Source organism: Notechis scutatus, chromosome 7 (genome assembly GCF_049901735.1).
Source record: "Notechis scutatus isolate UNSWTSFEM ecotype Mainland chromosome 7, rNotScu1.2, whole genome shotgun sequence".
NCBI lineage: Eukaryota > Metazoa > Chordata > Lepidosauria > Squamata > Elapidae > Notechis > Notechis scutatus.
In genome coordinates this window covers 7,090,508-7,162,596 of record NC_142015.1, presented here as the reverse complement: position 1 = coordinate 7,162,596, position 72,089 = coordinate 7,090,508, and the positions used below count along the sequence as shown (strand labels likewise).

At 42.1% G+C, this 72,089-nt stretch overlaps 1 protein-coding gene and 1 non-coding gene across 3 annotated transcripts; one reads left to right on the top strand and one right to left on the bottom strand.

Moving 5' to 3' along the window:
- Nucleotides 1–16,386: 16,386 nt before the first annotated feature.
- Nucleotides 16,387–68,445, bottom strand: SLC25A37 (solute carrier family 25 member 37). 2 transcript variants are annotated; one of them, XM_087969931.1, is made up of 7 exons: nt 68,411–68,445; nt 66,775–66,937; nt 61,664–61,728; nt 59,125–59,467; nt 27,114–27,342; nt 23,641–23,697; nt 16,387–22,567 (listed from the first exon to the last, which is right to left on the bottom strand). In XM_087969931.1, exons 4-7 carry the CDS (start codon nt 59,437–59,439, stop codon nt 22,047–22,049), a joined length of 1,122 nt encoding a protein of 373 aa, XP_087826057.1. In that variant the 5' UTR covers nt 59,440–59,467; nt 61,664–61,728; nt 66,775–66,937; nt 68,411–68,445; the 3' UTR covers nt 16,387–22,046. The 2 variants fall into 2 exon arrangements, with proteins under 2 accessions (XP_087826057.1, XP_026536919.2); XM_026681134.2 differs by lacking the exon at nt 66,775–66,937.
- A 918-nt stretch (nt 68,446–69,363) lies between these two features.
- LOC113420998 (5S ribosomal RNA) lies at nt 69,364–69,482 on the top strand. The gene has a single exon (XR_003372115.1). It is a non-coding gene; the product is annotated as a 5S ribosomal RNA (ribosomal RNA).
- The last annotated feature ends 2,607 nt before the right edge of the window (nt 69,483–72,089 follow it).

Genomic DNA, 72,089 nt, shown 5'->3' with positions numbered 1-72,089 from the left:
ATGTTTCAAACTCAGGACAAGCGTTAAGAGCCGAAGACAAAATTTGTACTGGGAATGGAAGAGGAATGGGTTGGGTGGAATCAATGGCTGTTGAAGCAGGCACTCTCTAGGGAAGAAAATGGAGTGGGAAGGAGAAGGAAAGGAAGGAATCTGTTGTTTTTGGTAGGAAAAGGAGCAGGTTTTCTCTTCTTTTTGACCTTTCCAACCCAAGAGAAAGTTGGAAAGAATGTAATGCAAAGGGTCTCCAACTGTCTGTCTTTCTGCCTTCCGCATGAATCTCCAACAAACAGAACTCAACTTCGTGGGGAGAGAAACTTTGGCAAAAAGGTTGAAAATCCAGTTGGCTTTGAATGACCCATCTAGGAGTAGGTGAGGTTAAAAAGAAACTACCAGACAGATGTCCTTAGTGCATCCCTATGGGAAAGACAATTGTGCAGAGGCTGAGAATATTGTTGATGGCTCTGTTCATATATAGTATCCATTGGCTCTGTCTCCTGGCCTATACTAAAAAGCTTCCTTTTTTTAACTGATTTGTCTGATGTTACTACATTTATCCCAGGAAAAAGTAAGATAATGAAGTGTTATTTGTACTTGATGAACAAGAGAATGTTTTAAAAGTCTGTAGAGATTCTCCATCATCCAGGTCATGTTTGTCCCAAAGATGCTTTTTCAGGAGGCAACTGGACTCCCTTGTTTCTTCTTTGAGGATGTTTCACTTCTCATCCAAGCAGAGAATGTTTTGTTTTTCATCAATAGATAAGCCCTGCCTTCCTCCACTTCGTGACTTGCCCTACTTACCACCCAATTTTGGATAGAGCAGAGATGCAAACTGTGTTCATTCACCCCTGGGCAGTGGCCTACCCCAGTTTTACCCAATATAATGGTGGGCAAGGCAATGGGGGGGTCTGAATTTTCTATCAAGAGAGGTCTACTCTGCAAGAGATTTGATGGACAAAAAGGACAAAGGTGTTTCACAATAAAAATAAGAATCTGCTGGAGAGTTGGGCAACTTTTACATGGCTGATGTGGCAATTAACACTTGGAAGGAGGGAGAAGACCTAAGGGCAGGGGTGGGATTCAAAATTTTTAACAAACGGTTCTGTGGGCGTGGCTTAGGTGGTGGGCATGGCTTGGTGGTCATGTGATTGGGTGGACATGGCTTGGTGGTTATGTTATTGGCTGGGTGTGGCCAATTCAATATCACTCACACCGAGTGGCCTCTCATGACTGTTGGGATGCTGCAACAGTCATAAGTGTGAAAAATGGTCATAAGTCACTTTTGTCAGTGCCATTGTAACTTTAAATGGTCACTCCACACAAGCAAAGTACCAGCAAAAGAGGGAAAGAAAAGTCCAGAGAAGTTCCTGAGACAGGAAGTCTAGTCCTGCCAAGAATGTAATAAGGGTTAACGGAGAGGCAGTTTCTGTAAGCAACACCAGAATGTTTCCTTCCTGCCTTCCTTACAGGATTAGGCCAGTAATTTCTCCAAACTGCTTAGAATGTTAACAACCTGTTCTAGAAAATAGGTGTGAACCTGTAGAATCCCACCTCTGGTCAAACTACACAAATCTCCTTCCTGCCTTCCTTACAGGATTAAGCCAGTAATTGCTTCTAACAACCGGTTCTCCGAACTGCTTAGAATGTTAACAACCGGTTCTAGCGAATAGGTACAAACCTGTAGAATCCCACCCCTGCCTAAGGGTGAAGCATAATGATGCAAAAGCAGGCCATGTTATCTATCTATAGGCTTTCAAGGAGAAGGAAAACTATAAACGATTAGATGTGTTTCTCAACCTTGGTAACTTTGAGATGTCTGGATTTTAACTCCCAGAATTCAACTACCCAAGGCTGACTGGTGAATTCTGGAAAGTGAAGCCCACACATCTTAAGGTACCAAGGTTGAGAAACACATCCAGGCACTTATAGTTCTCCTTCTCCTTGAAAGGTAGCAGGTATGGAGGTTACCCCCTGATATGCTGGTGGAGAGACATGATCCTGCATCTCCCCACTCTTGGTCCAACACCATGCATTCATTATCACACGGACACAACAGGTTACATCTCCAAGATTTTCCTCTTTTTTTTTTAAAGGAGGATGAAGAATGATTTTTACCTTTATTTTCTAATTACTGGTATGTCCAAGCAGTTTTTGGATGTCTACTTCAGTCCTCAGTTGTTTCTGACCAAAACATGGCCAAAAATCATGTTTCCCATAGGGTAGGATTCTAGGGCCACAAGCTATCCTGTTCTCAGTTTTGGGGCCTTGTTGTATGGCTGTGCTCAAACACGACACAAACTCACCATTTTTACCATAGCTTACTAATTAGGCTCCAGATACATTCAGTCAATAATAGCAATAGCACTTAGACTTACATACCGCTTCATAGTGCTTTACAGCCCTCTCTAAGCATTTTATAGAATCAGCATATTCCCCAACAATCTGGATCCTCTTTTTACCCACCTCGGAAGGATGGAAGGCTGAGTCAACCTTAAGCCAGTCAGGATCGAACTGCTGCCAGTTGGCAGAATTAGCCTGCAACTTTCCATTTTAATCACTGCGCCACCACGGCTCTTACACACACACAAAAAATTCAATATTACCTCCTGGATCCCTGCTTTCCCCTTAGACTGACATAGTAACACAAACCATCTCTAACATTTAAGCCACCTTCCCTGTATTCCTGTTGCTAAGAATCATTTCTTAAAGTGGGGTATCTCTGCCTAATTTGTGAATTTAGAGTACATAGGTAGTCCTCAATTTGCAACCATTGTTTAGTGACCATTTGAACTTACCATGGCACTGAAAAAAAAAGTGATTTATGACTGTTTTTCACGATTGATTGTTGCAGCATCCCTATGGTCATGCGATCATGTGATCCAAATTCATGTGATTCATGTGATCAAAATTCAGGTGCAACTTCTGACAAGCAAAACCAATGGAAAAGCCAGATTGATTTAACAGCTGTGTCACTAGCTTACCAACTGCAGCGATTTGCTTAACAGCTGGTGGCAAGAAAGGTCGTAAAATGAGGCAAAACTCACTTAACAAAATTTATTTGGTCATAAATTAAGGACTATCTATATATCTTTGACCAGTGGTGGGATTCAATTTTTTTTTTTACTACCGGTTCTGTGGGTGTGGCTTGGTGGGCATGGCAGGGGAAGGATAGTGCAAAATCCCCATTCCCTCCCCACCCTACTAACCTGCTTTCCAGCTCCGTTCTCCTGTGCAGGGCAACAAAAGAAGACCCAGACAATCAACTGGGACTCGGGAGGCAGAGAATAGATGGGGGCGGGGCCAGTCAGAGATGGTATTTGCCAGTTCTCTGAACTACTCAAAATTTCCGCTACTGGTTCTCCAGAACTGGTCGGAACCTGCTGAATACCACCCCTGTCTCTGACCCAGAATAAGTAACCCTTGCAGTAACTTAGCAGGACTTTCCTTAACATGTGTTTATTTGTTTGTTTAAAATATTTATATGGCCCCGCCTATCTTTTAACTAATTCTAAGCAGTTCCTTAACTTCTTAACTTTGTTTCACAACTTCTTAAGAGTTATGTCCTTAAGTTTAATCATTGTGTTCCACTTTCACACCTTCCAAGCTACATCGCAATTAGAAAAATGAATACTGTTTGAGAAGAGATACTGTTCTATTTGTATGTATCAGTGGAGTTAACATAATAGACTTGCTCTGTTTCCTTTGTTCCCATTTTCTCCCCTCAACCTTGACATATACAAATATTTATCAGCCCAAGATGCTTGTGAGCAGTGTCCTTAGTGTTAAATATTTAAATATATACCCTGATGGGTTGGCCCATGGTGGCAGGAAATTGAAGAGCTGTCGCAGGTTGCAGCCGCAGCAGCCTGTGGGGGGCAGAAAAGGAGCTGTCGGGGCCACTGTTCTTTGTTCTGAATGATGTAATAAAGAAACATAAATGGTCAAAGCCTCCCGCGTCTTCTCTCGCCCATGATCTAACACTGGCGACGAAGGTGGGATCCTGAGAGAAGTGGGAGTGCGACAACATGGCTAGCTAACTGAACAAAGAACTCAACATGGTCGGAAACAATACGCCACCAACACCATTTGACCCAACGACCGAGGACTGGGAGTCCTACGTCGATCGTTTCCAGATGTTCCTAGAGAGCAGCGATCTGGTAAATATTACGGAACAGAGGAAAAGAGCAGTTTTCCTCACGCATTGCGGTCCCACTGTGTTCAAGATGGCTAAAGCCCTCGCAGCCCCACGTGATGTAAAAACGATGGCATGGCCAGATCTAGAACGAATTCTGAGGGCACATTACACTCCCCCTGTATCCAGCCTGGTCAAAAGACACGAGTTCTACTGGAGAGACCAGAAGGAAGGAGACAGCATAAACAATTTTGTTGCTAATCTGAGGGACATTGCCGGGGCATGTGAATTCCCGAATGTGGATGAGGCAATGTTGGATCTTGTAGTCCCGGGACTTAGAGACCTGACCTTACAGAGCCGGCTCTGTAACAAAACCAAAAATAAAACTAAAAGAGGCCATCGAGGAATCAGCCACGGTAGAAGCCTCGATGCGAGTGATATTGAGTTGGCCACACCCAGCCAATAACATGACCACCAAGCCACGCCCACCCAGTCACATGACCACCAAGCCATGCCCACCAACTAAGCCATGCCCACAGAACCGGTTGTTAAAAAATTTGAATCCCACCCCTGGGGAGAGACCCTTCACACATTTACATTACAAACAGAGAGGGGAGGGGGAGACCCTTCACACGCAGCCAACAACAACAGGGAGGAAGGGGAAGCCCACGATCTTAACCCTTAGCATGCCTTCTCTCAATTGTTACACTGCAACACCAAGTAAGTAAAACTCCAAAGTCTATGAAAGTCGAAGGGGAAGAAAATTGGCCAGCAAACCCAATTGCATCGCCCTAATTCTACATACACTCTTTTATAGCTTTTTTCAAAAATATTAAAGTATTGTACATTTTTCTAAGCTGTCCAATTTCAGAGCACAGAGGTGGACTGTATCTTTTCTTGGAGGGAAAAAAAAGCTATTTTATTCCAGGAAGTTTTTTTTTTTTTTAAGAAGGGAAATGATAAGTATACAAACTTGGTTAATTTATGCTGATCTGTTGATCTTTATCGAAAGAAAACCTAAATTAAAAAACAAGGAAGGTTATATTTGCCGATACTTTGCCTATGAACAATTGGCAGAAAGATTTAAACAGGATAAAAAGAATTTGTTTTTGCAGATTTTTTTTAAAGGCCTTGAAAGGGAGTTATGTTTTAATGGCAAACATCGCATTGCCAAGGTATACAAATTGTTGTTGAATATGAACAAGATTTTTAAAAGGGATGGGGGAAAAAAGGAGTAAAGGATTAAAAAAAAGGGGGGTGGGAAGGCATTGACTTCAAACTCCTTCCAATAGTGAAATAATAACCACATTTACAATTTAGAAATTTAATAAATAAAAAAATAAATTTATTATTGCAAGCCATTTCTCTAATGACATAATTATTCAATCTTCAAACTAAAACCTGCTTAATTTTTTTTAATTTCAAGCATAAAAAACAGAAAATTTTCCAAATGGAAGCAGGCCTAAGTTAACTCTTCCTTTAGAATAGTTTACATTATCATGTCAACCAAGTCTTTTTTTTTTCTCACTGTGAGAACTCGTATATCTTTCTATTTACACTTTTTAGATTTGAACCAGAATTTTCATAGAACTGTAATTATTTTTCATAAAAGGATGAAAATCTGAACTACTAACATTGAACTGAGAAACTGTCAAAGATGTATAAGGGAATATCAAATAAATGTTGGAAATGTAATCATTGTGAAGGTCCCTTTTATCATTTTGGTGGATTTGTAAGACTGTCAAGAAGTATTGGGATCATATATATAGTCTGATTCAGAAAAATATTAAAAATGAATGTAAAACTGAAACCAGAAAGTTTTATTTTAGTTATCAGGGATAAGCACATCAAAAGAAAACATAGGTTTAACAGAGTTGGAAGAGGAATCATTTTATTCAATGGTTGGAAAAGAAAAATGGAAATCAGAAATTAAATATATGAACATAGAAATAGATAGATAGATAGATAGATAGATAGATAGATAGATAGATAGATAGATAGATAGATAGATCTTTGGTTATTCGGGTTTTCTCTCGCGTAAGATTGGAAGTATCTAGGCAACGTTTCGATGAAGTCTCATTCATCATCTTCAGGCTTGTGTCTTCAGCTCTGTGCTTCTCAGGTGAGAAGCACAGAGCTGAAGACACAAGCCTGAAGATGATGAATGAGACTTCATCGAAATATTGCCTAGATACTTCCAATCTTATGCGGGAGAAAACCCGAATAACCAAAGATTCGAAAAATTAGAATATCATGCAAAAGTTCATTTATTTCAGTAATGCAATTTAAAAGGTGAAACTAATATATGAGATAGATTCATTACATGCAAAGCAAGATAGTTCAAGCCATGATTTGTCATAATTGTGATGATGATGGCTTACAGCTCATGAAAACCCCAAATCCACAATCTCAGAAAATTAGAATATTACATGCAATCAATAAAACAAGGATTGTACAAAGAACAATATTGGACCTCTGAAAAGTATAAGCATGCAGATGTACTCAGTACTTGGTTTGGTCCCCTTTTGCAGCAATTACTGCCTCAATGCGGCGTGGCATGGAAGCTATCAGCCTGTGGCACTGCTGAGGTTTTATGAAAGACCAGGATGCTTCAATAGCAGCTTTCAGCTCTTCTGCATTGTTCGGTCTCATGTCTCTCATCTTCCTCTTGGCAATGCCCCATAGATTCTCTATGGGGTTCAGGTCAGTCGAGTTTGCTGGCCAATCAAGCACAGTAATCCCACAGTCATTGAAGCAGGTTTTGGTGCTTTTGGCAGTGTGGGCAGGTGCAAGTCCTGCTGGAAAATGAAGTCAGCATCCCCATAAAGCTCGTCTGCGGAAGGAAGCATGAAGTGCTCCAAAATCTCCTGGTAGACGGCTGCGTTGACCCTGGAATTAATGAAGCACAGTGGACCAACACCAGCAGATGACATGGCTCCCCAAATCAACACAGACTGTGGAAACTTCACGCTGGACTTCAAGCATCTTGCAGTGTGTGCCTCTCCATTCTTCCTCCAGACTTTGGGTCCTTGGTTTACAAATGAGATGCAAAAGTTGCTCTCATCAGAAAAGAGGACTTTGGATCACTGAGCAACAGACCAGTTCTGTTTTTCTTTAGCCCAGGTAAGATGCTTCTGAAGTTGTTTGTTGTTCAGGAGCGGCTTGACAAGAGGAATATGACATTTGAAGCCCATGTCCAGGATCCGTCTGTGTGTGGTGGCTCTTGATGCACTGACTCCAGCCTCAGTCCAGTCCTTGTGAAAGTTTCCAACACTTTTGAATGGCCTTTTCCTGACAATCCTCTCCAGGCTGCGGTCATCCCTGCTGCTTGTGCACCTTTTTCTTCCACACTTTTCCCTTCCACATAACTTTCTATTAATGTGCTTTGATACAGCACTTTGGGAACATCCAACTTTGTTTGCAATTACCTTTTGAGGCTTTCCCTCCTTATGGAGGGTGTCAATGATGGTTTTCTGCACAACTGTCAGGTCAGCAGTCTTTCCCATGATTGTGATTCCTACTGAACCTGACTGAGAGACCATTTAAAGGCTCAGGAACCCTTTGCAGGTGTTATGGCTTAATTAGCTGATTAGAGTGGGACACTTTGAGCCTAGAAAATTGAACCTTTTCGCAATATTCTAATTTTCTGAGATTGTGGATTTGGGGTTTCCATGAGGTGTAAACCATAATCATCTCAATTATGACACATCATGGCTTGAGCTATCTTGCTTTGCATGTAATTAGTCTATCTCATATATTAGTTTCACCTTTTAAGTTGCATTACTGAAATAAATGAACTTTTGCACGATATTCTAATTTTTCGAGTTTTACCTGTATGTATGTATGTGTGGTATTCAGCCTTGTTTGGGTATTTTCCCACATCATAGTTGTGCTTTTAAAGTTATAGCGATGTTTCAGCAGAATCTCATCTGTAATCATCAGGCTTGTGTATTGGGTTCGTCTGTGTGTCAGGCTTTCACATAACATATATGAATATAGAGGGGAAGGAGTTAAGAAGAGGATGGTTATAATGATAAGATATATTATGTATAAAAGTTCAAAATAAGAATGTAATGTAATAGTTGTTGTTATGGTAAGGAAATTGTATTAACCACAAATATTATGCACAAGATATTTGTACCCAGATGGCACACTGTACAAAGAAAAGATGGAATGTTTGTTAAATAAAATAAAAAAGTTTATTTAAAAAAAGAGTTGGAAGGGACATAAGAGGTCTTGAGACTTTCAAGAAGAGATTGGACTGCCATTTGTCAGAAATGGTGCAGGGTCTCCCACTTGGGCGGGGGGGTGGACTAGATGACCTACAAGGTCCCTTCCAACTCTGATTATCTGTTAAATCTGTCTTCTAATCCAACCCCCTGCTCAAGTCAGAAACCCTATACTATTTCAGACAAAATGGTTGTCCAATTTCTTCTTAGAAACTTCCAGTGTTGGAGCACCCACAACTCCTGAAGGCAAGTCATTCCACTGATTAATTGTTCTAACTGTCAGGACATTTCCCCTTAATTTATCCCTATATCTGACAATGCTTTTATTTGCAAAGGTGGAAAGTTTTACAAATTCCCACAACTGAAGAGCAAATTCTGAAATTATGGAACTGGCAGAGATGACAAAACTGACTACTTTGATAAAAGACAAAAAAAGCCCATCTATCTTCATTTTTACTTGAAGACTGCTTTTAGACTTCTTGCTTGAGAAAGATATAAAGTTTTGATTTTAGGATGTGCAGATTAGATCAGCTATAATTATAGAAATACTGAGTATTTTTACCATTAGACATCTATATTGTATTATGTTTATGTTTAAACTTAGAGTACGTGGTTATTTTATTGTACAATTCTAATGTTATTTTGATTGTTAAATCTGTATATGTTTATAAGTTTTTGTGCTTTTGTTTTAATTTTGAGTTAGAGGTTTATTTATATCCATTTTGAACAGTCTTTTTGTTTTTTTGGAACTTTTTAACTATTAACTTTTTCTACTTTCTGATCCTTTTGTGGCCCTCTCCCTAATTTTTCCTTTTCTGTTATTTTATATTTTTTATTGGAAACTTAATAAGGTTGGTGTCAGGATTCCAGCAATCGCCCTAATTAAATAATGATTCTTGAGCCAAACTTCAAAAAACTTCAAAGGATTCATTCAAGGTGACATACTGTCACTGCCCTGTATGAAGCCAACTCTGGCATCTGTAATTTGCAGTGACCCTGTTTCCCCCCTCCCCCCTGGGTATCTCATAAATCAGATTCTCCAACTAAGCACATTCACGGGTTGGGTGTCATCATTCATGTTCTCCAATGAAATATATTCGCAGGCAAAAGCTCTGGTATTTTAGTTACAATCTTTTAAAGATAAGAGTTGGAATGTACTTTCGATTTCAAACTGCTGCACTGCTCTTCCCGATTTCCTTCCTCGCCCCCCTCCCCTTATTTATGGCAACTCTAAAACAGGCATAGGAATGCTTTATGAGTTGACAGTTGAATTTTTAAAAAGAAAAAAAAACAAGGATTTGTTTTCTCTGTCCATAGTAAAGTAACATTTCAGAAAAATAATTTACATTCTTTTTCAGCCTGCTAGTTTCCCCAAAGTTTAGAATCAGGAAATCCACTACTTATTGTCTGAAAAATACACTTGGCCATTCAAATATTAAAATACCATGATTTTTGTTCTCTCAAAGACAATTTCCCATGTATTGGATTAAAATTAAAAGCAAACTCGGAGTCTGGAAGGTTTAAAACTATAGCTGTTATATTAAACTATCACTGAGGGTTGTTTTTTTGGCTGGATTCACATATCTCACAAAGACAGAATAACTAAACCAAATACACACAGCCATAAGATGGTAGTCTTCATTCATTTAATAACCATTTGAAGTCACAACATCACTTTTTAAAAAATGACTTCTGGACGGTTTTCACCCTTACTAACTTAACAACCGCAATGATTCATTTAACAACTATCACAAGAAAGGTCATGAAAATGGGCCAAAACTCACTTAACCAGCTGTCTTGCTTAGCAGTGGAAATTTTGAGCTCAGTTGTGGTCACAAGATGAGGATTACCTGCAGGTATGAGAAAGGCTTCATCTACCTGACCACATAGCTTCCTGCTTAAATAGTACACCTATAGGAAAATGCCAGTCACTGGTTTTGCATTAAGGGGGTGACATCTGAAAAGTTTGCTCCATAGTTTGCATTAGGTTCGAAATTGCAAAATGCACCCATCATTTAGTTACTAAAGAAAAACGTACATTTCTTCAGCTTGTTATAATCAAGGCAAAATGTTCTCTTCCGATCAAGCAGAAACAGTGATTACACCCTGCCACCTTTTGGCCGAATAAAGTTAAGAAAAACTTCCTATTAAGCCTGCTTCACTATCTCCGTGCATATTTGTATGTACATGTAATATGTCTACACCAGTTTTTTCTACCGGTTCATACCGGTTCTCTCGAGCCGGTAGCGCCGATGAGTAGCTGAGACTGAACCGCTTCTCTCCACCACTCTGCTGTTGGTCCTCCCGCCCGCCCAGGCTCCCATACTCACCTTTATTCCCTGCCTTTGAAGTGCCGCGCGGCAGATGCTGAAGTGAGTGCAGGCTTGCAGGAGGTGAGTTGGAACACCTCTGCGCCTGTGCAAAGTGCGTGTTTGGCATGTGCGTGCACACAAAATGTGTGCACGTGCACAAAGCGTGCCCACCATGCCATGCCCACCGAACTAGTGGTAAAAAATCTTCGAACCCCACCACTGGTCTGCACAGGAAGAAAACAAACAGCCCGTTTCTAGCAGAACTCTTGCCTTCGTAACCACGTTTCCAAGCTGCTGCATGAGCGATTTCCAAATCTACTTTGGAGAACTGTCTGTGGAGCTTGCTTCAAAAATTGCTGAAAGCCAAATGTTATGCAGGTAGTCCTCAACTTACAACCATTTGTTTAGTGACTGTTCGAAGTTACAATGGCACTCGAAGAAGTGACTTGTGGCTTTTTTGTTCACACTTACGACCATTGGAGCAGCCCCATGGTGATGTGATCAACATGCCTGGCAACTGGTTCAAGTTTATGACAGTTGCAGTGTCCTGGGTCAGGGGTTCTCAACCTCCCAGGCCATGGCCCACTACCTGGCTGCAGCTCGTTCAGAACCAGGGCACAAAAGCAGTGGGCAAATGCATGCACACAACTGTTGTACCTGCAAATGGAGCTATGCACATGTGTTTGCCCACCACGTGTGTGGAACCATCCCTTCACCACCACCACCACCCTCCCCACAAGCTGGTCCACTGACCTAGCAACAGCACATAGACTTATATACCGCTTCACAGTGCTTTACAGCCCTCTCTAAGTGGTTTACACTGATCAGAATCAAACCCCCCAGGCTATGGGCAGAGTTAAACTGCAATGCTGCATTCTAATAACTGGGAAGGAAGAAAGGAAAGAACGGAGGGAAGGAGGGAAATACCAATAGCACTTAGACATATATACCGCTTCACAATGCTTTACAGCCCCCTTTCTAAGCAGTTTACAGAGCCAGCCTCTTGCCCCCAACAATCTGGGTCCTCATTTTACCCACCTCGGAAGGATGGGAGGCTGAGTCAACCTTGAGCCAGTCAGGATTGAACTCCCGACTATGGGCAGAGTCACCCTGCAATATTGCATTCTAACCACTGTGCACCATGGATGGATGGATGGATGGATGGATGGATGGATGGATGGATGGATGGAAGGAAGGAAGGAAGGAAGGAAGGAAGGAAGGAAGGAAGGAAGGAAGGAAGGAAGGAAGGAAGGAAGGGCAATAGCAATCGCACTTAGACTTATATACCACTTCACTGTGCTTTCCAGCCCTCTCTCTAAGTGGTGTACAGAGTCAGCTTATTACCCACAATAATCTGGGTCCTCATTTATTTTATTTTTATTTTTTTATTTATTTTTGTCAATTGCTTACAAGATAATAGGCAAAAGTAAAAACATAGTTATGGACACATGGATACATATAAGTGTGTGTGTGTGTGTGTGTGTGTGTGTGTGTGTGTGTGTATTATTCAGCTTTGTTCGGGTATTTTCCCACGTCATTGTAGTTGTGCTTTTAAAGTTGTAGCAACGTTTCAGCAGAATCTCATCTGCCATCATCAGGCTTCTGTATTGTGCTCGTCTGATGATGGCAGATGAGATTCTGCCGAAACGTTGCTACAACTTTAAAAGCACAACCACAATGACGTGGGAAAATACCTGAACAAAGCTGAATATCATGCATGTAAGTACCCGCGAAAACTTATATACACACACACACACACACACACACACACACACACCAATAGGTCAGGGACAGCAGGCACGTTGGTGCGCTTATGCACGCCCCCTACAGACCTCTTAGGAAAGGGGTGAGGTCAATAGTAGACAGTCTAAAGTTAAAGTTTTTGGGGTTTGGGGAAGAAACCACAGAGTCAGGTACAGGATTCCAGACATTGACCACTCTGTTGCTGAAGTTGTATTTCCTGCAATCAAGTTTGGTGCGGTTAACCTTGAGTTTGTATCTATTGTGTGCTCTAGTGTTGTTATGGTTGAAGCTGAAGTATTCATTGACAGGTAGGACATTGCAATGTACGATTTTATATACTATACTTCGATTGGACTGAAGACGGCGTAGTTCTAGGTTTTCTAGGTCTAGAATTTTGAGTCTGGTGGCATAAGGCAGGGGTCCCCAACCGCCGGTCCGCGGACCGGTACCGGTCCACGGAACAAGTCTTACCGGGCGCTGGTTGCTGGGCGCCGCCATCTTTTGATAAAAAGTGCTTCCGGTGAGCTTTTCCGGGTGAAAGCTCACGGAAGCACTTTCATCAAAGATGGCGGCAAAGCTTTCAGGTAAAGCCATTTCGCAAAAAGCACCTTTGGCGCCCATCTTTTGATGAAAAAGATGGCGTGAGGTCACCGGAAGCCTTTTCAAAAGATGGCGCACCAGTTGATGCGTACCGGCGCGGCGCCCAGCTGATGCCGGTACCGGGCCGCGGCATAAAAAAGGTTGGGGATCACTGGCATAAGGTATTCTGCAACAAGCAGAGGAGTGGAGAACTCTTCTTGTGAAATATTTCTGGACTTTCTCAACTGTGTTAATATCAGATACGTAATGTGGGTTCCAGACTGATGAGCTGTATTCAAGTATTGGTCTCGCAAATGTTTTGTATTAGTGTAGTTATCAGTGTAATATTACCAGAGAAAATTACCCACTTTGGAAAGAAGGATGGAAGACTGAGTCAACCTTGAGCCTGGTGAGATTTGAACTGCCAAATTGCAGTCACTGGCTGTCAGCAGAAGTAGCCTGCAATACTGCATTCTAACCACTGCGCCACCGCAGCTCCTACCGTCAGGTGTTCCCCTTTTGTGACTTTCTGACAAGCAAAGTAATGGGGAAGCCAGATTCATTTATCAACCCATCTTACTAACTTAACAACTGCAATGATTCACTTAATAACTGGGGCAGGAAAGGTTGTAAAATGGGGCAAAATTCACTTTTAACAACTGTCTTGCTTAGCAACAGAAATTTTGAGCTCAATTGTGATCGTAAGTTAAGGACTACCGATATTCATTGCCAGACTCTGTCGCATTCCTCTTGCATCAATTCATGATCCATCCACCATTCCATGTTTCTGCCTCTACAGGCCATCCAGACGCTGCAATTGTACAAACTGCCGAGGTCCATTTACTCACTGGCAGTCTCTTTTCATTATACCTGTGCAGAAATAGGCTTCTTGGCATAATGTGGGTTTTAAAATCAGACCATTTCGTACTGGGACTAGTGGATAGAGAATTAGAAAAGATTATGGGAGGTTGGTTTTCTACAGGATAACCGTTGTGCAATTATTAAATGCACAAAAATAAAATACCCACAATGGAGAAATAGTTGGTGAAGATGACAGCATTTGCAGAGATAGTAAAATTGACTTGTCTGAGTAGAAAAAAGACAGTAACTACACTTGCAATTGACTGAAAATCTTTTATGGAGCTTTTGCTAAAAATAGGGGGGCAAAGGAATTTGTTATTTATGGGTTTGATAGTTAGAAAGGGTAAGGACGCGGTGGCTCAGTGGCTAAGACGATGAACTTGTCGATCAGAAAGGTCGGCAGTTCGGCGGTTCAAATCCCTAGTGCTGCGTAACGGAGTGAGCTCCCGTTACTTGTCCCAGCTTCTGTCAAGCGAGCAGTTCAAAAGCATGTAAAACCTGCTAGTAGAAAAATAGGGACCCCTTTGGTGGGAAGGTCACAGCGTTCTGTGCACCTTCAGCATTTAGTCATGCCGGCCACATGACCAGAGAGATGTCTTTGGACAGCGCTGGCTCTTCGGCTTTGTAATGGAGATGAGGACGGTCCCCTAGAGCCAGAAACAACTAGCACGTATGTGCGAGGGGAACCTCTACCTTCAGTTAGAAAGGGTAGAACATAGAAAAAGAGCAACTATATAAGAAGATAAAATATGCATGCATTTATAACTGGTGTAGACATTGGAAGCCACTTTTTTGCACCTTTTTATTCTTACTTATTATCAGCCAAATGTTCAGACTAGACTTGGAATTTTTGTCTACCTATCAAGTCCTCCCCAAGGACCTTGGATAGGTAGATGTTGATGCTTGATGGTGTTAAAGGTATTGTTACAGGATGTAAACTCTTCGGGTAAAGCTGCCTTTTGCAATTTTGCAACACATGAAGTATTAGTGCCACTTTATAAATCAGGGGTCGCCAACCATTTGGAGCTCAGGGACCACCAAACTCATTGGATAATTGTGCACATGCTCATTTGCACGAGCGCACACACAATTATTGGCATGGGAGCCGAAAAAGGTTAGCCACCACTGGTATAGGGTCATTTGCTTGAGCTAATTGGGTTGGGTTAGAAAACCTGCAAGGTCCCTTCCAGCTGTATTCTAATTGATTGATTGACTGAATGAATGGACTGATAGCGGATTTGCCATTGCCAACGCTGTTGAAGTGTTGTTGTTTTGGGATGGCAACAGGTTGCATAAGCGTGCATAAGCGCACCAACGTGCCTACTGTCCCTGTCCTAATGTTCCCTTTTATTTGTATCCATTTCATGTATTAATCATCACGTTTATACTTAGATTTGTTACCTAATACAAGCTCAACAAATAAATGAATAAAACAAACAAACCATTGGGACTATTTTTGCTTTCTTTTGCCAGTCCTTTTATATTTGCAGGTGTTTGTAATTTTTTCTTCTCCAGTTCTTTCTTTTATTCTGCTTCATTCTTGTCCACAATCCAGACTTTTTTGTCTTTCTTATCAACAATTGTTAAGTCTGGGACATTATGTGGCAGGTGCCTGTCTGTTGAATTCTAAAATGCCAGAGCAATTTAGCTTCCTCATTTTCTATTACTTTCTCTACTTTATGGTCCCAGCAATACTTGCTTGCAGGCAAATGGTTATTTCTTGCAGATCTTTCAATGCACCACCGTTGCTACTTTGTCATGCCATTGTTTATTTATTTATATTACTTATTTAACACTTTTCTTTCATTTTTAAAATTTTTTTACTTTCCTTTTCCTTTGTATTATTCCCTTTATTCTGGAAAAAAAGATATTACATAAAATGGTGGTTTTGCAGTTTGGCAAATGCTGACATGCAAAATGATTCTTCTGATCACAACCAACTTGGTTGCCCCAGGGAAAACTGTTTCTTGTGAAAGGAGCCAAGGCGGGAACATGCTTTTCGGTGACAATGTCTGCCCTTTCGAATACCCTCCCAGTTGAAATCAAGCAGCCCTCTTCATCTTGATTCCATCAAAAAATAAGCATAGGATGCAGTTTTCATCACCAGACTATTTGCAGATTGAGTAGAACTTGGAGTGTCCAAGCATGGCTGGCTGGGGGATTCTGGAAGTTGAAGTCCACAAGTCTTAAAAAGTTGCCCAGGCTGGACAGCCATGGACTAGATTCTTCTAAGATGACTGCATGGCTGAGGCGTCTTCTACCAAGCTCTACTATTTAACTTTGAAATTTATTACTGTGGATCAGGGGTCTCCAACTTCGGCAACTTTAAGACTTGTGGACTTCAACTCTGGGAATTGAAATCCACAAGTCTTAAAGTTGCCACGGTTGGAGACCCCTGCTGTGGATAATTTGGGTTTTTGGGAAAATTCCTACTGTGGATATTTTATTATTAACCTGCATGAGTCAACCACCTAAGGTTCTGCATTGTTTGGTGGTGTAGAAACTGAAGAGCTGAATGAAACGAATCTCCCTCTGCATTTAAGAAACCAGTTTATTAGCCCAGATTCAAATCCTATTGCCCCACAATACGTTAAAAGAGTGCTACCACCACGATTCTAGTTGACACTAGAAGCAAGTAAACATTGTGAGATTCCAACAGTTAGTGATGTAATGATCTAGAGTGGAATTCTTGGTTACGTTACCAACTAGGTACATTATTACTCAACAAGGTAACATCATCGTGTTATCTAGTTGGGTAAGGAAAGATTCTCAAGCCAACCACCAAGTTCAGAGAACACTGATAACTCTGGGGTTTAACCCTTAGTAACAAAATATTCTTTTCAATTGGAATCTCAAGTATTACCATTCCTTCAACGGGACTGACAATCTTGACTCAGCTACACACACACACACCCTTTTGCAATTTTTGGAGGCCTCTTTTAACTGTGATGGCTCAACACTGATGACACAACTTCTTGCCATTCTAAGCCAAGGAATATCCAATGTTGCAAGTATAATACAATAGGCCCATCAAATAACCTTTTGGAGACCTTCCAAAAGGTCAAGAGACAATGGAACATCTTGAAATTCTCTTCTGTGCCTTGTTATAGTGGGTCTTGGCCACTATACCTACAAAGGGTGAGCCTCAAACTGTTAAAATTACCCACCCTTACCATAAAATATGAAATTCTCAGCCAAGTCAAAGGGAACATGTGCTTCCTGTCTTTTTCTAATCTACCAGTGCCACCTGAGAACTAAACCCTGGTAACGACATGAAAAAAATAAGAGGATAGACATACAGGCTCCATTGGTCTATCTCTGTCAAGCTCATCTTCCTTACTCTCTAAGTATGTTCAGTCATGAGGGGTCCTTGGTACTCTCTGAGCTTATTTGTTTTCTTGCAGACATTTCATTAGCCAAACTAGGTAACATCATCAATGCTACTCTAGATGGTGTTATCTAGTTTGGGTAATGAAATGTCTGCAAGGAAATAAGCAAGCTCAGAGACCGCCAAGGGCCCCTGTTGTCAACCCTGAGCTACAAATATTTTCCCTTATTAGTATGTTCAGCCATCCTCAACGTTCCTTTCTGGTTCTGTAAATTAAATGGGGGAAACACATGCAAATATCATCAGCCACCGTTCAATGGAGAAAGGAAAAGCCAGACCCGCCACAATAATGGCCCCCCAAAAAACATTTTAAGTCAATGAGCATTTTTAGCAGGCATTTTTTTGGGGGGGGGAAATGATCTTGATCTAATAAATCAAACACATTTATTTTATTACTTGAGCCCCAGTGTTTTAACTGTAGCAGCATTTCAAAACATAGTTTCTTATGGCTGGGTATAAGTGTGTGTTTGTGTGTACACACGCACAAGCATGATGGTATATATACACATACAAACATTCCTGGGGAAAAGTCTACATTGGTAAAAATGTATAAGGCGGCAATTTTCAAACAGCAAATGTCAGCTTTCCACAAAAAAAAAAAAAAAGAAAGAAATTCACTTTAAAAATGTGCGTCTGTAGCATACAAAAAGCAGCAGGATCTGTACTTCCACATTCGCAGAGCCTCACTTCATTCTTTAAAGTTTAAAAAGGCCTTTCTTTGGTGGGAGCTGCTATTAGAGGTTATATCTTAGTAGAGAATTCTAGCCCAGCACACAGTGGGACTCAACACGGCAGAAAAAGAGGATTCAGAACGCTGATCTAGGCATTTTTTTAGAACCACAGATAGTCCTCGACTTACGACCAACAACTGAGCCCAAAGTTTCAGTGGTTAAGCAAGACATTTGTTATAGTGCCCCATTTTTACCAAATTTTCTTGCCATAAGTGAATCGGGGAAGTTGATAAGATAGCCTCACGGTTGTTGCTTCGCCACTGCCTTTGCTTGCCAGGACACAGCAACCGTCATAAATATGAGTTACCGAGCACCTGAATGTTGAGCATGTGACCAGGAGGATGCTGCAACAGTCGTGAGGGTGAAAAACGGACATAAGTCACATTTTTCAGTGCTGCTGTAAATTTGAACGGCCACTAGATAAACGTAAGTCAAGGACCGCCTGCGTTGTGTATTCAGTTATGCATTTTGGGGTTGCTGTTGTTAGAAAGAAAATAATAATAACCAACCCACTCAGAATTCACAGAGGCCTTGTTGTGAATTTTCCCTGCAAATACTTCAAGTCCAACATACTTCAGGGTAACACTTACAACATTCGGGTTTAGCTTATAAGCACGTATTTTTTTAAAATAATAATAATAATAATAATAATAATAATAATTCAGGGAACTCATTCGAGGAATTTGATTCGAGATCAGTTCCTCCTTACTGAGGGAAAAAGGTTTAACGGGTTGCATTCTGAGCAGGCCAAAGGTGCTAAATCTGTCCCCATAGGATAGGCAATGATGAGAAAGGTTTAGAACTTTAGAAGTCCAGATCCTGAAGATGAAATTCAAATACTTTTGGCCACCTAATGAGAAGGAAGGACTCGCTGGAGAAGAGCCTTAGGCTGGGAATGGTTGAGGGCAAAAGAAGAAGAAGAGCGCGACAGAGAATGAGGTGGCTGGATGGAGTCACTGAAGCAGTCAGTGTAAGCTTAAATGGACTCCAGAAGATGGTAGAAGATAGGAAGGCCTGGAGGAATGTTGTCCGTGGGGTCGCGGTGGGTCGGACACGACTTCGCAACTAACAAGACCTCCAACCTTGGCAACTTTAAGACTTGTGGACTTCAACTCCCAGAGTTCCTCAGCCAGCTTTGCTGGCTGAGGAACTCTGGGAGTTGAAGTCCACAAGTCTTAAAGTTGCCAAGGTTGAAGACCCTTGGAGAAGACAAAAATGGATCACCCACATGGAGAGCAGCTTAACTATCCACTGTTCCTTCCACCGCTAATTCATATTTTCTCTCGTACATGTCACCGTCTATGTTCTCCTTCAATCCAGACCACTTTTAGGAAGAGAACTCCTTGTAAGAATCTTGGTGGGTACATTATTTGAGGAGTATTTCTAAGGCCAAAAAGCAGCAGGGAGGGGGTGGAAAGGGGTATTTTCCCAGAAACCTTCCACCCATTATTTGTTTGTGTTTTAAAGTTAGACTTTAAAAAGTTAGACTTTTTGAAGAACAGTTCTAATTTAACAACACTGGTTTGTTACAGTCACTTGTACTCTGGCCTTTAGAATCAGCCAGCAATTCAACCCAATTTTTTTTCTTTTTGTTGAACAAACTGGAACTCAGTCCTTAAGTACAATGAAATTTTAAAACCAGTGTTTCTTCAAACTTAGCAACTCCACTTCTGGAAGTTGAAGTCCCCTCATCTTACAATTACCAACTTTTTAAAAAAACCTGATTTAAACCTGGTTCTGCTTTAAAAAAAAACTTTCCAAAGCCTGCAAATATAATGTAATGACTTACAAGCAATCTGTTGGCATTGTAAATTCTCTATTTATTTTTTTGGAATAAAATGTAGCTGGTTATGAAGGCTTCAAACTTTTTTTTCCTCTCAAGGCTGGCTGGGAATTCTCCACTGCAATCCTGGCCCAGTTGGGTGGGGGAAAGCCCAATTGGAAAATATTGAAGTCAATCTTTACAATATTTACTACAAGAAAGCAGTATTTCCTGAGGTCACCAAGGAAATATTTCTCGAGTTATTGTTTTGTTTCATGTCCATCAGGGCTGGGAAACTACGTTTTCTGAAAGCATCCTGATCTAAGAAGTCAACATTTACAATTCAAGCTTTAAGACTAAGTTTCTGCCCTTATACACAAAAGGGGATGAGCAACTCATGATAGATAACGCTGGACAGCATTCCCATTAAATGCATGGTGTGTGCAAGGACAGGTTATTTGTAAAAACCTTTGCCTTAGAAAAGGGATCTGGTATTGGGCTGTGGCATGCCAGAGCCCGGGCCACGCAATCAAGCAAAGCCCCATCTGTGACACAAAACCACGTCCCCTCCAGCCCACGGAAAAACTTCTCTCCACGGAATCTGTTCCAGGTGCCTAAAAGTTTTGGAGGCCACTTCCTTAGTTAGCAAAAACCAAGGTGTGGCGAGTAAACCGAGGACATGATTTCCAGTTGCAATCTGTTTCCACACAATACTCTTTAGATAAGAAGGGTGGGAAAACATTCTTTTAGGACTCTTTTAAGTTTCACAGTGGCACACCCAAATTTGTCCCAAGTGCTAAAATGACTCTAGTCATCTTCCTTTTAACAGCTCAAGTACCCGAAAAGGGATGCTCAAAGATGCAACGTCTCACCCTCATTTCTCTTTGTCTTAAGTTGGGACTTGAAGACCTTCCTTCACTAAGGGTTTTCAGTGCCAAAATGGAACACCAGCGAATGGCTGTCAGTATTTCTTTGGAGAAGCAATCTGAGGCAAGCTTTATTGCAGAAATGTAAACCTAATGCCCCCATTCCTGAGCACAATTGTTGAGTGTTCATTTACGCACAAGTGCAATATACTTGCATATAATAGTACGCCTGGCTGAAGGGGGTAGAGAGAAGGGAGGCCGGAGGGAAGAAGAGCTTTGGTGAGAAGCAAAACTAAATTAAAGACTACAATGGCAATCCCAAAATGAAATGGAATTCATTGGAGTACCTTCAGAGGTTTAACACCTGCTAAAGCGGGACCAAAGAAAAGGCGTTTTGAATGGGTATTATCAGAAGCAGCCCAGTTCAGACTTGCTTAAGGAAGGGAGAAATGTAACATAAACCCCTTGGGATTTCCAGAGGCTGAAACAAGAGATCTGGAGGGTGTTGTTTGTGTGTATGTGTGTGTGTATGTGTGTGTGTGAGAGAGAGAGACAGTGACAAAAGTCAAGGTGACATCCGTAGCTCTTGCCACACAAAAAAACCAAGCTCCTTTCTTTGTGTATTTCAGCATCCCACCTACACAAAGAGACTGTCCTTTGATCATAAGAGCCATAATCTAAGTATTTTGTGTGTGTTCCCCTCCGCCCCACACAGACACTCCCGCCCGGTCTGAAATCCCTTCAAGTACATTGGAAGGAAAAGAAAAACAAAACATTAACAGCCAGTATAATATCAAACCAGATGTGCTTGGCGCTATACTAGTTTAGGAGGAAAATACTCTTCTTAACCATGGAACAACAAAAACAGTAAAGCCCTTTAAAATTCACAAAGCAGTCACCCTGGCCCGATTTTTTTTTTTCCTTAAAAAAGATAATAATAGAAAAATAAAGGATAAATATTATCCATCTATTTTATCCATCACATAATGTCTCTGTTCGGTTTGAAGGCATTGCCTTTTTGGAAAAGCTGCCAGAAGCAGAAGCATTTTGTCTCCCCCCTATGCGACCCTCCCCCAGGTTAGCCCCCGCCCTCCCCCAAGCATCCCTGTGAAAAAATAAGTACAAACTTGTACAAATCTCATCACACTTATCCATACTCTAGAAAACTATAAATACAGGGTCTAAAAGAATAAACATTTTGATATAGCAAAAGCGGGAGGAGAATGGGGAAGAGCGCGAGCCGCTTCCTCTCCAAACCACACCCTTCGGTGCACGCACACACAAACACACACGTGTAATCCAGTCAGGGATCCACCAGCTCTCTTTACAAATGGCCATAAAGAACCTGGTGAAGTTTACACACACACAGAGAGAGAGAGAGAGAGAGAGAAAGAGGCCGACAGCTTTCTCAAGAGATTCGGTCTGCAGTTTGCTATGGGTGATCCGTCAACAAGGAGCTCCTTTCTTCAACTGGCGTTTGGTAAGGGCATACTTGAAAAATTCATAGACAGACCAGGCAATGGCAGTTGAAGGCATCTGGTAGATCACACGTGCTTGGACTCCCTTAAAATACCCGGTGACCCCTCCCAGTTGATAGACTGTTCTAAAGGCATTGGCCATGCCAGAGAGGTGCCCGCTAATGTTCACAGAGCTCAACACCAGGTTCTCCTGCGTGTTGAGCAAGGTCTTGCAAACGTCTAAAGGGGTGGTCGCAGCTGCTGCCACGGCACCTGCCAGAGCGCCCGAAATGATGTGCGAGCGAGGGTTGTATTGTCGCTGGGGGTTGATCTGCTCCTGCATGAACTCGTAGGTGATGAAATGGATGGCTTGGAAAGGGATGTTCATGGTGAGCTGGGTGGTGTAGCTACGGTAAAAGGCCCCCAAGCCTTCAGTCCGATGCACTGTCCGGATGCACTCCATGACTGTCTTGTGTGGAGAATTGTACATCTGCATGCGCTGCTTCACCACTGGCATCCAGAGGGATCAGATATCGTGCACATCCCCCGGATGGAAAAGGAAAGCACAGCAAAGGAACAACACAGGAGACAAGAAACAACAAAAGAAATCCAAGTTAGATCAAGGCCGCACACTTGAGTGGAAGATACCGATTCATGAAGGGCCGCCTGGGAGCAGGGCAGGAAAGTTGCAGTGGCCGCAGTGTGATTTATCACTTGCCTAATCAGGCTGCACCAACTCAGATCCTTTCCAAGCAAAAGACAAGAGAGTATTGCCTATTTTTAAGGCTGCATCCTGACCGGCAGGGATGCTTTCCCCACTGCCATATTGCAAACACATTTATAGGCCTCCTTTCATGGAGCGAAGAGTTGTTCTTGGAAAGGACAAGGATAAACTTTGGCTAAAATGTTCTCTTCATAAATATTCACTAGAAGAGAATATTTGTAGCTCAGGGTTGAACTGTGGGGTCCTTGGTGCTCTCTGAGCTTGGTTCTTTGTTTGCAGATGTTTCATTACCCAACTAGATAACCTCTTCAACACATCTGCTGAACTTACCTACTTGAATAAGGAATTGTCTGCAAGAAAACAACCAATCTCAGAGATTACCAAGGACCCCACAGTATCTTTCTGATAATCTCTAGAAAGAATTTCTTTTGCTATACACTTGTTACAACCCAATGATGTTAAGATATATTCTTTTTATCTTAGAATCTTCTGACATCTGATATGGAACCCTGGTGTGCAAAAGCCATAGCACTTAGACTTATATACCGCTTCACAGTGCTTTACAGCCCTCTCTAAGCAGTTTACAGAGTCGGCCTCTTGCCCCCAACAATCTGGGTCCTCATTTTACCCACCTCGGAAGGATGGAAGGCTGAGTCAACCTTGAGCCTAGTGAGATTCGAACTGTCAAATTGCAGGCAGCCAGCAGGCAGCAGAAGTAGCCTGCAGTACTGCACTCTAACTACTGCGCCACCACGGCTCAATCCTGCACCACTGCAATGCAATGCATATCTCAGATCATTTTTAATTATCCTTCCCTTCTCTCGGGCCTCCCTGGACCACTTCCCCCAAACAGCATTACCTTCTGCTGGATTCATGACACCGTCGTGAAGAAGGGTAGCCATACTCCCAGCCATGCCTGCAAAACAAGAAATGAAGACAGACCCCTTTTCACAAAGCAAGTTTTGACAAGCCATCCTTGGTTCTCTGCAGAAAACGGCATACCCTTCATGATTAGCACTTAGCATATCAGACTCCAGGCTCATTATACATCTTGGAAACCAACCTAATGTGTTGCAGATCATTTGAAAACGAACATACAGCATCACAGATATACATACACTAAGAGTCACATACAAAAGGAATATAAATAATTGTGTTTAACAGCTGTGAAATCATTTTAAAAAAATCTGAAAGTACTAAATGAAAAACCTCCATAACAAATTTTTAAAATGTCGAAAATTCCCATGAACTTACCAACAGCATGGCTGGGAAGAATGAATAGGGTTTGTTTGTTTCTAATTTTTAAAAAGGAATATGTTTCCTAAGATTTACAGAAGCTAGAAATATACAGCCTGGAGCTATGCACTGCTGGCAGTCAATCAGAATTCTTTCAAAAATTACCATTAAATTAGAACTTTCAGTGTGATAGAAAATGTTAGCTGGCATTATTTTTTCCCTAACCTCACCAACTCCAGCAGCATTCAGCAAATCTCTCAAAGGGCACAAGTTAATTAAAAAACCTTTGCTATATATAACCAGAAATATAACCATTTGGACTCAATATCAGCCATAACATATGACAAACAATTTCCTTTATGGTTTCAGAGAATATTCAGAATTGCCTTCATAATGACAGCAAAAGCTATTTCTGTAGATCAAAGATGTCTAATCTTGTCAACTATAGGACTTGAGGACTTCAACTCTCATGCTGGCTGGGAAATTCTGGGAGTTGAAGTCTACAAGTCTTAAATTTACCAAGGTTGGAATCTCTGCTGTGGATTAACGCACTGAGAAATAATTAACAAATGTTAACATAATCTTAATGAATGGAAAATCATTTAAGTGTGTATCTCAAGGATTCATGGGGCAATTGACAGTTTCCTCTTAAGGTCAGGAAAGTGATATCTATATCCCTTTTCCCCTCAATCTAATGAACACTCTCTATATGGAAAAAACTTAGTGATTATTGAAATAAAATGTAAACTATCCATGTAAAATACATAATGCCACTTGCATCTTCAAATGAAACTAAGCATGAGAATAGCACTCAGCACCCTTCATTAAAATTATATTGAACTTCAAATTATTAATCTTGCATAACCCCAAATTCTGCATTATGTAGGAAGGCCACATCTAAAAAATGTTTTATCTCAGCCAGAAAAAAAAAAAACTTTACTTGAAATTATTCCTCTTGGGAATAAAACCATTGTCTCTTTCCAAAATTCCAAAGTTAAGCCATGGAGGATGACCCACTAATTATCTCACCTTGATCTACTGCTTGGAGGGCAAAATAAAAAAAAATTAATCTGAAATTCTATTCTGATCAGCTAGAATGTTTTCTCTCTTACCTACACATCAACACTGCAAAAGATACATTCAGACAACTTGCCATCTAGAGAATTTTTAAGGTAAATCATTATACAATGAAAGCTTCGGGAATATCACATTATTGCGTGGCATTCATTGTTCTCAAATAAAGAGAAACAGGCATCATCTTGAAAAATACTTATTATTAATATTGGTGGATGCTAAGAAAGTTATAAACAACTTCTTAGACTATGCAAGTTTAAATACCAAAATTATAATCCCAAGTAACACTGAAGAACACTTTGGTGTGAAGCAAGGAGTGTTTTCGTGATGCCTTGCTTATTACCATCTCAGCCGGAAATAATCTCCAGAAAAAAATCACTAATCTAGGTTGACCTCCAAGGACCTCTTCCAATGAGGCAACTATTGTGAAGAGCACAACAACACCCTAGCCCCAGTAAGAACACCTTCAAAAAACATGGGAGTGATTCCCTCAAAATGAAGATGGTGCTTTGATCACACTCCACCTTTTTAATATGCTTAAGCATCACATAATTACCTGTTCCAGACATGTAATTCAAACTTTACGTCCTAACATCCTACCAGAGCAAGGAGGCAAGTAATGCTGCAGGTCACCTTTCCTAAGGAGGTGCATCTAGTGGGAACAAGAAGTAAGGCATCCAACATGGTAGCAGAAATAAGATTGGCATATTGCCACCCAAAATCTGGGTCCTCATTTTACCAACCTTGGAAGGATGGAAGGCTGAGTCAACCGTGAGCTTGTCAAAATCGAATTCCTGGCTGTGGGCAGAGTTAGCCTATACTACTGCATTGTAACCACTGTGCTGCCATGGCTCAATTATCTCTTTAATTGCATATTTAAGGAGATTAAAAATATGCATCTCTTATATACTAAGACAAGTGCACCATTTTCAATTTCAGCATCTATAGGACTTGAGGACTTCAACTCTCATTCTGGCTGGGAAAATCTGGGCGTTGAAGTCTACAAGTAACCAAGTTTAACTTGGTTAAAGTTACCAAGATTGGACATCTCTGCTGTGGATTAATGTACTGAGAAATAATTAACAAATGCTAACATCATCTTAATTAATGGAAAATAATGTGTTTATCTCAAGCAAGTATGTATCTGTCTTTTAGCCAAACAGGAATTTTGAGGCATACATTTAAATATTAGCAACCTACTGATTCTTTCTACTGAAAGAATCCTTCTGAATCCTACTGATTCAGTGCCAAGAAGATCTAAATAAAACAAACAAAAATCAGTGAAAAGCTATTTGTGTTAATTGGAGGATAATGGAAATGCAATTAGATGCAAATTTGTGAACTGCTGATTAAAAGACGACAGAATTTATTCTAACACATAGTTTGCCATGAAGCACATAATAAGCATCCTAAAAGCAGGAATTCCAATTAAAGAACCAGTATGCCTCTGAGTGACATATGCTGAAGAGAAAGACTGGTAAATTTTTAAAAACAGCTGGCTGATTATTATGGGAAGTAAAAATGTCGGAGTAGAGGTGGAGATTGGAGTGATCTAGCCAGCTTGTAATTTTACATTCTTTGCAAACGGCCAAATTTGACAAGATTTAAAAACAGATTTCTGGAGAGAAGCAAAACCCAAAAATCTAAGAACCAAATTTTCCTAGAAAGCTGCCCACGTTAGACCAACAATCTGTTTCAGACAACTCCTTCCCAGAGCCCAATCAGAGGTATTTATGATCAAAACACTTGAACATCTAACTTTTAGAGGAACTGGAGCACTACGTATCTTCGGTATTCTTCATACATGTGTGCCTCTAAAACTGAGCAGGTGCCTGTAGGAAATAGACAAGAGGTTGAAGGTAGCAAGAACGCCTAGGTTGCCAAAGACGGAGTCTTTCCAAGCGTCTTGTTTTTGTCTCTCCAGAAGCAGAAATTGCATGCTGAAGATGTCAGACCACATGAAAAAGTACGCAAGTTGAGTCAAAGCACCAAGATGGCACCCATGGGGTTATGTCAATATACCGTTGGCCAGGTGGCTGTTGCCTCCAGGTTGAATAATGTCACTTAAAGTGCGTTTCATTTTTTCATAGCAGGCAAAATACAAGGCGTGGGCTGGGCCGGCACCAAGGACGGTGACGTTAATTCCACGCAGCGGCCTCCAGAGGCCTTCCGTGCGGATGATCTTCCTCAAGGCCTCAAAGACGCTCCGGTACTGAGCTTTGGGGTCAGGTTGCAAACTCTGCATCCGAGTCTACAAGAAGGAAAAAAAAAAAGAGAAGATGATGTACAGGAGAAGAGAGAGGCTCTAGGCTTCAAGACACAACTTTGGGGAGGAGACATACCTAGTCTTGGAACTAGTCTTCAGGTAGTTCTTGACTTATAACGATTTATTTAATGACCTAGACATGACACCCAGTTTGTGCAAGTATCTGCCTTGGTGTATTCTTGGGTTTAAACCAGAGGTGGTATTCAGCAGGTTCTGACCAGTTCTGGAGAACTGTTAGCGGAAATTTTGAGTAGTTCGGAGAACTGTCCAATACCACCTCTGACTGATCCTACCAACCCCCTCTATTCTCTGCCTCCCGAGTCCCAGCTGATTGGCTGGGTCTTCTTTTGTTCCCCTGCACAGGAGAATGGAGATGGAAAGCAGGTTAGAGGGGTGGGGAGGGAATGGGATTTTGCAGTATCCTTCCCCTGCCACGCCCACCAAGCCACACCCACACAACCAGTAGTAAAAAAAAATTGAACCCCACCACTGTGCTTTAAACCAGGGGTCTCCAACCTTGGCAACTTTAAGCTTGGCAGACTTCAACTTCCAGAATACCCCAGGCAGCAAAGTGGGAATTCTAAAAGTTGAAGTCTTCCAGGTTTAAAGTTGCCAAGGTCAGAGACCCCTGGTTTAAAGTGTACGTGTATGTTGTGTTGGTTGAAAATCATCCTGAGCGTTTCAGATAATCCTACAACGTATGGAAAGTCGATGTTGCTAACATTTGTTGTTCTCTTCTTTGTCTGTAATGGAGGAGTTCTTGCTGGCTCCTTTTTTTGGATTTGATGAAGGCCCAGTTAGGATAACCACAAGTTCAAGATGTCTCCACAGACTTCTAAAATAACTGGGAAATAATCAAATCTAAGGGAGGAAGGGCACGTTTTCTACCTTCTGTTTGGCTTCTTCCTTGACTAAGGAGTGTTAACAGAGAACAAGCAATATTCTCCAAAATAACAGAATTAGCCCAGAAGTAGCTGGTTGCTAACCTGCATCATTGGTAATTTATAGGTAGTCCTTGACTTACAACCAAATTGCCAAGGTTGGAGCTCAAACCAATAGCCCAACTACCAACCCGAGCTAAAGGTAAAGATTCCCCTCGCACATTCGTGCTAGTCATTTCCGGCTCTAGGGAGTGGTGCTCATCTCCGTTATAAAGCCAAAGAGCCAGCACTGTCCGAAGACATCTCCGTGGTCCTGTGGCTAGCAGGACTAAATGCTGAAGGTGCAAAGTGGTCCCTATTTTTCTACTTGCATTTTTTACATGATTTCGAACTGCTAGGTTGGCAGAAGCTGGGACAAGGAACGGGAGCTCACTCTGTTACGCGGCGCTAGGGATTCGAACCGCCGAACTGCTGACCTTTCTGTTGACAAGCTCAGCATCTTAGCCACTGAGCCACCAACCCAAGCTACTAATGTTCAAATCTATTACTGTTTATTTACTGATTTTTCGAAGTTCAACGGCACTGAAAGAAGTGACTAATGACCATTTTGAACACTTATGACCATTGCAGAAATTCCATTGTCATGTGATCAAAACTCACCCGGTTGGCAACGGACTCAAATTTATGACGGTTGCAGTGCCCCAAGCTTACATGATCCCCTTTTGCGACCTTCTAACTAGCAAAGTTCATGGGGGAGCCAGATTCACTTAACAACTGTGTCCCCAACTTAACACCTGCAATGATTCACTTAAAAACGGTGGCATTAAAAATCGTAACTTGGAGAAAAACACACTTAACAAACATCTCGCTCAGCAGCAGAAACTTTGGGGCTCAGTTGTGGTCATAAGTCAAGGATTACTTGTACTGGCATAGGAAAAGTAGACAGGGCAAAGGAAAAATGTGGATAGAGTCCAGACAGAACAAAATGTTACCTGACCAAATTTGAAGTTATAATAATCATGAATTAAATGTAGGTGTGCTGTCCAGACAGTGTATGGGAATTGGATAGTTAGGTAGCAATTGTGAGCTGTCCCCTTAAGGGAATGCATCATGGTAAATGTAGTTAAGGTATCCTGGGAAATGTAGTCCATATCACGTGACCACATCTGTAATCTTGATTGGTCACTAAACTGACCCTCGATGGGTAGGAGGAGTTTTCCTCACTCTTGGCTGAACTCACGGACTCGTCGTAACTGTTCCACTTCTATCGCCACGAGATGAGAGAAAAAGGATAGAAGATAATCATCTTTTTACTGTTCTGTATTCTGTACAGTGGTGGATTTGTAAGTTGTGCAGATGCAGATAGCTAAACTCAACAAGACGTCCATAACAAAGTACATTTATTGGTTCATCAGGTATCCTCATAACTCACATTTGTGACAAAGTTCTTCTTTAATGATCAATCCTTTGTATAGCTGTCTTGTAGGTAAAAAGATGATTATCTTCTATCCTTTTTCTCTCATCTCGTGGTGATAGAAGTGGAACAGTTACGACGAGTCCGTGAGTTCAGCCAAGAGTGAGGAAAACTCCTCCTACCCATCAAGGGTCAATTTAGTGACCAATCAGGATTACAGATGTGGTCACGTGATATGGACTACATTTCCCAGGGTACCTTAACTACATTTACCATGATGCATTCCCTTAAGGGGGACAGTTCACAATTGCCACCTAACTATCCAATTCTCATGCACTGTCTGGACAGCACAATAGGGAATGTGATTATTTCCTACAATGCAATGGGGGGAAATGCCTCTAGAAAGCCACGCATGTAAGAACATGCTTTTGGAACATGCCAGGAGGGGGTGCTACAAGCTTGCCCAGCATGGCAGTGCCATCTCCAGCAAAGTGGCTGCAAGGCCCTTTTTTAGCCAATATGCGGCTACAGAGAAGGTACAATACATGCTTTGGACATAGATCTCTGCAACGGATACCCATCTTAAGCCAATATATAGTGGCCAGAAGTGATAATACCTCTAATGCAAACCTCTAACACGAGAAGCTCTGTTAGATAGCCACTGGTTACTAATAGTTAGCAGTAATTATTTAGAACATAGAATAATAAGGTTGGAAGGGACCCTTAGAAGTCTTCTAGTCCAAGCAGGACATCCTATATCATTCCGGACGAAGGACTACCCAGTCACTTCTTGGTAACCTCCAAGCTGTTCCACTGGTAAATTGTCCTCACTGTTGCAGAACAAATGGAGAAGGTACTGACAAAGAGTGCAAAGTATAGGAAAGGGTGTTTCAAGGACTTGGTGGAACTGGAGTGATTTATTGCAGGGAATAAGAATGGGGCTGTGGACTAAGACAAGTGTTATCCTTTATAACAGGGGCCCTCAACCCCCAGGCCAGGAACCAGTCTGTGGCCTGGTAGGATCCAGACCGCACACTTGCAGGTGAGTGACGAGCGAGTGAAGCGAAACCAAAACCATCCTCACCATTCCCCAGGGTGTGGGAAAATTGTTTTCCATGAAATCGGTCCTTGATGCTAAAAATGTTGGTGTGATGACCCAAAGGGGCGTGGCACAAAGGCAACACAATCAGATAATCAGTAGGAGCCCCTTTATTAGCTTCAACTTTGTTCCCTTCTGTCTGGAGAAAAACTCTCCCAGGAACAGTCTTTGGGGGCAGAGAATCAAGTCCAAAACGTGGTCAACAAAAACTGTAACTATAAGTCCAATCAAGGCAAAATGAGGTAATTAGTCTGGCAGGGTAGGAGAAGGAACAGTTGGGAAGATGCCAGGAACACAGATAACCAAAGTCAACACAAGATAAGTTCACATTTGCTCCCAGCAGCTGCCACACTCAGCTTGCATCTCTTTTAAACTCTCTTCCCAGGTGTGGCTAATGAAGGGAATCAGGGCCCTTTTCTCCCCTGTAAGCCACACAATCCACATTGCTCTCTTCTCCATTCCTCCCCTCCCTAGGATAAAGAGGGGGTGGGCCTGGGTCTTCCTCTGAACTCCCTCTCCCTTGTTCTACCCTTCCCTGCTCTGCCCAGATGGACTTCCCCAGTTTCCTCCACATCCAACGGAGCTACACTCCCACTCCCTGTCAGCTGTTCAACTTCCTCCTTGGATTCAGGCTCTGACAGGGGCATGACAATTGTGAAACTGCTGCTTTACAATACAACCAAGATGCGTCTTCTGCTGCCACCAAGTGCAAGATGCATCCTAAAAGTCATAAGGTACAGATTTCAGCTGGATGTCAGGAGAAAGTCTACAAGTAGTTTTAATAATACACAATGACTACACTATTTTTTTTCCAAGCAGAGTCAGACCCATCATCCACGACAGATGCTGTGCCCTATGCTTCCTGCATCAAGTAGCGACTGGTCTACCAGATTTAAGGCAGTCCTTTCTCCACCTCTTGTTGATTCAAAAATATCAGGATAACAGAGGACTAATGACTGGCATGATTTAAATCCAAGCTGATTGCCTGCAAAACTCCAGATGTCTGACTGGACATGTCCCAACAGCCTAATATCAACCTGACTAATGCAGGATGACTGTAATTCTGTTTTTTAAAAAAACACTGCTTCTATGCTTGTTACACATGTCTGAAAATGTACAGCTCTGAACATTTTCCACTCTGCATGCATTAGTAGAAGATCCATCCTAATTCTTGGGCCATATGCTATAGCCAAGACATTAACCCATTTTCCTGGGTATCACAGTTCTTAGGTAACAATATAAGGAAAAAATAGATGTCTATGGAGATTCTTAATCACCCAGGTCGTGGTGGCCCCAAAGGTGTTTTTTCAAAAGACAACTGGATTTTCTTGTTTTTTTTTCCTTGAAAACGTTTCACTTCTCATCCAAGAAGCTTTAGCTGAATGAGAACCAAACATTTTGTCATGCCCCTGGTAGAGACTGACTCTGAGGGAGAGGAGGAACAGCCGACAGGGAATGGAAGTGTGGCTCCGGAGGTTGTGGAGGAAGCTGGGGAAGGACAGAGGCCGGATGGGCAGTCAGTGGAGTACCCAGGCCCATCCCCTCCATCCTAGGGCACACAGGGAGGAGAGGATAAGGGAGAAACGTGGTCTACTCCAGAGGAGAGGGCCTTGATCCTCTTCATGGGCTGCAGCTGTGACAACTGAATAAGAGTATGGACTTGCGTACTGGTGAACGCTGGAAACAAAGCATGGAAATATCTCTAGTTTATGGTTCCTCTCTGAGTTTGGCGTCCTTCCCAGTGTGTGTTCTGATATCTGTGGACGTCTTCAAGCCCTTATTTTGCCTGGTTTGTGTTGTTTTTTACCTTCTTCTTGTAACTATTTGTGTGGGAGTGTTTTGTCTTCCGTCAAGAATATTTGGAGCTTGGAAGCAAAGTGAAGGAATAAAAGGGGCTTCACCTGTTTTCTGTGACTGTGTTTGTTTTGTATCCCACCCTGGGTCATCACACAGTTTCAAGGAAAAAACCCAAGAAAGTCCAGTTACTTTTTGAAAAAGCACCTTTGGGAGAAAGACATAGTTTCTTAACTAGTTGCAAATTTCTGGTTTCTAATCTTTACCCTTTCCTGGATGGTTGTTTAATAATCAAGTTAGTTATTTAGCTACCTGGCAGGCTTGGACTGCTGAACTTGTAAAATTCGAGAGAAGTTCATCAAGTCTAGTCAGTCTGGTGGAATTCTTCAGCTTCTCTGTGGATAAAGTGGTTGCCAGTTCATGCACACATCCTCATTTGGAAATTTCAGGTTCTTCTCAAGAGAGAAAAATTATTCCTCTTATCTCATAATACTTTGCTGAGAGAAACAGCAAGGCCTAAATCCCAGGCTTCTTACTTACCCAAGTCTAGCAAATCCCACTTCAATGTAACCATCTATTTGAAAAGCCTTAAACAACATGCAAACCTCATCCCAAACATCATTTTGTCAATTCTAAATCCTCAGAAAATACAGTAGAGGAATTATAGCAAATAAATACATATTTGCCAGCTGCCAAATTTCTTGGCTTTGGCAAATCCCATTAAAAATAGATTGTGCTTGTGTAGACACAGACCTACACACCTACAATTGAATGAAAGATAATTTAAGTTTCAAATCATTAGTGTAAAGCAAATTAAAGAATTGTGTCAAGGGCGGCATAGAGTCTGGTTTTTATACATTGTCTATACAATTTACTTTAATGAAAGATGAGCAATGCTGTAAATATCTCAATAGATGTAGTTTAAAAAAAACACCTTACTTCCTTCATTTCTAGTCCTTATGATTTGAGAACAAGCTGAAATATACATACATGCCCAGCCTGACTTTCTAATCCTATGAAGATCCTGACTTGGTAGTACTAGATGACAGAGATGGGATAATTAAACTAAAGATGGAATTGGAGTTGTTTGCTGTTCAAACTACAGAAGTGTGTCATTAATGCAACACCTCATATATAATCCAAGTATGCCTTCTATTCTCCTTATACAGTCTAACCCAGAGGTCTCCAACCTGGGCAACTTTAAGACTTGTGGACTTCAACTCCCAGAATTCTCCAGCCAGCTCTGCTGGCTGGAGAATTCTGGGAGTTGAAGTCCACAAGTCTTAAAGTTGCCCAGGTTGGAGACCTCTGGTCTAACCAATTGTCCCAACTGATCAAAGTCATGTCTGAGCTAGAATCTCAACCCAAGAATTTCCAAACAGTGACTTTCAAGATCCAACTAATATTATCTATCTCCCTTTAACTTCTACATGCTAACTGGGTCAACTTTTAAAGGTATGATCCAGGGGAGGGGAGAGAAAAGGATATTGCATTATAGAAAGGTCAACCTTGTAATTAGTTGCCACCTAAACCTCACTCGATGTGGTTTTTTTTTTACTTACTCTCAAAATTCCAAGCAAGCGTGGCGTTAAGCCATGCTGAAAATTATGGCATCCAAACGGATTGGGAGATGTCAGGATATGAGTCACCCGCCCTCTTTTTAACAAACAGCCAGTCTGCTGTTCTTTGCTCTATTTCTTTTAAATCTCCCTTCTCGTCCTCTTATGAATAACTTTGTTCCAGATTGAAATATATGCCTTGCAATAAAGGAAAAGAAAATGCTGGAGAAGCATAGTCTTCATATTGGTATTGTGTGTGCATAGATAGGTCCGCTACAGGAAGGAGGAAGGGAGGGAGGGAGAAGAGGCAAGGAAAGAAGGAAGGATAGGAAGGAGGGAGAAGGGAGGAAAGGGAGGGTGGGAGAGAAGAGGGAGGAAGAAAAGGAATGGAGGGAAGGAGAGAAGAGGGAGGGAAGGAAGGAGGAAGGGAGGGAGAAAAGGAAGGAAGAAAGAATGGGAGGGAGGGAGGGAGGGAGGGAGGGAGGGAGAAAAGGAAGGAAGAAAGGATGAGAGGGAAGGAGAAAAGGAAGAAAGGGAGGGAGGGAGGGAGGGAGGGAGGGAAGGAGGGAGGGAAGGAAGGAAGGAAGGAAGGAAGGAAGGAAGGAAGGAAGGAAGGAAGGAAGGAAGGAAGGAAGGATGTTATGAGTTCTTGATCTTAGTTGAACTTTACATTTCTCTTCAGACACAGTAATTTTCCCTAACAGTGTAAACAAACCGAAGAGCTTATTCCATGTAAAGCTCCTTGTGACGAAACGGGGTGTGGTGCTCAGATATTTTCAAAAATGCCCCACATCCATCTTCTTTTCCTTTTCATCCCTGCCACGATAGCCGCCCCTGGAATTGAAGCTGCCTTTGTGTGGCAGTGTTAAGTAATGAATCGGCTTGGAGGAAACAGCAAGGAGAAGAAAGAATGTCGGCCTTAAGCCCCAGTAATCCGCTGCTCAAAATCAAGGGTGGGACAGGAAAACCCAATCATCTCACAAAACACCCTGGGTTGTTGTGGTGGTGGTTGCCTGTCTTGCATCTGTCCAGCGATGATAAGTTCCACAGCCAAGCTTAAAAAGTTATCTGCAACCCTACACCAACTTTTTAAAACTCTGCGCATATTAGGTATAGTTAGTATCTGACCCTCTTGAAAAATGGCATCTGTGTCTGTGTGTCTGTCTGTTTTAAAGCCCTTGAAGATAACCTTTTGTGCACAGTACCTCTCTCTCTCTCACACACACACACCAGGATGATTAGGAGACTGGAGGCTAAAACATACAATGAACGCAGGAACTGAGCATGGCTGGTCTAGGGAAGAGAAGGACCAGGGGAGACAGGAGAGCATCTTCCAATATTTGAGGGGCTGCCACAGAGAGGAGGAAGGGGTCAAGCTATTTTCTAAAGCACCCGAAGGCCAAACAAGGAATAATGGATGGAAACTGAACAAGGAGAGATTTAACCTAGAAATAAGGAGAACTTTTCTGACAATGAGAACAACCAACCCATGGAACAGAAGTTGCCCTCCAAAGTTGTGGGAATGTCACCACTGGAGGCTTTCAAGAAGAGATTGGACTCCCATCTGTCAGAAATGGTGTAGGGTCTGCTTGGGTGAGGGGTTGGATTTGATCAGGGATCTTCAAACTTGGCAGCTTTAAGACTTGTGGAGTTCAACTCCCAGAATTCCTCCTCCAGTCATATTAGCTCAGGAATTCTGGGAACTGAAGTCCACAAGTGTTAAACTTGCCAAGTTTGAAGGCCCTGTTTGAAGTCTTCAAACTTGCCAAGTTTGAAGACTAGATGACCTACAAGGTCCCTTCCCACTCTGTTAATATGTTTGTAATCTGTTTCTGTAAATAGGTTACTTGTCCCTTTTCTTCCCTCCCCTGTTCAATTCCCACCAACTCTATCCTTTTCCCTCCTTCCCTGTAAACCTTGCAGGATAGTAGAATGGGTGTGGGCGTGTTTGTGCAAGTGCAGTGTCATTCTACATGTGCAGATGGTTTGCTCAAGAACAAAAAAATAGTTAACACATGCAGATGAGAGATCAATTCATTTTATACACCAGGCAATTTATCTCACAGGCAATTAAGTTTTAATTAGTGGTTTGGAGCACAATGTTTGTCAGGGTCCTGCCCATTTTGGGGTGGGTGTGATGTCCAGAAGGCACAGGCGTGTGCTTAAACACACACACACACACACACATCAACAAGTATGTCACTTGCATAATTGGGGTAAGAAGGGAAATCTCCAAGATTGGCTTCGGTTGGGAGTCATCATGCTAAGTAGGAGTTTCAACGCTGCATAGAATTCTTGAGTGTTTACAATATGTTTTTACCTATTTGAGGAGTAGGAAGTGTTCAGGTTGCGTTACTTTCAAGAAACTACAATAAAGTGGAAAAGAATTGTTCCATTTGAGTGTTAAAAATCATCTCACTAGATCATGCCTGCGTGATTTGCCATAGTACAGGGCAGGAACATATAATCAAAAGCAAATAATTGCATCCGAACCATGGTTTGTTTATCATTGTTTACAAATCTAGAGTTGGGTTTGTTCCACTCTGCACAAGCTGGTCAGAAGTCACTGTCTTTTTTGGACTTCCGGTTTGAGTTCCTTCTCCAACAAACTAAAACCGCGATTGTGCGCAGTTTCAATCTGTGCTTGCCGCCCCGAGCCGGCTGGTTTCAGGGCTAAGCCACCCCGTAGAGGTGGTGAAGAGGGGGGAGACTGCCAGCAGGGTTGAGGAGAGCCGCATCTCTCCTTCTCAGCAAGCCATTACTCCCTTTCCCGAAGGCGGTTGCAGCAGTGGTCAGAAATGGCCACCTCAAAGAAGAACTCGACCAGAAAAGAATGTGCAGGAGGAAGATAAGAAGAGAAAGTTTGGTTGACTGGGTTAAACTGCAAAAGCAACAACGTAAGTTACCCTGGAATTTAAACTATAAAAAAATAACATTGTTCCCAAAGAAGATTTTGAAGCAGCAAAGGAGAGACGGAAGGGAAAGGATTTGGTTTTTTTTTCTTCCCTTCCCTATACTGACAGCTAAGAGACTTAAAGCAAGAAATTGAAAAAAAAAAATCCACTTTGACATCAATAGGCATTTAAGCTGAAAATAAAATGTCAAAGGGATAATAAAGATTTCTGGATACTTAAAAGCTTTTAAAAGCAGGAAAGGAGAGAAAAAGATTAAAAGGGCAGGATCTGGAAAAATGGAGGAGACTGCCTGGAACTAAAAGGAATTTACAGTGAAACTTCAACAAGATTCCTAAAAGATACATTTTAACTGAAACTTGGCAATGAAATAATAGAACCCCAGGAAGAGAAAGTGGAAAAAAGAAGCAAGAAGAAACAGCTTTGGATTATTTGGATTACTTGGTGATTTTTGAATTTTTGGTTATTGCATTTAAATGACTAAAATCAATCAGGTGGTTTTTTAAAAGTGTTTAAAATGGCATAACTCTAAGAAGAACTGAAAATGAAACTTAAAAAATGGAAAGAAGATGCACAAGAAGGGAGAAGTTCTTTTGGCTTCATATTTCAATTCTTAGAAATGAAGATCTGGAACTATGAGAAACAACAAGAAACGCTTGCAGAAAAAGAAGATTGGGACAAAGAAGAAGCCATCTTTAATGATCAAGTAATTTTATGTGGGCGGGGGGGGGAAGGAAAGGGGGGGAAAGAGAATGAAAAGTTTAAGATTTGAAAAAACAACCAAAAAAAAAAAAGAATAGTTTGAAAAATAAGTATAATATTAGAAAGCAACAGAAGAGGGGATTACAGAAGAGAGAATTAGAAGTAGAGAGACAAGGGGGTAAAAAGGGGAGGAAGAAGAAGAGGGAGAAGAAGGAAAGGAAAAGAAGTTATAAAGGACAGAAACAAGATATAGAGAAACAGAGAAAAGATATAAGAATTGAAAATATAAGCCTGTTTAGAGATAATGGGTAAAAACTTAATTGTAAAAGGGATTCTGCAAAGGTACATAAGATAGTATTGTTATATTACAAATAGAAATAATTTTAGAAAATATGATTAAAATGATGGATAAAATATTTATCGTAATGTAGTGGAATGTTTGTTAATAAATAAATGAAATAAAGTGAATGAGAGAATTAAATTAGGAAAGGATGGGAACATTTTAATTATTATTATTGATTTATAAAATATAAGTGAAGAGAAATATGGGGGAAAAGAATTAATTATGGAAAGTTTATAAGTGTTCCCAAGGAAGTATGATATTTAATTGAAAAGAAATGTTAAAGATGTTAAGATTTTAATGAATATTAATGATAGAATTGAATTGGAATGGAATGAGTGCTTTATTTACATATATATATATATATATATATATATATATATATATATATATATATATATATATATATATAAAATATAATCTTTTTTTAAGAATATAGTGTGCATTTTAAGAATGTACCAAGCAGAATTTGATTGGAAGTTATGTATTATATTGAATGTTATAATCTTAAAGGTATACATTGAAGCTTAAATAAGAGTTGAATGGATAAAATTAAAAGATATAAAGGTGTCATACTCCAATTAGTAACTACAGGGGAAAATTTGTTTAATGAGAAAAGATAATATGAAATTGAAACAGGACAGACAAAAGTATAAATATAATTATTTGAATTGAGATGAGATAATCAAAATAAAGTTGAGAAAATTAAAAGAGGGGAAAAACTATGTAGAAAATGTAAAACAGTAATAAGATATGGAATAGAACACAAAAATGAGCATGAAATTGAGTTTGTGTCTGTATGAAGAAGTAATAACCCAGGACTATGCTATTTTCAAAAAAATATGTTTTAATTGTGTTATGTTTTTTTTTTTGTGAAAACCCAAATAAAATTTTCAAAAAAAAAAAAAGAAGTCACTGTCTTTTTGAGAGGGTATGATTTTGTCTCGTTTGGAAGAAGAAGACCGAGAATTCTTCGTTCCTGTGAAAATCCTGCAACCTTCCAGATATTGCTGAACTAAACACCCCAGTGGCCACGTTGCTCACTTTGTTTTGTATTCTGTTTTATTATTTTTACAAGTAACTCAAGGCGGTGTACATATGCAACACACATCTTCCTCCTCCTATTTTTCCCACAGCAACAACCCTGTGAGGTGAGTTGGGCTGAGAAAGAATGACTGGCACAAAGTCACCCAGCCGGCTTTCAGACCTAACGTAGGGCTAGAATTCACTGACACCTGGTGATTGGCCCAAAGTTACCCAGCTGGCTTTCATGCCCAAGGCAGTAACAGAACTCAAGGTCTCCTAGTGATTGGCCCAAAGTCACCCAGCCAGTTTTCACACCTAAGGTGGGGCTACAATTCACTGACACCTGGTGATTGGCCCAAAATTACCCAGATACTTTCATGCCCAAGGCAGGAACAGAACCCAGCCAGTTTTCACACTTAAGGTGGGGCTAGAATTCACTGACACCTGGTGATTGGCCCAAAGTCACCTAGCTGATTTTCATGCCTAAGGCAAAACCAGTGGTGGGATTCAAATAATTTAACAACCGGTGTGCCCAGGGACAGGTTGGCTGTCGTGGGAGGCATGGCCCAACCTGACCCTAGGCAAACCAGTTGTTAAATTATCCCCCCACCCCCCACCCCCCGGCTATCAAAATGATCCTGGGCGCTGCGCTGGAATGGAGAAATGGGCAATGGAGCAGCTGGCATGAGGGAAGGAGGAGGAGCAGGGAGAAGAAAGAGGAAAAGCGGCCTTCTTCCCTCGCGCTGGCCGCTCCATTGCAGCGCAGCGCAGCACCCAGGATCCACTTTGATAGCCGAAGGGTGGTGGAGGTGGATTTAACAACCAGTTCACACGAACCGGTCCAAACCAGCTGAATTCCACCCTTGGGCAAGACAGTCTGCTAGTCTCTAGGCTGGTACACCTTAACCAGCAGACCATATTGGCTCTCTTGACCAAGCTGGCTCCAGTTATTGAAAGCTGTAGTTTAGCAATATCTAGAAATCCATCGATTTGTTCACCTTGGCTAAAAAAGAAAAGGCAAATCATCTGAGCATCCATCCCCTTCTTTTGGGCCAATGAATCTCTCGCAGGTCTAAGTTCTAGCACGTGAGCTATCTAAGCTCTTTATTCAGGGAGCTACTCACGGGCACATCTGAAGTGATAGCCGTTCGATTCAGAACAGCAGCTCTCCACAACCGTAAAGCCTACAAACTTGAAATTGGGCACGTATGTTCCTCTTGGCTTCTAGGTGCTCACCAAGAAAGGATTTTTCAAAATGACCATCAAAGCATTAGTATTTCCTATATTATTAGCATGCTCTGATGCTAAGGAATTCTATTCCCCCTCCCCACCTGAGAAGAAATCTGTTCCAAATGCAAAACACAAGCAGAGGAGTTTCAGTTTCACAGCACCAAGCAGCTTTACTACAGAACAATTGAGTTAAGCCACGCCCAGGCTCTTTGCTGTCTCCTTCTTGCTCACGCAGCAAATACTGCTTCAGTTTCCAAACAGCCCTCAACTCTCTCACACACTGACATGATGCTAGCCAGATGAATACCGATGGATGCTGGTAGGCAGAGGCAAAATTCCCCCCCTTATTTTCCTCCCAAAAAACTAAGCCCGATCACATAGTTTTGTAGCGAAAGACGGGTATTGAGCTAGTGATAAATATAACAAGATTGCTGGGGATGATCACAAGAGATACATGACATGGTCACACAAAGCCATCACTTAAATATCTACATCAATTTGGGGGATATAAATGCATACTAGCAACATTTAGATGATGGTGTCATAGTGGTAGGTCAATGCTCTGATTTGATTGCAATATGTTGTAGGCTCCTGGGAAAATGCCCCTATAAATGTCCTCCTTCAAAAAAAAACTCATCATTTTATTTTCATCATAGAGGGACTCCAGTTGGTGACCAGAGTGGTGGTTGGGATTTATGGATTGAAAAACTAAGAACTGCTGATGTACAGCATTTTGAAGTAGAGCTAGATGGTCAATGTGTCCACTGAAGCGACACAGAGGCCCTTGCACTGCTGTTTCTCAACCATGAAAACTTTAAGATGTGTAGACTTCAACTCCCAGAATCCGCCCTGACAGCTGGCTAGGAGATTCTGGGAGTTGAAGTTCACACATCTTCTAGTTGACAAGGCACACGATGATTTAGAACAGGGGTCTCCAATCTTGGTCACTTGGCATGGCTGCCTGAGGAATTCTGGGAGTTGAAGTCCACAAGCCGTAAAGTGACCAAGGTTGGAGACCCCTGATTTAGAAGGCATTCAAAAGAGCAGTACTACTTCTTAGATTCCCCCTCCCCTCATGGACTGAATTACTTTATATCACTTTTCTCATGACTTTATCACCTATATTTGTTTTGTTACCATTTTTATCTGAGCAATAGTACCATCCTGGCTACCTAGCAGTTCAAAAGCATGCAAACGTGAGTAGATAAATAGGTAGCATGAGCCACAGTGGCGCAGTGGTTAGAGTGAAGTACTGCAGGCTCCTTCCGCTGACTGCTGGCTGCCTGCAATTTGGCAGTTCGAATCTCACCGGATTCAAGGTTGACTTGGCCTTCCATCCTTCTGAGGGGGGTAAAATGAGGACCCAGACTGTTGGGGGCAATAGGCTGACTCTGTAAACCGCTTGGAGAGGGCTGTAAAGCAGTATATAAATCTAAATGCTATTGCTATTTCAAAGAAGAACTATCGAAAATCGCTGCCATCCACAGTTCTGGGCAAAGTGGTAACCTCTCCATTTCATCTATGAAGCTTACATGTAACCGTTTAGGTACCAACTGAGTAGGACAACAACACACTCACACATTTATTGGCAGGAGCACCTAAATTAAGAGTATAGAATGGCTTGGTGATATAGGGTATTTCATACCGGGAGGGGAATTTTCTTCTCCACTGCCCAAACCAAACAATTACAAGAACGATGCACCATTTGTCGTTCCCTCAGTAACTAAATTTAGATGAGAACCAGATTGGTCTAGTGCAGGGGTGTCAAACAGAAGGCCAGGGGGCCGGATCCTCAATCTGGCCCCTGACACTTCCCTGGAAACAGCAAAGGACCCGCCCGCCATGCCTCTGCCAGCAAAAATGGAGCTCAGAAAGGCCACAGACGGCATAGGTTGCAGGAGGCCATCACAGCCAAAAATGGAGCCCGGGAGCCCATTTTCTCTGACAGAATGCTTGTGTCAAGTGAGGCTCCTTTCAAAACCCAAGAAAGAAAACCTTAGACTCCATTGTTATACAGAAAAGGACTTTTACTGGAAATCAAAGTGGCAGCATCAAAAGAATTCGAGATCTGAGGCATTAGGTGCGAAAATCACATATACAAAGTTATGCCATGTTCCCACCCACAATAGTTCAAACTAGCCATCAAATCTGAGGTGTGTGTGTATAATATCATGTGGGGCATCTTCAGGTGGTAAGTTTAAAAAGCAGAGATATTCGAGATGTCACAGCTTCATTTCTGGCCTTTGGGCTGTCAACAGAGAACCAGGCAGGGATTGGAATTCCATAGCTAAGTTGCTTCTGGTGGCTGATGAAAAGTCAGAGGAAATTAGTTGAGTGTCACTTTAGTCTAGTGCAGGGGTGTCGAACTCAACTGCATTGAGGGCCACATCAGGGTTGTGTTTGACCTCGGAGGCTGGGGTGGGTGTGGCCAGCTCGACATCCCTTGTGTTGGGGGTCCCTGAGCACTCTGCCAGTGTAAATGGAGCTCCCATGTGGCCCTCCCAAGCTCCATTTTCACTGGTAGTGGCACCGCAGGCCGGTCCTTCGCTGTTTCCAGGGCGACCCTGCGGGCCAGATCTAAGCACCCCACAGGCCGGATCCCTGACATGCCTGGTCTAGCGGATAAGTTCTACAAACTGGGAGACTGTGAGTTTTAGTTCCACCTGAACCATGAAAGCCAGCTGGGTGACTTTGGGCCAGTGACTCTCTTTCAACCATACGCACCTCCCCGAGTTGTTGTGGGGGAAAATAGGAGGAGGGAGATGGGTTGACACATTCGCCGTCTTAAGTTATTTTTAAAAATGATAAAGGCGGGACACAAATAAATCAACGGTTTTAGCAGGCTAGCTACATTCTGATTGTGCAATTTTGCAACGGTTTTATTGTGCAGTGGAAGTGGAAGCAGCTTGCCTCCGAAAGGTCTCTTACCTCCAGTTTGGAAAAATTGGAAACACAACTCTTCTGCTGACATCACTGCATTGTGTAATTCAAGAGGCTTCGCTGCAACATTCAAAGCAACGAAGTCTATTTATCCCCTATTTCTTCTGCCATTAGGACCCAGTTGGGAGCATTTATGCCACCTGATTTCATCCTTGCCTGGATTTTAATCAGCTTTGTTTTTTTTTACAGGCTTTGTCATTTTTCTCATGCCATTTTTCTCTTGACAGCCAAGGCTTGAGATTCTGTCCCTATCTTCACTGCTGTTTCCCAAAGATGCAAAAGAGAGAGATTTCATTAAGTACTCAGTGATAGGAAATCTAACCAGGGAAGCACAACAACCCCAAGTCCAATAACAACCATCAGAAGCAGAACTGCAAAACTGACCAGGAATGCAAAGTAAACATATAACTGGGCAAAGGATTCGCCTTTAAGTTCCTACCTAGTCCCAATTTTTTTCCTGGCAAGCAGGCATGGGAATTGCCCATAATCATTCCTAAGAGGATTGCCAGAAAACATTAGTCAGTGCACATACTCAGCAATTTCTTGGATCACTCATTCGCACACATACACATGCATACATGCATACACCCACCACAAATTGTGCAAGCTGCTGCTAAATCATTCAATTAAAAAGGGAATGTTTTTCTTAATAAAATTAACCCAATCTGCTTCCTTCTGCTGAATGATGCTTGCTTTTGGATGGGTGCACCATCTAGATATTGTGGCTCCTTGGTTTGTATTTTTCATTCTTTCCTGGCTTTATCTGTAGACCTTAACAACGTGGGAGAGTGGAAACAGGTACGCATAATCATCACAGGGATGAAGGAAAGATTCAGTTTGAGACGTTGAGATCAGAGGTGGTATTCAGCAAGTTCCGACCAGTTTTGGAGAACCGGTAGTGGAAGTTCGGAGAACCGGCCAATACCGCCACTGACTGGCCCTGCCCCCCCCCCCCTCTATTCTCTACCTCCCATTGAGTCCCAGCTGATCGGCTGGGTCTTCTTTTGTTGCCCTGCACAGGAGAACGGAGCTGGAAAGCAGGTTAGTGGGGGGGGGGAGGGAATGGGGGTTTTGCAGTAACTTTCCCCTGCCACAGCCATCAAGCCACGGCCATCAAGCCACACCCACCAAGCCACACCACACCCACCAAGCCATGCCCACAGAACCAGTAGTAAAAAAAATTTGAATCCCACCACTGGTTGAGATGTTAAGATCAGTGGTGGGATTCAAAAATTTTTACTACCGCCTCTGTGGGCGTGACTTGCTAGGCGTGGATACTGCAAAATTTCGTTAGAGGTGGTATTTGCCGGTTTGCCAAACTACTCAAAATTTCCATTACTGGTTCTCCAGAACTGGTCAGAACCTGCTGAATACCACCTCTAGTTAATACTCTAGAACAAAGGTCTTCAAATTTGGCAAGTTTAAGATGTGTGGACTTCAACTCCCAGAATTCCTCCTCCACTCATGTTGTCTCTGGAATTCTGGGAGTTGAAGTCCACAACTCTTACAACTTGCCAAGTTTGAAGACCCCGGCTCTAGAAAAAGTACAGAAAAGAGCAACGAAGATAGTTAAGGGACTGGGGGCTAAAACATATGAACAATAGTTGCAGGAATTGGGTAGGTCTAGTTTATTGAAAAGAAGGACTAAAAGACTAAAGGTGACAAAGGGAGTCAAGCTGTTCCCCAAAGCACCTGAAGGTAGGACAAGAAGCAATGGATGAAAACTAATCAAGGAGAGAAGCAACCTAGAACTAAGGAGAAATGTCCTGATAGTGAGAACAATTAATTACTAGAAATTGTGAATGCTCCATCACTGGAGGTTTATAAGAAGAGATTGGACAACCATTTGCCTGAAATGGTATAGGGCAAGGGGTCTTCAAACTTGACAGCTTTAAGACTTGTGGATATCAACTCCCAGAATTCCTCCTCCGGTCATGTTAGCTCAGGAATTCTGGGAGTTGAAGTCCACCAGTCTTAAACTTGCCAAGTTTGAAGACCCTTGTGTTAGAGTAATACAAGAACAGGAAATGCACCACAGGAACAATAGAGATGAAACCTGGAGGGGCAATGTGATACAGGAAACCACTACAATAGAGGGGAATGATAGAGCTGCATATAAGATAGAGCAGGGGTCTTCAAGCTTGCCAAGTTTGAAGACCCTTAGGGTTTCTTGCTTGAGCAGGGAGCTGAACCAGAAAACCTCCAAGGTCCCTCCCAACTCTATTATTCTGTTGAGAGTGCAACCAAGTTGGATTTTCCCCCAGAAAGTGATTTCCAGTAGTGGTGAAATGACAGAGACAGACACAAAGGCACTAGAAGTTAAAATCCACTTTAGATATTCCAGTTACACAACACGCCCTTGGTTACAGCTGCTGCGGCCTCAAATGAATGACCTTCTTCTTGGCTAGAGTGCTTCGAAAGCCTTTTTATCGGGAAGAAGAAGGCGGCTGCCAAGGCAGGTTTTCTGATGCAACTTGGGATTTTTTCCTCTTACAGTTTACTGAATTTCAGCGGGGGGGGGGAGGGGGAGGGAAGGCAATGGAGAGGCGAGGCAGAAGAGGCCACTCGGATTGCTCATGCTGGATGCTGGGAGGACCTTTCAAGAACCTTGAGAAATTTCAAACCAAGCTGTGCAGTTCAAACGTGTTTCATAATAAGGATCAGGTTATTCAATGGTCTGCAGCGTATTACCAATGAATCGCAATCAATAAAAGTATATCCGTGTTGTTGTTTTTCTTCCCTTTTTCCCCCAAGCCTATACGTTTCTTTAAAACAGGGGTCCCCAAACTTGGCAACTTTAAGACTTGTGGACTTCAACTCCCAGAATTTTCCAGCCAAGATGGTCAAAAGGTCAAAAGGCAGGGTTACGTTGCCACGGTCAAGCCAACCAATGAATTAGATTAGGATTAGATTAGAACTCTTTATTGGCCAAGTGTGATTGGACACACAAGGAATTTGTCTTGGTGCAAATACATAAAAGAAAAGATACATTAGTCAAGAGTCGAGAATCATAAGGTACAACGCTTATTGATAGTCATAGGGTACAAACAGGCAATCAAATCATACTAGGAAACAGTCAATATAAATTGTAAGAATACAAGTGACAAAGTTACAGTCATACAATCACAAGTGGGAGGGGATGGGTGATAAGGAGAGATGAGAAGATTAATAGTAATAGTAGTGAAGACTTAGACAGTGTTGAGGGAATTAGTTGTTTAGCAGAGTGATGGCGTTCAGGGAAAAACTGTCCTTGTGTCTAGTTGTTCTGGTGTGCAGGGCTCTATAGCGTCGTTTTGAGGGAAGGAGTTGAAACAGTTTATGTCCGGGATGTGAGGGGTCTGTAGATATTTTCACAGCCCTCTTTTTGACTCGTGCAGTATACAGGTCCTCGATTGAAGGCAGGTGGGTAGTAATTGTTTTTTCTGCAGTCCTAATTACTCTCTGAAGTCTGTGTCTGTCCTGCTGGGTTGCAGAACCAAACCAGACAGTTATAGAGGTGAAGATGACAGACTCAATAATTCTTCTGTAGAACTGGATCAGCAGCTCCTTTGGCTTAAATAATTATTCCTTTGGCTTAAATAATCTCCTTCAAACGGAAGGGTAACTCTATGAATATGCCAGGGGTGGACTTCAAACATTTTTAGCAAAGGATTCTCTGTCCGGTTGCTGGGTGGGCGTGGCCATGGCCTAGTTGGCCTCCTGCACCGCAGCGGTGTGTGTGTGTGTGTGTGTGTGTGTGTTTGCCCTCCCCGGACTCCGGAGGCTTTCCTTGAGCCTCCGAGAGGGTGAAAACAGCCTCCTTGGGCTCCGGAGGCTCTCTGGAAGCCAGAAACGGGCCCGAATTTTTGGGAGGCCCATTTTTCACCCTCCCTGAGCCTCCGCGCACACCCTGCGCTTACCTGAATCCAAAATGGGCCATGTGGGGACTCCTGGGAGGGGAGGGCGGGCATGGCCAGCCAGGAGTGGGATTTGGGGGTTCTCTGAACTGCATAGAATATTAGCAACGGGCTCTCCTGAACCCCTGCGAACCCCCAGCAGCCCACCTCTGGAATACACCCATGTCAAGTCTAAACAACAATACAGAGATATTTTGCCAATACATTATTATCTATCTAGCTCAAGAGTGTCGAACTTTGGCTACCTTAAGACTTGTGGACTTCAACTCCCAGAACTCCCCAGGCAGAATTAGGCACCCCTGATCTAGCTTATAGTTCTGGAATTCACTATTGAATTCCCATCCCACTAAGCCAGACCAAACTTGATTGGCTTATAAGTTCAAAGTCAACCAATGCTGAAAACCCGCTATATCATTTCCTGTGGTGACACAGTGGCTAGACTGCAGTATTGCAGGCTAATTCTGCCAACTGCCAGCAGTTCAACCCTGACCTGCTCAAGGTTGATTCAGCCTTCCATCCTAAAATGAGGACCCAGACTGCTGGGGGCAATATGCTGACTCTGTAAACTGCTTAGAGGGGGCTGTAAAAGCACTGTGAAGTGATATATAAGTCTAATAGCCGTGGCTATTTGCAAGTTTGAGAGTTTTAGAAAATCTGAGGCTCTTTTAATATTTCTTTAGCTATGGATGATATTGATCAGGCTGCCTATGGAGCAGTATCCATGCTTGGAAATGAGAATTGGAAGGAATATACCACTTCCTACGACTCTATACTTCTTCACTGCCCCGGGGAAATGGTAACAATGCATCGATATTGGGGAGGAAACTGACTCGGAGTTCATTTCAGCTAAAACGTTGACTCCAATCACTAGAACAGAGTTTCAAAACACCAACATTTCAATAGACGCCTCAGTCTGTGTTCAGGATACATCACTAAGCATGTACATTGCATGTCCAAGTGTTCAATGGCCACAAACCAAAGAGTCACCTACTCCATTACTAGAAGTACCAAACCACAGTTCAGAACTTCTCTGGGACCTATCAGATATGCTGTCCCATCAGATTTTTCCCATCATAACAATGCTTTATTTTGTTTATACTATGTGTCTTTAACACTTTAACACTGCCCAGGGTCACCTTATGGTGAAATAGGTAGGAAGCAATGTTAATAACTAAAATATTTTGAAATATGGGATCTGGTTAAATAAGAGAAACGGGAGTTAGAAACTTGAAGATTACAAGAGAAAGATTAATCCCATGAGCAGGGTTGTTTATTGTAACTTATTAATTGTGAATAATTTTGATTAGTTTTACTGATTAATATGTATTAATGTTATGGGAGAAAAGCACTGTTGTTATGAAATTACCATTAGAGAAGAGTATTATTATGTTTATGATGAATATTATTCCAAATAAATTTAACCAGGCCACACACTATATATATATATGGATTTTGAACATGTTGCTCTTTTTTTTATCTATATTAAGTTTTTAAAAAATAGAAAGGTCGTAAAAAGGGACAAAACTCACTTAACAATATAAATTTTGGGCTTGAATGTGGTTGTAAGCCAAGGACTACTTGCATACTGCAAAACAAAACAATGTTCCATCATTATCATAAGTAAGTTCTCCAAACCTAACCATCAATTTTAAAGGTTGATAGTATCTGACACATATTATATTCCTGTGGTGTAATATACGACAGAATTTAATGCAGAAGGAGAGCTGGCTTAACAGGTTTACAGCAAAATAAAGATAGGCTGCAGGCATTTCCTGATTCACAATATGGACTATCACTACTTTAATCTTAGCAAATACCTAAAAACATTTATGATGTAGGATTTAGCTTTCTCAACCGTCTTTCGCTAGGAGATTCCAAACACTAGAAAGCCAATCTGCGTAAAAGTTTGAAACAGTCTACTTTTGGAGGGGGGAAAAAAAGCATTTTAAGCTGGAACTTTACTTTAAATGCATTACACAGGCTAGTCAAACGTCAGTTGCAAGAAGCTCATTGAGGATCACAGCATTTTAAGTGGCCTTTGAATCACGCTGCTGTACCAAAGCATTCAGACTTTTTAGCAAGTCACGATGAAGCAAACTTTACTGGAAAAACAAGCAAGGCATGAAACCGAAGAACACTTTTCTGCTTTATGTGATATAACAGAAAACCACGTGCTTCCTGCAGCCGAGACAGCACTGGTAAATTTCACCCTGGGTGCATATTAGCGCTATCAAATAACCAGGAAATGCATTAAGCCCTGCGTTAAACGTAGCCCAGAAAACAATGCAAAACCCACCCAGGTTGCATTCAGGGTGTCATTAAAAGCCAGGCCTTCAGGCATCACCTTTAGAAGATTAGCACGTCAAACAAGTCAAAGGTACTTAGCATGCTCACCGTATTTGTGCAGACAATCTGGGCTATCTCCAATGCCAAATAAGTTAATTATTTATAGGTAGTCCTCGACTTACAACAGTTCGCCAACAGTGACCATTCGAAGTTTCCACGGCCATGGAAAAAGTGACCTTTTCCCACTTATGACCATCGTGGCATTCCCATGGTCACATGATTTACATTCAGATGCTTGATAATGGACTCACGCTTATGACAGTTGCAGTGTCTTGGGAGTCATGTGATATGCTTTTGCCACCCTCTGACAAGCAAAGTCAATGGGGAAACCAGATTCACTTAACAACCATGTCACTAACTTAACAACTGCAAGTGATTCACGTCTACGCTGGCTTGGGCATGTCGTGAGGATGGCCAATGGGCGGATTCCGAAAGACCTCCTGTATGGAGAATTAGTGCAGGGAAAATGCCCGAGAGGGAGGCCACAGCTGCGATATAAGGACTTCTGCAAGAGGGATCTAAAGGCCTTGGGAATGGACGTCAACAGCTGGGAAACCTTCACCTCTGATCGTCCAGTTGGAGGCTGAAGACAGTTGGAGGCTGTCAGGATTCCAGGCTAGAGGCTCCAATAACTCTGCCCCCATTCAAACCAAAAGCCTCTAGCCGCATCTCAGAGAAAAGAACATTGATTTATTAGAAGTGGCCATGTTGGCGTTTAGCTGGGTGCAGCCGATACTAAATTACATCATACATTTCCCCCTTGACCCTGGTCTTCCTCCCACCCCCTGGATGTGACTTCTCCAATGGGACACATCCATCTCCAAAAGTCATCCATCATGCTCTCCAATAACCTTCTTACGCTCTGACAACTTTGGGCTGCTCTCAGAGTCGGCTATCTGTCAGGATTCCAGCAGTTACTCCAATTAAGTCATGAGCCTCGAGCCACGCTCCCACAACTGGAAAGGATTTATTAGAAGTTAGCATGCCGGCATTAGCCTGGGCATAGCCGACTCTGAGATACGTAATTCACTGTCACCCTTGATCCTGCTTCCACCCCCCTCCACCCCTCTGGGTGTATCATCCAACGAAACATGTCCATATTCAAGAGTCATCAATCACTCTCTCCAATTAGATTTTTTTTCAAGGCAGAAGCTTCGGTCATCCAATCAGTCTCTGAAGAAAATATGAATGGAATGTACTTTCGATTCCACACTGCCGCCTGCTCTTTGAAACTCTCCCCTTTCTTTCCGTTGACAACTATAAAACGTGTATACAAAACGTTTTATGAGTTGACAGCAGCATGCCCTTCTCCAATTCGAAGAAGAGACCCTCGCTCAGCAAGCTGAGGCAAAGAGTCAGTCCCGGAACCAGCGAAATCCGGGCGCTGGACAGGAGACAGACTGTATCTGTCCTCAGTGTGGAAGGGATTGCCCCTCTTAAATTGGCCTTTTTAGCCACACTAGATGCTGTTTTAGGGCCTCTTTTCAGAGCATGATACCACAGTCTCTTGAGACTGAAGGATGCCAACACAAATAGATTCACTTAGCAAATGTGGCAAGAAAAGTCGTAAAATGGGGGACAAAACTCACTTAACAAATTTCTCATTTAGCAACTATAAATTTGGGGCTCAATTGTGGTTGTACTACCTGTTATAAGAATCCCTGATCTACTTGGAGTTGAATACAATAAATCACAAGGGATTTTAATATAGTAAAACCTCCGAGTGAAACTCAACTTCTCATCCAGGTACTTGAGTTATAAAACAAAAGTGGATTATAATTCCTTGTGCCTTTTTTCATCCCAAAACTTTCTAATCTGTTTTTCAGTATTGACATAATTCTGGTATTTCCTATCCCAGTACTGGCTAGGTTTGACTCTACTTTCCAGGAGTCGCTACAATGGACAGGTACACTGGTCTATTTGGGATGATTTACAATTAATTCCATGGGATTCTGAAAACAAGGTTGTTTGTTGTTCTTAAAAATAATGTCCCCGAAGTCAGATAGTTGACATGTTTTGATTTTTTTATAAAGAAAAAAACTGTGGTTTCTTTTTTGAAAGAATGGCCATTTCAAATTCTGTAAACAAAAACGTATTGAGCAAGTTCTTACAAACACCTGGACCTTCCAATCCGTTGTTCTAAAAGTATTAGTCCGTATTCAGTTTGAATAAGAAGCATTGCGAGCTTCAGTAAAAATCATTGAACTGTAAGCCTTGTGCTTGGCCATCTTCCTTCAGATGTAAACACCGGGCTGAAATGCCAATCGTTTTTATAAAACATTGCAGTCTGTTATATGATTTTACAGTTGGCCTCCATAGACATTTCTTATACAGCTGCAGATGTAAAATAAATCAAATGAATATAAACAGCAGTTTCTCATTCTTGTGGCTGTCTTATTTGCTTGCTTTCATGTGTTCTTCTGTAAAGCTATCACATGAAGAACACATGAAAGCAAGTAAATAGACAGCCACAAGAATCTCTGGTGTTAATGGCTTGAAGATCACAGTATGATCCTATGGCTGGATCCATGCTTCGGGCATTTGTTTTAGAATAGTAAGTCATAAAAGTTGGATCACATGACATGTTAATGTAGGATAATTTTCAAGTCCATGCTCCTCACCATATCATATCACCCAACTAACATTCACCCCAAAACATTCAATTATTTGCATACAAAATACGCATAGATTCCTATCCCCCCAAATCAACATATTTCTAATGTCACCACAGACATCCCCATAAATGTATGCAAAAATACTTAAACTACAGTGTATTCATAGCACACAACCTGGTCTTATTTCTTATTCAAAGGAACTCATTCAACTGACAGCAGTCTCATGCACGCTTTGTTTATCTTCATCAGATACAATTCTTATCACATTTAGCAAACAAACTTTGATTCCACATTTATGTGAAAAAACATTTTAGACTGTAGAAACCCATTCAATTTACAACACGGTTTTTCTAAACCAACGAACAGTGTGTGTGTGTGTGTGTGTGTGTGTGTGTGTGTTTTCTTAAGTTTTCGCGGGTATGTATGAACACAATACACAAGCCTGATGATGGCAGATGAGATTCTGCCGAAACGTTGCAACAACTTTAAAAGCACAACTATAATGACGTGGGAAAATACCCGAACAAAGCTGAATACCATACATACATACATACTTATTTCATATCTGACTTTCATGCCTTTCTCAATGACCTATTGAAGAGCAAAAATTAGGCGGCATTTCATGTGATCAAACCAGAACTTTACTGCCTTCCTACATTTTCTTGTCATTGTCATCTGTCATAAGTCTTTTGATCATCCTAACCCAGGGGTATCAAACTCGATTTCATTGAGGGCCACATCAGGGTTGTTTGACTTCGGGAAGAGGGGGACAGGGGGGCGTGAGCAGCTCGACGTCACTCATGTTGAGGGCACCTGTGGTGGCCAAGACTTCCCCTCAGATCCTTCCTCCCTCTCATTACAATCGCCTTCCTTCTTTCTCTCTTCATCCTTTCTTCTTCCTTCCCCTCGTTCCTTCCTTTTCCTTCCTTGCTCTCTTCCCATCTTTTTCTTTGTCTTCCCTCTTTCCCTTTCTCCTTTTTCCTGTACCTTCTTGCATGCTCAAATGCAAAAGGGGAAACATTTCTCCTTTTGTTTTTAGTTTGTTTTGCTAGCCCTCTGCCAGCAAAAATGGAGCCCAGGGAGGCGTTGCATGCAACCCTACCGGGCCCCGTTTTCAGCTGTGACAGTCTCTGGATCTGACCCGCGAGCCTTGAGTTTGACACTCCTATCCCAACCTATCCTCTTCCCACTTTGTAAATTATTATTTATTTAGCGTATGATGAGACCCTGACAGAAGTCAACATATATACACAGTCCACATAATTATAAATAAAACTTCTATGGGAGTATTGCAGTCACCTCATAATTGGATGTCCATTTCAGCTATCCAGCTGATTGCCTCTGAGATTGCTTCATGCATATCTTCTAGGGGACAAGAGAACGCACATTGTGGGCAATCTTTGCATATCAGCACCACAATCGCAACAAGGGGGATCTTTCCATCCCCACGGATACAGAGCAAAGGAACTTCTTCCAGTATCACACCTAATTCTGTTCAATTTTGACAGACAAAGGAGGCCGGTCAAAATTAGGTGGTTTGGTAGAGGGATCACTAACAGTCAGGCCACCAGAAGGTACCGTGGGCCATTCCTCTCTCCAGGCATTCTCAGGGTTAAACTAGGTAGTTGCTACATGAATAGCTGTTTTCCAAGCTGGTCTATGGGATTTCAATCTTCCAATGGGCTGTGCATTGCTCCTCATGAATAGGGAGGCCCTTGGCGTTCAGCATCTTTGGCCATAGGCAAATGAGAGCTTGTTGATTAGTAAATTAATCTCCCTGGAATTTTTGCAACCTTTCATGTTACTTTCCCATTCTATAAGACAGCAATAAGGGCAGGCACAGATGCACCCTTCACACGTATGCTATACAAGTCTCACAACCACAAACAAGCTCTATACATATGTTCATATACTTTTGTCATTGTTTCTGGGAGCCAGTGGTGGAATCAACCCTGTCGATTGGTTAAATGTCTGTGGAGATTCTCGGTCATCCAGGACAGATCATGGCTGTCCCAAAGATGCTGTCAGCGCAATATTTATATATTAGCTATTTAATTTATATTACCGCCCATCTCACCTAAGTGACATAATTAAAACAATTAGAAATGAAACAAATTAAAAGCTATTAAAACAATAAAACTAATTTGCTGGAGAGAACAATACCTTGCTAAGAATGCAACCAACCAACAGTCCCAAAGGTGGTTTTCCAAGAGGCAAGTGGACATTCCTGTTTTTCTTTGAAGATGTTTCGCTTCTCATCCAAGAAGAGCTGAAGAGGGTTCTTGGATGAGAAGCGAAATGTCTTCAAAGAAAAACAAGAAAGTCCAGCTGCCTCTTGGAAAAAGCACTTTTGGGATAACCATGACCTGGATGACTGAGGATCTGCATAGACACATAGCTATGCACTTTGGACAGAGCTAAAGAAGCTTCTTGGATGAGAAATAAAATGTCTTCAAAGAAAATCTCCAGCAAGTTAGTTTTATTGCTTTAATAGCTTTTATTTTGTTTTCATTTCTAATTGTTGTTGTTTAAATTATGTAAGTCGCCCCATAGTCATTTAGTTGATATGGGCGGTGATATAAATTAAATAACTAATATTTATAAATACAAGGGGTATCCAAAGGAGGAAACTGTGGTCCAAAGAAGCAAAAGGAAGAAAAACATAAATCAGCAATGTAAAGAAGACCCAAGTACATCAACTGCAGTGGGAAGGTGAATCAAATGAAAATGGCATGCTACCTTTTTAAAAGGGGGGAGGGTGCTGTTGTTTTGTTTTAATTTTATTGCTCTCAAATCTCCTACCTATCAAACTTCCACTCAAACCACCCTCAAATGTTTGCAAATACCTATGTAAGTATGCAGCTGGAATTTGTAATATGAATAAGTACAGATAGAATTTCCCCAACCTCAAGTAGCTTTTCTGTTTTAGAGATCTCTAATCTGTTAAGCCTGCCGGATCACCATTTTGGGAAAATTAAAGGGTATGGTTTAAAATGGTTTATGTTGTTTCATGATCCCACTTGGCAATACTTCTTTAAGGATTTTCAAGAAAATCATTTAAATTTGCTAGTTGGGGGGGATACTGTACTTTCAGAATTTGGATATTGTCCAATTTTGTACAGTATTTTGTTTTACAGGATTTTACAGTATTTTGAACAAAAATTAAAATTTCATTCTCCATTCATTCTCCACTACTTTACCCATATCATCTGACCCTAAGGTGGGGCTAATCCTACTGCAGAATAAGTCTATCTTGTACCAATAATCTAGATCGGGGTGTCCAACCTTTGCAGCTTTAAGATTTGTGGACTTCCAACTTCCAAGCGTGGCTAGTTGGGAAAACTCTGGGAATTGAAATCCACAAGTCTTAAAATTGCCCAGGTTAGACTCCTCTGATCTACAGCTAGCTGATTTCAAACCGGTCATAATTAAAATTAAGCAAGCCTGGGAGGGAATTAATATATTATAAATAATAAATAATAAAAAGTAAATAAATTTTAAATAACATTTAAAAATCCTAAGCAAAGGGCCAGGAAGTCAGTTAAATTAACTCCCCGGTTATGCCAACATCAAATCTCATGCACTATCATCATTCAGTTTCTATTCAGACCAGCTTGAGACAACTATTATGAAATTCTTCTACCTAAAACAGCAACCTGCTTTGTACAATGGAAGCCACGGGTTGTTGCAGAATACTTTATGTGATGGTATGTGACCTTGGGAGACAAAAAGAGACCCAGACTAGTCAACAACCAGATAAGAAGTAGCCGAGTCCAGAGAAGGAATGAGGATGGAGCAAACATCTCAAAACGGACCCTCTGTAGTTTCTTGGACTGAGCTGGGCTTTTGAAGCTTGCAAGATTCTGTTAAGATAACCTTACTATAAGGCTAGTATTTCTGGGTGTGCTTCGTGTCTGGACACCTTGCAATGAGCCATAACTAGCTGAGTTCGCCCCAACACACCTGATCCCAAACCAACAAAGCATGACGTAGCTCAGAGGTCTCCAAACTCGGCAATTTTAAGACTTGTGAACTTAAAGGAGAATTCTGGCTGGAGAATTCTGGGAGTTAAAGTCCACAAGTTTTAAAGTTGCCAGGTTTGGAGACCTCTGACTTAGCTCGTTGGGGGAATGAGACCTCAGACTCTCAGTGGCGAGAAAAAAACAGGTCCTCAACACATATAGTCCAGGCTTATGCACAAATGCCACTTTTGTACCCACAGCATCACCCCCAAGTTTATGGTTGCATTCCAGCACTCTCCCACTTCCTGTTCAATTGGTCATCCTGAAAAGATTGACATGGCGTCAGCAATTTTAACAGCAAAGCAGAGCCCTGGTGTGTGGAGGAGGGAGGGTGTTCCGCCAATTATGTCCCTCTCACAGCAAAGGTGTTCACCGGCTTAATCTGCAGGTTGGCTACCCAGCTGAACAAGCTTTGCTATTAATTTGATACTTGAAAGAGAGAAACAGGCTGTTCTTGTTAACAAGAGACACAGCCATAAGCATATAAAGAGACTCTGACCTCAGGAACAAAATTGCACGTTCAATATATGCCACCTGCTTTTCTTAACTGAGAAAGTGGGGAGGGAGGCAAAGCACAGAATTATTGGAAGAAGACACACACACCCTCCTTAACTAGGAGCAAACTCTTAAGTTCCCTGGTGTCATGTCATTAAAAGGGGACCCCAAAATTCAAAATACTTTTTAAAGTGTCCTCAATATTTGCAGCTGAGCCAAGTTTGGCTCAAAAGCAGGGAATAATCCAGATAGGAGTCCAATGAAAGAGTTATGGATGCAGTATTCAACCACCCAAGCCTGTTGTTTAAACCTGTTGTTTAGATGAAAGACGCAAGCGCTTCAGGCACCATGTCTTGTGGCCCAGTGGCTAATGTGCAGCGAATTCCCCTTACTGAGAACTCAACTGGGCAATGACCTGCTCTAACAGCTACTTCCAGAATTCAGTGGAAGGAATTTGTGAAGCCAGCGTTGAAATTCACACCGCTGGATTCACCACGCACTACACGGCACAGTGGAGCCAGGAGAAAAGAAAAACAACATGATTTCCTGCTCCAATTCCTGTCCTGAGCTACAGGTGAAATCCACCTGCAAACCTCAAGGCCTTTCCTGATGCAACTGAGAAGCACATTGCCACGTTTTTCTTAATGAAAGTTGTAGCACCGCACCCCACGCCCATGGTGTTATCAAGCTCCACGCTGTTGCCCATCCACACAAGGCAATTCCATGGTAGAAGCTAAGCTGTTTCTCAAACCACATTTTGCTGGAGGAGTTATGACATGTAAACACTTAACTGCCACTATTGCAAAAATTCAGCTAGGTGAAGAAAGCATTGATTTTTCTTTTTCTTTTTCGAGAGAAACACAAGCTTCCTTTCCTTTGGTGCTAAGGGAACTCAGCCCAAGTTAAGCAATTCAGAAACTACCCCAATTTTGCTCAACCAGGAATTGCCAGGTTGCAAACAGTAGCAGTGAAGTTATTTACTTGATGGCTTGTCTTTTCTGTAATTTGAGCTGTGAGCCCTTAAAAGTTATACAACTATATTCAATGCCCGGCAGGATGGGTTGGGACAAGAGTTTACAGAATTCACCACATCCCAATGTGAAGTTTTATTCAAAAGAAAACGCATTTATGGGGCTTAGAGCCATAAATGGTTCCTTGGGAATAAGGTCTGATCAAACATCCTACTCAAGACTATGCTGACAAGGCCTAAAACACACACATAAGTGTACAGGTCAAAAAATAGGATATGGCAGCTAACACACAACCTTCAGTAATATTTTGAAGGAAGGGTTGGTGCCAGATGGGTAGAATGGTCAATTTAAAAATACTCTGTGTGTGTGTGTGAGAGGGAGAGAGAGAGAGAGAGATCAGCAGTATTGGAAATGACAAAAGTAGGAAAGATGATTAAGCAATCTGTGCCACCAGAAAAGAGATCACTTCCAACTAGAGAAGGTAGATGGTCAGGAATCAATGATCACAGTAATTCCAGATTTGGGGCCCAGTTCAACACGTAGATGCTACTCAGGGACATCTACACAAAGTATTTCTCAGCACTACCCCAGCTCTTTACAAATTTACTACATTTTGCAGATTAAAGCAGAGTCTTTGCTGGCCTTCTAATGAGGTTAATTCTTAATGCCAGGGATTAACAATGCCCAATTAATGAGGCTGAAGCTGATGCTCTTCTCCACACGCTTGTCAAAGATCAGCTGTACGACCAGCCAGCATCTCTTAAGTGAGTTTCCAAATAAAGGGCTCTTTGGGATTACCAGCCTTCTGGCCAAGAAAGGCCAGCTTCACATCACACCAAACCTGTCCAATGGATGAAGCCACCCAAGGGCTGCAGAGTACCTGCCACATCTGGAAACACCGCAACTTCCTATCCCATAATTAGCGATACATGTGATTATTATACCATTCCAAGGCCCAGGGGCAATATTTGTGTACCTTTTCCAAGAGGAAGCTGCAGAGGACACCCAAGGCAGAAACAGATTGGCTGGCAAATGATCAACGCCACAAAAGCGGCCCAACAGATCTCTTTGGAGAAGGGAGAGGGGGTGTACACAGTTTGGAGCAGATCAGCCCTGATCCAAAGTCAGGTTGTTCCAAAGACCCAGCTGCCAGGGTGATTTCGCAATCCCTAACTGCGATTTGTAGACTTGCAAAGAGCCAGTTTTTTTTATTTAAAAAAGTTATATGTTACAGGAACCCCGACGCTTAAAATGAATTCTTTTCAACCCGGTAAGAATGCCAAAAAAGGGAACCCCAAGATTAGGTGCAAGAAGAGTTGGGGGGGACAGGGAAGACTACCCAGGAGCGGGTCCCCTCTCCCCCAGCCAAATGCGCTGTGTAGGGTCGCCTTCTCCGGCTGCAGTGATGGGCTTTGTAGTCCGGCAAGATCAGCGAAGCAGGGAGCCTGGAGGAAGGAGAAGCTCTCTCCAGCTCTGGCCCACGCGTCCGATTTCCTCCCCACCTCCGCTCGTTCCCCCGACCCACCTTGACGGAGTCCACGGGGTACATGACCGTGTGCTCCAGGATGCCGGCCACCGCCCCGGCCGTCATGTGCGTGTAGAGGGAGGCGTTGGTGGGCAGGCACTCGTAGTCCTCCCCGCTGGGACTCTCGCTGTCCATCAGGAGCCCCGTGGCGGAGGCGGCGGGGGAGGAGGTGGAAGAAGAGGAGGACGCGAGGCTGGCCGGCGTGGCCGTCGTTTGGCCGCTGCCGCCGCCGCCGCCGCTGCTGCTATTGCCGCCGATGGTGGAGCCGCCGCCGCCGCCGTCGTTCCTCCCCGCGACGCTGCAGCTCACTTCCATCCGCGCGCAAAACAAGGCAAAGCGGCCGCTGCGGGAGGGGAAGACACCGTGGAGGGAGGGCAGGAGGGAGGAGACGGGGCGGGAAGGACGGGGGGAGAAAGTTCACTTCGGAAAGTAACGCTCCCCCCGCCCCCGACACGCCCTTCCCGACTCGCCAACCGCCGGGCCAATAGCGGCGCGTAAAAGCGCAGCGCCCGGTGCGCCATTGGCACAAGCTGGGTTCCTCGCTGCGTCGCGGCTTCCTGGCAGCCAGCCGCTGGGGCGCTCCGGCTGGGAGCTGGAGGTGACTTGCAGTCCTGCCAGCAAATCCTCAGGAAGGCAAAGGGGGCCGTGCTTTGCGCCCGCTAGGCGGGATCCAGGCCTGCGCTTTCCTTGCCCGCCTGCCTGCCTGCCTTCCTTGGCAAAGACGGCGAGGCGCAAATGCCAGCCGAAGGAGGCGGAGGGGGGCGAGACGGGGACGCCATGGCATCGGGCTTGGTGTCAAAAGCGCAAAGGAGCTGTGTGTGTTTTGTTGTTGTTGTTGTTAGTTTACGAGTTGGAAAAATGTGGGTCGGGCCGGAGGGGAGGAATGAGTTGAGGCATGCGTTGAGTCTTGGCCGGCCTGCAATGCCTAGTGGGGGAATTGACAAGGGCCTGGGTTTTCCCGATCCACCCGATCCGGGATCCACTCGGCTCCATTCTGCTTTTGCCACCGTGGGTTTGGCAAAGCGCCTTTGCTTTCATAAGAGAGGCATTTGAGATTGAATTTGGGAGGCGTTCAAATAATATTTGCAACAAGAGCCCGCAGGCAGGCAGGCGGGGAGGAAATGGGATCCTGGTTTGTTGGAACAAACCACAACTGGCTAGCTTTTGCACCAGGAACAATGGCTGGCAAGACGCAGAAGCGGACGTGATTGTTTATCATCTGACCATTCATTGCAACATATTTATACTGTTTTCATTTTTCACCACTTAAGGCAGCATACAGAATAACACAATAGTAGATACAATAAAGATGAACAAAAACAGGCCTATCTTCTTTCCCCTCAAAGCATTTTGGAATACAGAAATTTATTTTTTACATATCACCCTGTAGCTTGGCTTGGTTTGGAACAAAGATGTTCTTCAAGTCGTTCCTTGTGTTTTCTTTGCATGTTAGTTTGTTCATTCAGCAAACTCTGGTTTGTGATGTGTGACTCTAAATAAAAGCTAGTAGTGGTATGCAAAACAATTTTGGAACACTTTTTAAGTTTTCCAGTCAGTTTAATCACTTAACCTCCAAGGCCAAAGTGATGGGAATTAAAAGGGCAGCATATTTATGGTGGCTGCTTGACAAGGCGGCTTTAAAATGTGTGGGCTACCAGTAAACCTCCCAAATGTTTACTTTATATATAGATGGTCCTCCATTTATCCGTGTTTCCCCGAAAATAAAACCCTGTCTTATATTTTTGGCCACCAAAAAAGGCACCAAGTCTTATTTTCGGGGTGGGGGGTGGGGTCATCCACTGACTAACCTCATTTGCACACATTGCCCCCGGCCTCCTTTTCTCTTCAGGAACTTCTTTGGCTTTGGATAGCTGCAGTGAGGCCTCATATACCTCGGCCGATTTCTTTCTGCAGCCAGCAAGGCTTTCCTGAAGGCCTCTGTAGCCGATAACGGAGCTCCGGATCGATCTGGCTACAGAGGCCTTCAGAAAAGCCTTGCCGGCTGCAGAAGAAGCAGGCCGAGGTGTGCGAGGCCTGTCTGCAACTATTCGAAGATAAGTAGTAGGGCAGCTCTACCACCCCCACCCTAGTTTAATTTTTACTGGAGAGGGCAGGATCTTAATTAGGGCTTATTTTGAGGGGTAGGGCTTATATTGGGTACATGTAATAAATCAAGCTAGGACTTATTTTTGGAGTAGGTCGTATGTTGGGGGAAACAACTATTCATTTAATGACCGTTCTAAGTTACAATGGCAACTGAAAAAAGTGATAACCGGTCCTTGCACTGAAAATTAACACAGCATCCTCATATGATCAGAATTCGGGTGCTTGGCAACCGATATGTATTTACAACATCTGCAAAGTCCTGGAGTCATGGGATCGCCACTTGGTAACCTTCCCAGCCAGCTTCTGGCAAGCCAAGTCAATGGAGGGGGGAGGTAGCCAGTTCATTTAATGACCGCATGCTTCATTTAACAACTGCAGCTATTTCCTTAACCACTACGGCAAAAAAAAGGTCATAATATCAGGCACAACTTACTTAACAACCACCTTGCTTAATAACAGAAATCCTGGCCTCCATTGTGGTCATGGGTTGCAAGCTACCTGCAGATAAAAGAGAGATAATTTTTATTAAAACTTTGAAATAAGAAGATAAAAAAGCAAAAGTAGGGAAAAGAAAGGGAAAGCAAAAAACAAAAAGCAAGAATAAAGTTGAAAATGAAAAAAATATAAAGAAAGTCACTTCCAATGTTCACTTCCAGTGATAAGTTCAAATATATTTTAACCTCCCTCTCTCAAGTTACATCATACAGGTAGTCCTCAACTTATGACAACAGCAGAGCCCAAAATTTCTGTTGTTAAATGAGGCATTTTGTCCAGTGAGTTTTGCCCCATTTTGCAATGTTTCTTGTCACAGTTGCTAAGTGAATCACTGAAGTTGTTAAAGCTAGTAATCCGATTGTTAAGTGAACTTGGCTTTCCCATGTTTGTCAGATGTTCACAAATAAGATCACTGCAAATGTCATAAATATGAACCAGTTGCCAGCATCCAAATTTTGATCACTTGACTATGAGGATGCTACAAAGGTTGTAACTGTGAAAAATGGTCATAAGTCACTTTAGTGCCATTGTAACTTTGAGTGGTCACTAAATGAACTGTTGCAATTCGAGGCACACCTGTGTTGCTCTCCTTTCTATCATCCTATTTAATTATCAAGACCATAAATCACTTTTTTTTTTTTTTAGGCAGAAAATCCAGAAATCATGTGGATTCCAACAACATTTGGAAGGTGGCCAAGCTTTTGCTGCAAGGGGAAATAATTCTCTGAAAAGAAGAATTGGAAAAACCCCAGATTGAGACAGTTCCATCATCTTGGTGCTAGCAGTAAAAAAATATATATATTACTTTCTATCACACCTGACTTCCAGATGCATTGGATGGAGATTGTATCACTGAAATTCATGTTGCAAAGGATGTGAAGACTAGATTAGATTAATAGAGTTGGAAGGGATCTTGTAGGTCATCTAGTCCAACCCCTCACCCAAACAGGAGACCCTATACCAGTGATCCCCAACCTTTTTGACGCCGCGGCCTGGTACCGGCATCAGCTGGGCGCCGCGGCCCGGTACCGCATCAGCTGGGCGCCGCCATCTTTTTTGATGAAAAAGTGCTTCTGGTGACTCACGAAGCACGTTCATCAAAAGATGGCGCAGCGCTCGTGAGCTTTTCCGGGCAGAAATGGCTTTCCGAAAGCTACGCCGCATCTTTTGAAAAGGGTCGGTGACTCTACCCGAAAGCTCACGGAAGCGCTGGCGCCGCCATCTTTTTGATGAAAACGTGCTTCCGGTGAGCTTTACCCGGAAAAGCTCACCGAGCGCTGGCGCCATCTTTTTGATGAAACGTGCTTCCGGTGAGCTTTCTACCCGGAAAAGCTCACCGGAAGCACTTTTTCATGAAAAAAAAGATGGCGGTGCCCAGCAAGCCGCGGACCGGTAGGAGTTGTTCCGCGGACCAGTATTGGTCCGCGGACCGGTGGTTGGGGACCCCTGCCCTATACCATTTCTGACAGATGGGAGTCCAGTCTCTTCTTGAAAGCCTCCAGTGATGAAGCTCCCACAATTTCCGAAGGCAACTTCTGTTCCATAGGCTGATTGTTCTCTCAGAAAATCTCTCCTTATTTCCAGGTTGAATCTCCCCTTGTTCAGTTTCCATCCATTATTCCTTGTCTGGCCTTTGGGTGCCTTGGAAAATAGTTGACCCCTTCCTCCTCTCTGTGGCAGCCCCTCAAATATTGGCACACTGCTTATCATGTCTTCCTTGGTCCTTCTCTTCACTAGACTAGCCATGCCCAGGTAGTCCTCAAATTACATGAATACCTCAAAATGAACAGGTAGTCCTCAAATTACATCAGTTCATTTAATGACTGAAGTTATAATGGTATTTAAAACATGTCTTATGCCCAAAGGCGTCAATTGACCGCTTGCTCAAATGAGAAAGTATTAATGTTGTATATGTATATATGTTAATAGTGTTATAAGTTAGATTAAGAAATAAGAGTATAAGTGAATAGAATGGAGAAACAATTAATATAGATATGGAATTTATTAACCAGTGTGAACACTGTTACAGAATCGTTGTAAAAAGTGGAAATTAAATATTGAAATGTTGAATAAATAAAATAATTAAAACATGTCTTATGGCCATTTTTTCACACTTGAAACCATTTGCAAACATCCCCATGGTCACGGCATCCAAATTCAGATGCTTGGCAACTGGCTCATACTTATGACATTTGCAGCCACATGATGCCCTTGTCACATGACAAGCAATGGCAAAGCCAGATTCACTTAACAACTGTGTTACTAATTTAACAACTGCAGTGACTCACATAAGAGCTGTAGCAAGAAAGGTCCTACAGTGGGGCAGAATGCACGTAACTCTCTCGCTTAACAATAGAAATTTGGGTCTCAATTGTTGTAAATCAAGGACTGCCTGTAGTAAAGATTTAAATCTTGGGACTTCTTGGAGTCTGTAGACCCAATTCTCTGTCCCCGCTGAGTTCAAAAGAATATTTATTCCCATGTTGTCTAATGGCCATTGGCAGAAGGAAGATTGCAGTCCTTAGGCCAAATTGACTTTCGAGACGAGTATGAATTCTTTTTATATATATCTATAAAAAATTATTTTTAATAGAAGCAATCCATCATCCATTAAACAGTGTATCATCTGGGTACAAATATCTTGTGCAATAACAAAGTTACAGCCATATTCATTACATTAATATTAATTTTCAACTCTTAATACTGATATACATGATATATCTAATTATTATAACAATCCTCAACTTATTTAATTCTATTAACATGTTTTCTAACATATTTTCACTAATCTTTTTTGTTTCTAACTTTCATATTTATTCTCTAGCCATTGATAGAATAATTCTCATATCATGTAATAGACAGTTTGTTCCTTCCATTTACTTGCGAGTGTTAACCTATTCATTTCTGCACATTCTAAAATTTTCCTGATCACATTCTCATCAGTAGGAATCTCTTCACTTTTCCATTTTTGTGCAAATACAATTTTAGCTGTAGTTAACACATAAATAATCACTACTATAGATTTCAGGTAAAATCCCCAAGAAAGAAAAGAAAAATATTTCAGGTTTTAAATCAATGTGCTGTTGTATCATCTGTATTTTTGTCCAATATTTTTTGGCTTCTACACATGTTCACCACATATGATAATATGATCCAGTTATCTAGTGGCGTTTCCAACATTTAGCTGATTTATCTTTGAACATCCTTGTCAACTTTGTCGACACAAAATGCCATCTAAAAAACATCTTAGACAGGTTTGAGACAGGTATGAATTCATGTATTTATACTTGCATTCTATTTTACATTTTTTACATATCTTTAGCCCTAAAAAAAATCATTCAAAATTGCTATACTAATACTGTAAACAATTCTTTGGAACATAGCATTAACTCTAATCTTAATTCTTAGAGCAAAGTGAGAACATTTCCACAAAAGATTGAGGGAAAAATGGATAAAGATAAAATCTAGCAGCATTACAGGCTGGAGTATTAAAAAAAGAAACCGAAGGCTTGAATTTGGCTGGGGAAAAGCAAGCAAGCTATTTGAATGCAGTCAAGGCCAAAATTGAAAAACTTATCAAAGGATCCAAAGTATAGATTGTACAAAGAAGCACAAGAAACAGTAGATCATATATTCAGCTCATGCAAGAAGATTGCAGAAGTGGATTATAAACAACATAACATAGTTGCCATAATGGTGCACTGGAACATCTGTCAAAATTATCATTGGCAAAAATAAAAAAAAATGCTGGAAACATATAGTTGAAAAAGTAGTTGAAATGAGCAGGTTAAAATAGTGTGGGATTTCTGAATATAGACTGATAGAATCTTAGCCCATAATGCACCACATGTAACTCTGATTGAAAAGAAAAAAGTGTGGACAAGTGATGTGGCAATGCCAGGGAATACTAGACAAAGAACTGGAAAAGGACACAAAGCATCAAGGACTAAAAATCGAAATAGAAAGACTATGGCATAAACTGGCTGTTGCGGTCCCAGTGAGTGCCATATCAAAAAAAATCTTGATTGGAACTTGGAAAATAGGTACATTGACAAAATTTTCACCTGCCAATTACAAAATGCCCACACTGCTTGATATCTGCACATATTATAAGCTGATGCATTAGGGTTCTTGGGAAGAATCAAGCGAAAGAACTGGCAGCTGTGATTTAACACTTTGTGTACATAATAATAAATCTTCCCCCCAGTACAGAACCATCATGGCCTTTAGAAATTCCACTGTTTCTATTGTTATGCCAACTGGGGTTAAATGGGAGTCAAGATCATCTAAAGAGGATGCTATTATTCATTGGGTAAGGAAGGCCAACCAGTTCAAATTGTCTGGATTCTGAAGTTTCCTTTTGCAAGCAAAATGACAGTTAGGAGAAACAGATTGAGAAAAGTTTTCTCTCACTGACTTCCATGCTTCTCTGGCATGTTATGCTGCCAGAGAAGAAGTAAACTTAAACTCCGCCCAACATAAGCTGAGAGGCAACTCAGCATGACTTGCTGAATGATTTGAGACCTGATTTACACTGAAAATCCACAACTGCATGGCTGCTAACCAGCAAGATACTTCAGCTGGCTTCAGAAAGACCGCCAAATGCAATATATTTAGTTTTCAACTGAATGCAGTTTATGTTATTGGCCTTCAACTGTACTGCACCACAAATCTCTTTAACCTTGCAGCTCAGAAATGATGGAGGAGTTCAACATGTATCTGAACAGCTGTTGTTCAGTGTTCAACAGCTCAGGCTGCTGCCTTTCATTATGTTATTTATTTGGGAATTTATATACTGCCCTTTAAAAAGAAAGAACCGTACAAGCAATTAAATATTTTCTGAAACTGAATTTAACGCCTGGAGGTAAATATATATGACTTTCTGGACCCAGGTTCTCTGAACAACTACTAATTTTCATAATTATAAACAAATCACAAAGTAGGGAACATTATTTAAAAAATATATAAGCAATGCAAAAGATTTGTCAAAAAAAATAATTTTTTAAAATGTCTGGTTTAAAATGCTGCCATTAATTATTGGTTACTTACAACTGACTTCGTTGCTGCTGGTTTCCTTTGAACAATTATATGATTATCTAGGCCAGAATTCTAAAATGACATTCTTGATATATCAAAATTTGTTCTTCTCCACACTGGAGAAACAAACCCAAACAGTAGAATTCTGTGAGATGTTAGATGTTTTGTCATGTATCTATTTAAAGGAGACACAAAGATAACAATCTGGAAAATTGTGGATAGAACAAAACATACTAGGATCACCAGTTCAGCTAAGAACCATGTAAAAATTATCTCATTTATGCACTGCGAATGAGACAAAGACAACATGAGATCATGATAGGGGGGAAAAAAGATGTAACTAAGATATGTTTGTGATGTTTAAGTGCATACAAGAAGGCATTTTTCCAGTAAGGTTTAATCAATGATACAGGTATATAGAGAGCAGAAAATACTGAAAAAGAGTTTGGGGATTTTTATTCTCAAATCCTGCACTATCAGCACCACTTTAAAGAAGATTTCAGAATGCTTTACAATAATATAAAGTAGGGTGAAAGACAAGAATATTAACAAGTGACAAAAATAAGGATTTGAAGGGCACCTTCAAGGAAGAAGAGAGGAAGGCAAAAAATAAGTGGAAAAACAAGGAAAACGCTACCCCCATCCATAACCCAATCAACTAGCCTGACCAGAATTGAGTGCCCTTATCAGTCACGGATGCTGGTTGACTGTTCATAGGGAAACTGGAAGGCAGACGAGGAAGGGAAGTAGAATGGTCAGAGTTGCTAGCCTCGTGCTGCAACATCTTATCCTAACTCTACATGGTTAGACTGACACTCTTTGGCACGGCTGTTGTGCAACCAACAAATTTAAAATGTACAGTGAAGCCATTGCACAATCTCCAGAGTGGCAAATTGAGATGGCTGTAGGGGGTGTTGGTCCTCCCCCCACTTAATATAAAATGTTATGAAAAGTTTCTTTAAAAAAAGATAAAAACGAACAAAACCTAATATAAAATAAAGAAAAAGAGAAATGGAACAAGACAAAAGTGCAAAAAGGAAAACAACAACATGAAAATTGAAAATAGCTTCCGGGTTTCTTTGCAGCAGTTTTAAGTATAACTACAAAACTGGTTACAAAAGACAGCTCTCTCCTTTTTGTCCTCCCACTTACTACTGTATTTTTTTTCTAATCGTCAAAACCATAAGTCATAAGTTTCTTTTCTTTTTTCCTGTTTCATGCAAAAATGACAGCATGAGGAGAATATCCAGAAGGTGTTTAATGGCACTCGTAGGACCACATTTCACAGATAAACAACAATTGCACTGAGGAGAATAGTAAAAGATTTCTCGAGGCAGACGGTGGCTGAATTTGGAGTTAGTTTTACTTTGTGATTTGTGTAGCTCATAGTTCTGACCATGTAGCTCTTTCTGTGCATTTGATTCATCTACATTCAGCAGCTGCCACTCAATTAGAAACAGATATATTTATTTTGTGCCTTCATCTCTCCCATTAAGAGGGCAGGGAAAGGCCATTTATAAATCTGCTTGCATGTGTCTGTAAATAGATTTAACAGAAGTGGAGGAAAGTGGACTTAACATTATATTGTATTTATTTTAATCCTGCCTTTATTTGTTTTTAAATAATTAGCTCAAGGTGGTGAACCTACCTCATACTCCTTCCTCCTCTGATTTTCCCCACAACAAAACTGTGACATGAGTTGGGCTGAGAGAGAGAGTGAACGGTCTGAAGTCACCAAGCTGGTTTTTGGTGCCTAAGGCAAGGCTAAAACTCACAAGTCACCTGGTTTCTGCACCAGCACCTTAGCCACTAAACTGGCTCTACAAAGACTGCAGAGGATAGTGTGTCAGTTATATGCATACATACAAACAATGTACTTTTTGCTAAAGCCAAGGTGCATTCTTTTATAGCCAAAAGTGTACCATGCATGCGCATGAAAGACGAATCTGTACATTTGTGTGTGTAGGAAGACAAATCTGCAAAGGTTTTTTTTTTTAAGAACCTTCTAAAAAGTAGAGGGAAAACCATGACAATTGATCGTTTTAAAATGCATGGAATCTTGACTTACCGTCAGGAAAGGAAATAAATTATGTTTTACTTTGTGTTTTCTGAATGAATTGTTGGATTCCCCACTTAAGAGTTGGTTTTTGGGAGGTCACATGACTGGGTTTTGTTTATTTCACAAAGCCGCAAATATGCATTGACTAATTGTTGAATGACCATTGGGATTGTTTCGTATATATTTTAAATTCCTGTTGAATTTGTCACAAGGTGTACAGTTTACCAGACTGATTTTGACACGAAGCTTTATAAGATTTGGCAATCTGAAATTCGGCAATTATTTCAATCTGAACTTACAGTTATACTTGATTTTTAGGCACCATGATTTGGCAGAGAGGAGCTGGTGAAAACCCTGATGCCCATGAATAGGTGCTACCAAAACTACCCTGCTGCTACCAATAAGGGAGAATCTTTGTAACTCAGGGTTGACCTGAGGGGTGCTCTCTCTGCGCTTGCTTGGGGGGGCTCTGCTGTATCTCACCAGCAAATGTTATTAAAAGACCTATGTCAGCCTCCCAGAACTTTTCCTGACATCATGATGTCTACAGCCATACTATCCTGAACACGCCCGATCTCGTCTGATCTCCGAAGCTAAGCAGGGTCAGGCCTGGTTAGTACTTGGATGGGAGGCCGCCTGGGAATACCGGGTGCTGTAGGCTTGTAGGGGGCGTGCATAAGCGCACCAACGTGCCTACCGTCCCTGTCCTATTGTTTCTCTTATTCTTTTATTTTTCTTATATGTACCCATTTCATGTATTCACAACTATATATACACTTATACTTATTATCTTGTAAACAATTGGCAAATCAAATAAATAAATAAATAAATAAATCTTTTATTGCTTGACTCTTGCTGACTGCCCTGCGCGGAGGGGTAATTTGGTGTTGAAATGGAGAAGGGTGCTGGAGGACAAAGTTGTGTGCACTGAAAAAGATGGGAAGCTTTCCTGCTTTCTGCGCAACTGCATACACTTATCTTTTCTAGGCCAAGGTCAACCGCCTTGGCCTACCAGATGTGTGAGACACCACCTGAAGAAGTATCCCACATGACATTATACACACCTCAGATTGGATGCCCAGTTTGAATTACCGGGGGAGGGGACTTGAGATAACTTCCAATATGTAGTTTCTGCGCCTATTTGCCTCAGATCTTGCTTTCCTTTCATGGCTATCACTTCAAATCCAGTAAAAGTACCTTTCTCTATTTTAATGGCGTCTTGGGTTTTCTTTCTTGGATTTCGAATGGAGGCACAGTGGACATAGAGCAAGATCTGAGGCAAATAGGGGCGGAAACTACATATTGAAACTTATCCCAAGTCCCCTCCCCCAGTAATTCAAACTGGGCATCCAATCTGAGGTGTGTATAATATAAAGCTTTCATGACCAAGCCCTCGCTTCATCAGATGTACACAATGCCACAAAGCTTAGGCCTTACAATTACATTGGTTAGTTGAAAAAGGCGCTCTCAGACTTTTGATTATTATTTTTTACTGTCATAGATTTAGCCAAGTTCTCTTCCTACGATCCAAGCTTGATGCTGCACTGTCTTTCCAGGTGCCCTCACTTAAATGTAAGTGGATCTGAAGCAAGGTCAACATTTGGTGTCAGAGAAATGTGTGTTAATTTGCCAAGAGGACACGCAATTGCTACTGCTCTCTGGAATGTGGTTACGCAAGTTGCCTAACATCACCTACAGAGCCCTTTCCCTCGTAAAATATTTCTGTGATTCTTGGCCTTAAGTCAGTATTCCTGTCTTAGTTCCTCTTGGCTGGAGGGGGAATTTATATAAGAAGGGCGGGGCACGCAAAAGTCCTGTGGATCTGGGCGATCTGTATCAGTCCTGGGTACACCTCCTGTCTTGTCAGGATGAGGTGGTCAGACTCGCATGAGCCTTGAAAAGTCAAGCCAATAAAGTATGGATTAGGCCAGTGGCCCCCAAACATTTTTGTACCACAGACCGGTACAAAATGTACAAAATGATCCACAGACCGGTGGATCAGCACGCACGACCAAGGCAAGGCGAGCCGAGCGACCGGCCAGCCAGCCGTCCCCCACTTCTCCCTGCCACCTTCAACTCCTCCTTTGTACCTTCTCGCGGTCGATGGGCTTTTCGGGCTCTTTCTTAATCTCCTCCTGAGTAACGCAAGACTCCACCGCCATCGGGATGGCTCTTCGTTCGAAGCCGCCCCCTCCACTTTGACGAAACTAAGGCGCGAGGATTCCTTCAGCACCCAAACGCCGCTTTCCATCCAACCGACGACCGACAAACTCACCCGGAAGCACTTTCTCAAGCGCCGTCAAAACAAGTTGGCGGCGCCCAAGCAAAATAGGCGGCCTGGTACAAAATGATCCATGGACCGGTACCGGTCCGGGGCCCGGTGGTTGGGGACCACTGGATTAGGCTTCTGAGTGTTTCTTTGGAGATGCAAAGTGATTTGCATTAGATTCACACTGGTCCGACTCTTGCCTCATTCTACTTTCTGAGTCCTGGAAGGATACCAATCATGGCCCTATTACCGGGGTGGGATTCTCCCGGTTTGGACTGGTTCAGGTGAACCCCTTGTTCCAATGAACAGCTGGCTCCAAACCGGTTTGCTGCAACGAGCATGTGGGCCCGCCCCAGCCACCCTTGCTCTTTCCTATTCTTTATTTCCATTTTTTTTAGAGCACAGCTGATTCGTGCAGCAGCACAGTTTGCCATTCCTCAGCTGTTTTATTCACAGAGGCTGCAGTTGAAGGTAAGTATTAGAGCTTTTTAAAATGTGGCGTGCACATGCGCAGAGGGATCACTGAATCGGTTACTGTACCGGTGGAATCTCACCCCTGCCCATTACCAAGCTCCCATGCTCAACAGAGGTGGTATTCAGCAGGTTCTGACAGGTTCTGGAGAACCAGCAAATACCCCCTCTGACTGGCCCTGCCTCCATTTCTTCTCTGCCTCCCGAGTCCCAGCTGATCGGCTGGGTCTTCTTTTATTGCCCTACACAGGAGAACGGAGCTGGAAAGCAGGTTAGTGGGGTGGGGAGAGAATGGGGATTTTGCAATAACCTTCCCCCAGGAGTGGGGTGGGAATGGAGATTTTACAGTATCCTTCCCCTGCCACGCCCACCAAGCCATGCCATGCCCACAGAACCGGTAGTAAAAAAAACTGAATCCCACCACTCAGTAAACGATCAGACTGCGTGGGTCTTCAAACTTGGCAAGTTTAAAACTCGTGGACTTCAACTCCCAGAATTCCTGAGCTAACACAACTGGAGGAGAAATTC

Bases quoted from the DNA above. Each gene is read 5' to 3' on its own strand.
- SLC25A37 (XM_087969931.1), bottom strand. From the start codon at position 59,439: ATGGAAGTGAGCTGCAGCGTCGCGGGGAGGAACGACGGCGGCGGCGGC. The intron at 27,343-59,124 runs GTGGGTCGGGGG...TCCTTCTTGTAG, and splicing joins ACCCCGTGGACTCCGTCAAG to ACTCGGATGCAGAGTTTGCA. The intron at 23,698-27,113 runs GTATATTGACAT...CTTGTTTTGCAG, and splicing joins CAACAGCCACCTGGCCAACG to GCATGGCTGGGAGTATGGCT.